Below are 70,506 nucleotides of genomic sequence, written 5' to 3'. Positions count from 1 at the left end.
GCAGCAATCATGAATAACCAAGCAAAAATACGCACTCTTTGTCTTCTTTCAGGAGCTTTCATATAGATCTGTGTCCTGACAGGAAATCAAGTGACAGGAAAGGGCAGCAAGAAACTTAAATCCCACAGGAAATAAAAGTGAAAGCAGTGGGTATATCCCTTGCATGTCCAATGGACTCCTGTAAAGAGCAAAGTAAAATGAAGACATTGTAATGGGTTAGAAAACCCTGAACAAGCCAGCTCTGTTCAGCGTGAGCCTGCGACATGTCAGAACTGGCAAAATATTTCCCTGTGCACGTTATTAAAAATTAAGAAATTGTGTAGAGTGCAAGGTGTGATGGTGATGGATTGTGTGAGCTCAGAGCTCCGCCAGGTCAGCCAAGCTGCAGCATTAAACATGTGGTGACATGGCAGGAATCGCTGCGATCGCTAACACGCTCAAAACTGTTTTCACTGCTCTACTAAAATAAATACCTCCCTTCTGCCAAAACATATTAAAGGTGAAATGAGTCACCACTAAGGCAAACTGAAAGAAAATTCCCTCGCAGGAAGTGAACACAAACATAACTAAAAGCAGCAGATTAAAGATTGAAATATAAAGCTAAACTGCAGATGACAGACAAACCTTTTCTTGGTGATTTTCCCGAGGAAAAGCATTTATCCTGTCTTTTTCCCTGTGCACTCTGCCTTCCCCTTGCAGCAGCACACACTGCCCTGGCAGCCCAAACCCTGAGATCTCTGAGCCTTTATTTGCCCAAACTCCATCCCCACGTCCCACTGGGTGCTGTGGCAGCTGTGTCCTGCTTTGTGCTTCTGGAGTACGTTTGTATCTTGTCATGGTTTTGCAAATATTAATTAAACCTCAGAGAAGAGCAAGCAGCAGCATTCCCTTTTGTGGGGTGATTTCCTTCGTATTTAAGGCAAGTCTGGAGTTGGGAGCAGGGAGTGGCTGGGGCTGGGCATGGTTTAGTGTGGCCAGTATTTCTACCAGAAATGGCTTTTGTGGTTTCCTGTAATCAACAGTTTTCAGCAGGAGGTGGAAGCCCCCACTCCACACAGCCAGGGTTTAATTTCCATAGCTGATGAAGAAGTTTTGTTTATATTTTAAAACTGCTCAAAGAATTATGTGTGTATTTACCAATCTGGCTTAAAAGCCTTTATCTATACTTTTTTCTTTGTCCTCATTCTAAAATGTGCTGGCCATAGCAATTGATGACTTTAATTTCCCCAGGTAGATGTCCATTACACCACACTGCTCACATTACAAAACATGCAGCAAAATTACTCCAGCACAATTAGCAGGATCCTGTTGCTGTGGGAGCCCCACATCTCTGTCCAGGCAAAGGGCAGCCAGGGGGGGTAATTTAGAATAAAAGAAAATAAATCTCTGATTAATCAATGCCTTTCTCATAATGTTTGCTCCTTGGCAGTGCTGATCCCAAGTTTAGAAAACACAAGCTGGGCTTCAAAATATAATTATGAGATTTCCCTAATCACAGGGGGAGTTGGAAGAGCAGAGCCATGTGCTGCTGGGCACTTGGGCTAATTGTATCAATAAAACTATACCCATACCCATAAAAAATGTGTGTATGTTTCTAGAACATTTATACACATATATATATGTGTGTGTGTGTGTATATATATGCATAAATATGTATATATATATATATATATACACACATATAAATACTTGTGTGTGTGTGTATATTTGTGTATATATATATATATATGCAAAAATATAGATGCATATGTGCATCTATATTTTTGGCTGTATGGGAGCTCTTTGCATACAGTGGGCAGTTGGTGTGGTGCCCCTGTGCAGTCCGTGGAGGTGCAGGGTGTCCATACCTGCCCATGCCACACAGACCCTCTGCTCCCAGGGTCACAGGCAGTGATGGCACTGTCACCAAGTGACAAACCCACTCATCACCACGGACTCCAGCTCATTACTGCCATCCTGCTCCAGGAGCTCTGGGTGCTGAGTCACTCCTTTCTGGGTAAATATCAGGGTAAAAAGACATGACATTTTCTGGGCCGTTCTTCTATATTAATAAGATTCCAACTACAGAGTGACCTTTTCACAAAGGATTTGTAAATGCCAAAAGCTGCGTAAAAATCTCTCTTTCTCAGGCAGACAGAGGCATCATAACTTCGCATTTATTTCTTAAATGGTGTTTTCCTGTCTTTCCCCTTTTGATCATCTCTTTCCCCTGAATGGGTGTAGTGACAGCTGTAGCTCCAATAACAGCTATGAAAGGGAATGAGAGAAATCCAGTGATTGAATCGTTGCCTGCTATGGGGATCATTCTGCTCATGGGCTGAATGAATGAAAACAAGCAGGACAGGGATGATGCCCGGGCAGGGAGGGATCAGCCTCAGAGGGACTGGGGAGCTTGGGCTTGGATGTGGGGGAATGCTGGGTGCTGCTCCCAGTTTGGGTGTAACAAGGGCTTGCACTGTTTCTTACCACCAAACCACATGAACACACAGAGAACAGGAAAATCAGCACCAGCTGAGCACCTGAGGCTTTTATGTTACACTCTATTTAAGATATTTGGGCTTTTCCTGACGTTTCAGCAGGCTTTACACCTCTTTGGGTGTATTTCCAACAGGCCATAGGAGAATAATAACTGCCAGACAAAAACCCAACAGAGAAAAGGTTTATAACTTTACCAGTGGAAAGCTGAGGCTTCGTACAAGAGCAGGACACTGAAATCCACCACCACCAACCCACATTGTGTCCAAGACCCCCAGGGCATGGAGCTTGCCTGACCTCTGTCAACTTCTGAGTGAGCTTTGAGTTGGCCTGAAAATCACTACATTGCCTTAATTAGCACAGTGTGTAAGGAAGCTCTTGTGTCTTTTTGTTTCAACTCCATGGTTACCTTTTTCCTTTGTCCTCTTTCTGCATTTCTCATGTCTTTTCACCACCAAGTAACACCATTTAATTCCTTCTCCTTTTTGCAACAGACCAGAGCCTGCACTTGTCACTGGCATGGGTTCAGCTTTTCCTAAACTGCAGCTTAAAAAGGGAAAATTGAGGCTGGATCTGAGTCAAATGCAAGTTTCATACCTTAATGTTTTATCACCTCAAAATATATCCTGCTTTTAATTTCCTGAGTGATTCTTGTGCCCAGCTCAGCAAATGCTAATACAGTCCCTCTGATTCCCACCCAGGTTCCTCCCAAGTTTTCTCCTTTTCCCTCCTCTTTCCATGAGAAATAGCAACAAACTGCATTTGGATACCAGATAAGGTGTGGCCTCAAATATTGAGGGTTGATATGAGAACAGGCAAAATGTCCATGGTTGAATAGGAATATATGCCAGGTAGACATGAAACCAGCAAAAATGTACCCCTCATGTACAGGTGAATTATCTGGAGTCTGCATGTCAGTTGTCTGAACTCTACCAGGTTCTTCAATCACGGCCAGGACAAACACCTTCCCCTGACAGCTCCTTCTGTGGTTCCCTTAGAATTTTCCATCACCATCCAGGTTTCCCTGCTGCAGCACACAGCATTACTTCTTGTTCTGTTCACACTGACTAATGAGAGTAATTGGTCTCTGTCCTCTTCATAATGTCCCTCTAAGTATTTGTAAAGAGTTATCATGGCTCCCTCCAGTCCTCTTTTCTCTCCACATAAAGATTCTCAATTCATTTTAATTCGTCCTCCCTGACCCTCCCTCCCACTCCCACTTTATATATCAAATAATTGAGCCCAATTACTTTGCAGACATAGCACATTTGGATGAGAGAATGAAGGAGGGGACAGCAAAGTGCACTGGAAAGACAGTAGTGAATTTTCAAGTGACCAGCAGCTTTCATGGTGGGCTAACCACTGCTCAGGCTCAGGGGTTCAGGTTTGGGTGCAGGAGCTCTGCAGCTGCTCCACATCTGTCTCAGGTCCCACCACAGCAGCAGCTGTGGCATTGGGCACTGCTGGACACTGCTGGGCACCGCTGGGCACTGCTGGGCACCGCTGGGCACTGCTGGGCATTGCTGGGCACTGCTGTGCCACAGCAGGACACACAGCCCCAGGGGATGCAGAGACACAGGCAGAGGCCCAGAATCCCCTCCTGCACTCTGTAACATGAAGATGAGGGTTAATTTGGATTAACAAAATGGAAATGTCAAGCTTCATTTATATTCTGGCATCCAGTGTTAATTACCTTTCCCTTTTTTTAGTAACCATTCTTGTGCTCTGTTTCTTCACTTAAAGCTGATAATAAGCTGTCCATCTATGTAACCATTCTACTGACACAAATCATGATGGATATGAAAAGCAGTAAAATGCAAATCTAATGAGACATTGCTCAGAATGAGACAAAAAAATTGAATTTAATCATCAATGTGCAAAGCCAACCAGAATGAATTTGTTTCAAGGAGGCCTCATTTCTATTTAAATCTAAAATACACAGAGATGTTCTAAGAACCACAGAAAACTATGGATTTCTGATAAAAGGCTAAGTATTAGCCTTTTAATCCCAGCCAAAAAAAAAAGCCCCATACCAACCAACAAACAAATTCAACCCCCTGGTGCTGCAAAGAATTCAATAGCTTCTCTTGCTTAGATTTCCCAGAAGGAAAAGCAGAACTCTGTAGACACAAGGTCACTGAAAACTTTAATCACTCATTTGTTCTCTAGGACAAAGACTGATCAAATTGCCAGCATCATCATAAGTACTGGTAGAAAAATCCTAATTCTGACCTGATGCTGTTATAAATAAAAATATAATTGCATAAAGTCAATAAGAGATCATGAGCAGTTTGAAAGGTTCAATCCTCTAACCTTCCTCCTCCTTCCCCCCCTGCCATTTTCATATTTTCCCCAATTTCTGTTTGAAGCTGCATTTCTAATCACATCCACTGCAGAGTAAGACACACTGCTGGCCACAGCACCTACTTCACTGCCATGCTCCCAGTGTTTCAGAGCAAATGCCAAATGCTGTGATCCTGAAGTGAGCCCTGTGTCAGGAAGAGTTGGTAAATTCAGAGTAATAACACCAATCTTTGACAACTTTGAGGGTCTTTGTTTACCTTCTAAACAGAGGTTTCAGAACATACTCAGACCTCATCCCTCTTCTTTGGGCATATAAAAGAAGAAAAAATTAAGAACTCATTAAGAGAAGGAAACCAGACTCCCAGTCCCGTGTCCTCAGAAAACGAGGCTTTAATAAGCGTCAGATGTTGTGGAAAGCCGCAGTGAGATTTTGTATAAATGGTGTGAAGAAGGTGAGACTCTGGATGTGTGTTCCTTATGCTCAGTACAATGGGAAGGGACGCCCGTTAAGTCCCCAGGCTCTGTGTAATTAAATGGTGAGATGTGTGACGGCCAGAAGGATAAATGGGTTCAAAAAGAGATTCAATTAATTCAGAGGAGAAACCTATCTGTGGCTATTAAGCCCCTTGTTCCCAACACAACTCATGGCTCAGGAAGTCTCTAATCTGCTAATTACTAGAAACGGAGAGCCTGATTTGTAGGCACAGATCTGCCCAGTTTCTGCTGGAGACAGGGTACTGGCTGGGTGATTTTGGATGCTTGAATGTACCACGTCTGTTTTTTGGGTCTTTTAAAATCAATTTACCAGACCCTCTGTGGTGCCCTCCTTGTCCCTGCTCCCCCAGGCTGAGCCTTGTCACTGTGCTGCCTCAGCCCTGTCCCTGCACTATCCTGTCACACACCCAGCAGAGCTCCAGAGGATCCCAGCATTACTTTGTGTTTCCATTTCATGTTCATCTGCCCTTTAGGTTTTTGAGGGGTATTTTTCCCTTTGTGTTTCTTCAATTATTTGGATATTTTATTACTGGTATAAAGTAATTGCACTGGCACAAGATGAACACACATTTGCAGTATGCGTTGAGAAAAACCACCATCTTTAAGCCTCCACAGCAAAATTGCTCCTCAGCAACAAATGAAGGTTCCACAGCACAAGTTTCCCTGCAGCAGAAATCCCTGCTGCTCCTCCAGGACTTTGAACTTGAATGCTTCCACCACCACCAGCACTAACAAACAGCAAAGTCAAACATTTTTTTCTCGAACAGACACCCAGTCCTTATGATTTCAGATGTGATTTTGTTTCCTGATTTTATCTGCATGAGCAGTTTGAATGGTTTTATAATTTGCCTTTGCTTCCATTTTCTCACATCTGCCTCCCATCTGTTATTTTTATGGTTTACATTCCCATTCTCCTCTCCTAATACCAGCAGCTTGACTGTAAATCTGATGTCACATCCTAGAAACTTATCACCTCTCTCAAAAACATGTATCTTGTGCAGGATGGCATGAGAACCACCTGGAGAAGGATGGGTGGATCTGTTGTTAATCATTTTCTTTAGCAAGAGCCCTCACAACCACCCTATTTGGTGCAGGTTCATGTCCTCTTCTCACTGCACCTGGAAAAAGTCGCACTGAATGGCACTGAATGAACAGAGACCAAATGCAAACAAAAGCTTGGTGGTACAAGGGTGTTTATCTGTCACATCCCACTGCACTGGAAGCAAAACAGGAACAGAGTGAGCACTCCAGGGCTCCCCACTCCTCCCCAAGGATTGTCCCTACAGGCAGGGATGGGCTGGAGCAGAGGTGGTCCCTAGGGATGTGCCATGAGCTGCCCAGGGCTGCAGAAGGGAGGGGGGAATGAAAAGCCAGCCTCTGGACCCCCAGGCTGAGCAGCTCCCCATCATGCTCAAAAAATAAAAGTAATTTGGTCTCTGTATCACGACAGCCTGCTGAGCATTGCAGTGCATGATCAGCCAGGGATCCTTCCACAAAACACTTCTGAATTAGTGTTAATTCACTGCAGCTCTCACAACAGGACCTTGGGTGGCGCTGGGCAGGTGGTCCAGAGCCCACAGGAGGAATGTGAAAGGGGCTGCAGGACTTGTGCACTGATGCCAGCTTGGCACCAGGTGGAAGAATTCATAACGTGCAAAATAAATACAGATTTCCCTAATATTGTCTCCAATACTCAATGCTCAACCTCAGATAAACAACAGATGATGCACAAGTGTCACAGGTCTGGGCCAGCTAAAATTTTTACCTATTTGTGGCAACACAGAATTTTTCTCCTTCTTCTATAATTTTCCAAGTACAAGTATAATTGCCCCTGGCCTGCTACCAAGAGGTTTATTAGAGCGGCAAGGGATGAAACTAATGATTGTTAAGAAGATCTAATTCCAAGGATAGTGAGCTGTTGATTACACATTTATGGCTGCTAACCAGCAACTCTTGAATAAGGGCCTGTGGATTGTTTACCTTGCCAAGGCACTAAGATGCAGCCAGTCACTAAAATTCAAAGGTTGAGGCAGAAATCAATACAGAGCTGCTGAACATCCTCCTGTGCAGCTGGGAGAGACTAATTGCTGATGAACCTATGAGTCCAATAAAAATGTGCATAATTTAAATTGTATTAAAACCATAAGCTGCTAAAACATCAATATTTAAACACCATCCCACCATCCCCTGCAGTGTGACCAAGGATCTTATGGGAAGAACAGATATTGCTGAACGTGAAAGTGACAAAGGCACAAGAATTGCCTGAAATATTTCTTTCACCAAATTCCTGACATGATTTGAATAAAAGTGTCTCAGGGTTAAATTTGGCCCCAGGTGCTCTTCCTCTTGGTGCTAAGAATGGCTGTGAAATGGGTTCCCAGTCCCCATGCAGGAAAAGGGGAAGCCAGATGAATGCAGGGTGTTGAGTTTAAGGCAGAACAGTTCCACAGGAAGCACATGCCATGGGAAATGCTGTCAGTGAGCATTCTCTGGCTCACTCTGCACACCCTGGCTGCCATCAGGATTGTCCCAAGGTCTTCACTCACCCAGCTGTGAGCCAGGTCTCAATATGGTCAGTGGAGCCAGGCTAAACTGTTTGCTGGGATGTACCTTTTCCCATGGGATTTTTACTGCTTCAACTGCTTCAAGAAACCAAGTCAACAGGAGCACAATTGGGACTGAGTCACGAATGACTCAGAAACTCCCAGGCCCTGTGATGCTCAGTGTGTGCATCCAGCTCAAGCACTGGCTGAGAGAATTGAGGGTGGCTCCAGAGAATGGATTTTCAGCTGCCAATCCTAAATAATTTGCTGCTTCCCAGCATTGCCTCACGCCGAGTGCTTCAAACATCAGGATAACAGGATGACGCAAAAGACATCTGCGTGGTCACACCAGGAGCCAGGTGTTGCTGCTGAGAAGTGTGTTTGGGGACAGCGTGGGCAGAATTCCCACCTGTGATTTAGGGTGAGGGAGATGTGTTTGCTTCTGAGGAGGTTTGTTTGCAAAGACAGAGCTCTGTGGCTGGACAAGGATTGAGACCCCCTGTTTAAAACTGCCAGCTCTAAAAAACCAGCCATGGACATCACTCACTCAACAGCTTCTGCAACACCACCCCACACAGAGCTTCCCTGTCCTCCCCTGAGACTCTCCAAATCGAGGAGCAGCTCCTGGAGCAGCGGCTGGAGGAGGAAGTTCACTAAGGATTGACCCTTTAAGAGCAAGGTCCATTCCCAGTCTGCTGACAGTCCTGGCCAAAGCACCCACACACCAAGAATCTGCACTGTGCTGGCTACTTTGCACATTGACTAGCTGACTTTTGAGGAGAGCCTTGCACCACTCAATCCAGATAATAATTTATCACTAAGGATAATAATTTATCACTAAGAATCTACCTGTCTGTGCTGGACAAGGTGTGCACGTAGCAAACCTCCATCATTTTCTCAGACACTCTGGGATACATACCATGAAATTTAACAAGGTGTGTCCTGTACAGGGCTGTAACATTGCAGCTGTGTGGACTAATTAGATAACACTCATTATTGTTCACTCAATTTGCATTTGCAGAGGCGGTGCCAGTGCTGGCTGCGCTCCGGCCCTGATTGATTGCTCCCACTTTGCATTCATTAGGAAGGTGGCCTCAGCACAGTGGTTTTACAGCATGTTTGCTACCACTTAACTGGATATGCCAGTCAAATGCCTTGAACTGTGTCTCTTGATTAACAATATTTTGCAAATACAGTGCAGGCTGTTTGAGCAGCCTGACAGTGGGGCTGGGTGAGCACTGCTCCCACTCCCTGCAGAACCTTCACCTTCCTGCAGACCAGGCAGGAGAAATACCACTGTGACAGTAAGGGCTGGTGACAGCTCACCAATACATCAGGGTCATCAGTGACCGTGTCCATTGCTCATCTCCTCCACTCAGATGTGATTTACAGAAATAAATGGACCTGTCAGAGAGTTTGACTTCATCAGGTGATACCAAGCCAGTGACACTGGAGCACAGACAGGTCTCAATAACCTCTGTGATTTTTCCTTCATGTCCCCTCACAGCTTCAGAGTGGGGTTTGCTCTGGTCCATCTCATCTTCCCCTCCACTCCAGGCAGCCGCCTTGGGAGGTTGCTGGAGCCAGGGACTCACTCCTCTCTTGCCTGGGCTGCTGTAGCAGCAGCCAACAGCCCAGCAGTGCCCATTGCCCCAGCCCAGGGACCTCGAGACCCTCTGCTCCCAGGGTCCTCCACCCTCCTGGCCTCCCCAGCTCAGCCCTTTGCCACCGGGCTGCCAAAAAGGAGGATCCTGGGCGTGCAGGGAACCTCCTCTCAGCACATCCCTGTGACATGGGACAGCTGCTTCCCTGCCAGGGCAAGGGCTACATAGCAAGATGAAGCCATTCAGTGCTGGACTGATTTCTGGGTATTTTTTTCATCCCACTCAGTGTTGCTAGGCTGCTGGCACACGACAGCTCCACAGCCAGCCTGTGCAGAGGATGAACTGTCGCTTCAGCTCATTCCAGGGTGAAACACTGTCACTTTTCCCTTTTGCATATGCAGCATGCACTGGGGAGTTCAGGTCTGTGCACAACAGATTTATTCAACAGTAATCGTTTCATTTCTGCAAAGGAAATATGTTCCACTGTTCCTGCAGCTGACAGGCTCTGGCATCAGTTGGAGGCTGAGGCTCCAAAAGGAGGGAGAATATGTTTATGGGATGAACCACAGCTGTTTGCAGTATTTCTCTGCCCTGGCAATTATTTTAATAGAAAGAATTCCTGGAGGGTTATTTGGCTTCACACGGTGCACGTCGTGTTCACAGTCACTAGTTCAGGTATCAGGCAAGTGAACCTCTGAAGACAGTTCTGCTTCTGTAAAGCATTTTAAAAAAGGCAGCAGGTTCAATGCTGCAGCCTGCTCACACACCAGAAAATGCTCACTCCCATGGGTAGTACAAGAGATGATAGGAAAACTGGCACATTTACATAATCTGCATTATCATAAAGTTGTTTATCAGCATCGCTGAGTGGCCCCAGCACTCCCAGGCTGTAGGAAGAGATGCTGCCCAATGCAGCCAGTGCTAACTTAGAGATACAGAAGAGGTGAGCAAGACCTGTAGAAAAGGTGAATTACCTGGCTCTATACATTTTTCCCTGAGGGGGAAGAGGTAAGGCATCCCCAGCTTGTTCACAGTGCAATGGTTTCCTTTTCTGTCCCTCTGCAGCAATTCCTGGAGGGAAAGCCTCACGCCAGGCTGGCTGCAGGAGTGCAAAAGGGAGTACTAGCTCCAGTGCCATATTTCCACAATAAACTGGAGTCTATTTAAAATACAGCAGCATTGTGTGAATGTGTTGCTGCTTTGCCTGAGAAATAATCAGTCAGGACAGCCCTCAGACACTGCTGCTCATTAAATAAAACACCCAGATTCCTCCCTGAAGGGGAAGGCTCCCCAGGGACTGGCAATATTTTAGCCTGCTTGCCATCTTAGGGCTTTAAAATACTTCAGAAGCATTAATTAAGTCTCAGGACATGCCAATAAGATGGAAGTTTAGCATTTACTGAGCAGTGAGCAACACTGAGACTGCAGGCTGGGGACACTGCAGGACTGTGGCAGTTTGGATCAGGTGTTGTGAATCTCAGAGCACCAGCTGGTGCCAGCACAAGGGAGAAGAGAGTTCCCAGGTGCTTGTGACACACTGCAGCTCCTGCCCTGAGCCCAGTGGGGCCAGGCTGGTGGCCTTGCAGAGGAAGGTGTGATCCCAGGGGGGATGCTCTGCTCACACACCCTGTGCTGGTGGAGAGCAGATCCAGACCCAGCACCAGCTCAGGATGGCTGTGCTGCTGCTCAGCCATGCTGCCAGCATGGCATCCCCAACCCTTCATTGCTCTTTCACCTCAGAGTTTAATGAAGGAAAAATGATCTCCTGGATCATCCTCTGGCCACAGAACATAGGCTGCTGTTTGGGATCAAACTGTGATCTCTGACTCTCTAACAAAAGCTGGGTAAGGGATTGAGCAACCCTTGTCTCTATCTGCCTTCCATGTGTTTATCCAGGACATTGCTAGGGTAAATGATTATGCACAAAAATTTCTTGGATTTTTTTTTAAGTCTTGACCATTTTCTCACTCCTTTTACATGGGGTTTTCACTCCTGTGACTTTATTCTACCAGCACTGTTTACTATCAGAGTATTCACTGAAGCAGCAAATTATACATGATTACTGGAGATTATTCACTGAGAGTGAAGTGATAAATGAATAATTAATTCTCATTATTAGCACTGTCGCCCTGTTGCCTGGAAGCCTCTGTGAAATCAGGACCCTATTGCTTTAGGGACTGCACTAGCAAATAGGGACAGACTCTTCTTGCTCCCAAAGGGCTCAGCCTGGAGAGGTGACACAGCTCAGGGGAAGGAGTAAAGACATGTGTGTTGGGCTGGGGCAGCATTTCAAAGCCTGGTGGATTCTGCACTGAAGAAATGCCCAGAGATTCCCTCATTTCCTTTTTCTCTTGGGTTGGAAGATGCTTCCCACCTCCTGGTGAGCTCATCACCCCTTATTCACATTCCTATGACGACAGACACCAAGGACCACTCTTAATGTCCTGTCACTAACCAGCACCTCTTGCAACTCTACTGGCTTTTCTGTGGCTATGTTATTTCTTTGGCTTCTTCTTATCTTTGGCTCAGAGGTTTTTTTAGCCTCAGCTCCAACTTCTAAGTCAGGAAGGTGAAACACAGGTGCTAAACATGCTCAGGAGAAGGCAGGAAGGAGCAAAAACCCCATGGGGGAAGAGCTTCCTCCCTCCTGCCAGGGCTGCAGTTTGCAGAAGCTGATAAAAGCTTGCAGAAGGTGATCAGTGTGATGTATAACTGTGGAACTCCCCCAAAGCAGGCACAAATAAAACCAGGAATGTGCCGTAAAATATGTTGGAGCTGGAAAATGAATGATCTCTGTCAACTATTTAAAAGCAATTCAGTAATGTGAACAATCAGAAGTGAAGAAAAATCAATATACTTTTCATGGTGCAGAAATGGAAAATAAGTGGGATTTTACTCCTGCAAAATCCATGCAAACAAAACCCAACAAATTAATTCTGTTTGTCAATATGGTCATGTCTTCAGCAGCAGAACCACCTCCCAGAGTGCTCTCTTCAGCCCCAGCTGTAAGAGAACTGCCAGATGTTCAGTCAGCCTCTGAGCCTTGTTCAGACCCATGTTTGGCATTATTGAAGTTCACAACTATTCAGCATCCTTCCCTCGCTATCCCAGCAGCCAAGGTCATGGCCAGCTCTACCTAAGATGGGACCTGAGGTAACACAGGGAGCACTTCCAGCAAGCCTAATTCATTTCATCTCATTAGGACAAAAATTCCTTAAAATCAGTGCATTTGGCAAAGTTGTAAAGGAAACATTAGAAACACTATGAACACAAACACACCTTTTGCAGCTGAACTTCTCCCAAGTGCAGCTGCTCCATCCCTAAGCAGTAGCTACATGGGACATAAATTTGATATCTCCTGCAGTGCCTTCAACATTGCAAAGAAAGATTTTCCCATTTAGTCAAGCTTGTAAGCTCTAAGCTGCTGCAAGTCCATTTATTTATTTTCAGGTTACCTTCAGAGCCTCTGTTCCATGCTGTGTCTCTGCCGAGGCGATGCCGCCGCTCTGTGGTCTGTGTGGAGCAAACACAGCGCCGAGCCTTGGGGCTGCATCCAGTGAAACACATCACCTTCAAACGCTTTGCATCACTCCTGCTGCCCACAAAGCTTGGATCAGCTGAGAGAGCCCTTCATCCTGCTGATGGTGAGCTGGGCTCAGGTCCTGTACTGTGTTTGCTGGAGGGGCTGTTGTAGAGGAACCTTCATGGTGAATCTGCATGGTGAGGAGAGGAGGTGGCTCTTGGCTCCTTGGCCACATGAGTGCAGCCAGCGCAGACCCCAGCAGCTCCCTCCCTGGAAAGGAGACAGTGCTCATCAGCTCTCAGTGCTGACTGTCTCTTGCTATCCTGAGCATTTGGGCTCTGACAAGTCACATCAGACCCCAGGTCATCTGACATTTTAAGCGTGTTTGGTGGTAATTGTGCTACTCAGCTGGTAAATTAATCCTCGGCAAGAGGCATAACAAGACCTTATTGACGGAGAAAGAGGGAGCACAGCCGTTCTCTGGTGTTCTGACAAGGTGTTACCCAGACACGACCTGTTTGGAAAGGCAAGCAGATATTATGCTTCATTCGTGTATTTCCAGTGCCACCTTCTGTACAGAAGAGGAAACCTCTGAGTTCAGCAGCTCCAAGGAATAAAACTGGAAAATTCTTCCCCCACCCACGTGGAAACTCAGTCACTATTGAAATTAAACACTGAAGGATTTACATTTTCAGTAGCCCAACAGCACGCTGAGTTGTGTGCTTGAGACACCCACAGGTGCCAAAACCTTCTAATTTTACAAAGAAAGTACATCAGACTCACTTTGTGTTTATCATAAATTCGTGCAGTTTCTAGGATGGGATGTAATGGGTGAGAGAAATAAACATCCATTATTATAAAAAAAAGCAAAGTATAAGTCTGGCTATAAATATCAAAACCTCATGCCAAATAAATTCACAGGGCTGTGATTAAAGCATATGATCGAGGTAGTTGTTTTTCTTCTCTATGTCATCCCGAGCCTTTCCTAGAGATTTGCAGTCCCAGACTGCTGCGGGGCAGCAGTGTCCTGGCTGTGCCATGGAACAAACACCTCATCCTTGAACACTACATGGCGTCCAACCACATGGACAAAAACTGTGATAAATTTTTGCTCTGAATAGTTTTTTTATTTTGTATCAAGACTTTGCAGGCATTAAAAAAACCCAAAAAAACCAGAAAAAAACAAAACAAAAACAAGTTGGATTTTCTTGTCCCTAATTCCAATTTCAAATATTAAGACCAAACCTGATTTTGATCCGTTGATGCCTTGGTTGGTTAAGCCACACAGAGCCATGGTCAGAGCTGGATCCAGACCAGAGCAACATGGCTGGAAGCGTTTGAGGCCAGACTGGATATGGTTTTGAGCCCCTGAGTCTAATGGAAGATGTCCCTGCCCTTATCGGGCGGGGGAGTAGGTGATCTTTAAAATTGTCTCCTAACCCAAAGCTTTCTGTGATTTCATTCTTCTTCTACTTTCCTTCAGTGCCTAGAAAATGACTTGATTACTTGATTAATTACATTCAGGAGGTTTTCCACTGAGCACTATTCAGCATGATTATCTGGTACCTCCAGACTTTCATTAAAGAGACAGACAAGGTCTTATCATCTTCCCTAATAGCTGCCCCATGCTGCCCTGCCAGATCTGATAAGCTCTGAAGATGACTCAGAACAGCCTTAGAACATCCAACCACGTTTAATTGGGGTCAGTGTCTTCACGTCTGCAGATGCTGCTGTGACTGAATGATCAAATTCCTCTCTGCTGTGATCAGGACGAGCAGTCTGTGACACACTGAGCATCCCTACAGGAGACAGAAGGTGCTCAGACTGTAACTCCATCCTCCTGTGATTCCCAACCTCCGGCAGGTGGGCACTGAGCAGCACCACTGTGTCCTCAGCTCTGGCTCTACACATCTGCAATTTGCTGGCAGAATCAGTCAGGACTCTGCTCTGAAGGCTGTGGAAAGATGGAACTGAGTGAACAAAAGACTCCAAGCAAACTGCTAGCACCTTGTAAAGCACAGAGAAAGTTCCTTTCCAGGCAGGAGACTTACTTCAAGCCTATAGGCAGTGGCATGTGCAAGGAAACTAATTTTAACTCAATAAGTAATCTAGGAATAAACCTCTAGTAGATAAATGCTGAAATGATTATTTACATTTGTCTCTTAAGCCTGGATTCAGGCTTGATTGGATCCTCTGTAGTTTGGACAGAAAGGAAAAACAGCAAAGCACTACTCGTGTGCATCTGGCTAAAGACAGCTAAGAGAATTGGGATCCTGATTGGAGCATCTCAAGTTCAAAATTATATAGAATAAGGCTGAGCTGTAAAATTGTGTATACAGCAGATCATAACTGCAGCTACTGCTGGAATAAATTATGTGTCTTACACCCTCTGGTTGAGCTGAATACCTCTGATATTCCTCTGCTTCCACTGCCTTAGCATTTGATTTCATGAGAGCTCTCCCAGGCTCCCACTGCCACGGCTCAACCCAGCTCCATGCCCTCACCTGGTTTTCAAAGGAATGTTCCCAAAAAGGTCCTCTAAAGCTGTAACTACACGGCCACACACACAGAGTATACATATGGACACAAAATATGTTATTTATTGTGAATTTTGCAAAGACACATTAAAGCAACAAAATATACATTTGTGAACCTTTAGTTTTATACATAACAATCTGCTACCATAGCAATAAATTAAATATACATTATTTACAACAGACATAGGTCACCAGAAACTACAAAGCACTGCCTCTCTACATCAAAAATAAACTTTGTCAGATACATTTCTTCAAGATTTATTTTCACTCTATAAACTCTCTTCACATTCTCTGGTATAAATCCAGCATTTCCCTTTGCAGGACATACGCAGTGCTACATTCATTGAACGCGATGAAAGCATGCTGGGGGCAGAGGCTGGAGCAGCAGCAGAGCAGCGAGAGCACAGCTGGCACCTGCAGAGGTGCAGAGCTCTGCCCTGGCTTTGGGAGCACTGAGCACCTCCTGCAACCAAGAGATCCCAGCCCCAGGCACAGCCCACTGGGCAGCATCATCTCTTGGCCCCTGACCTGCCATTCTTGAAAACCCTCAAAGCTCTGGAAAGAAACTGAGTTTGTGCTTAGGAGCCCCTGCTTCCCTTGGAAAAAAGCACTTCTGTGTTGTGCTTAGGTGTAAGCACCCTGTGCTTGGCTCTGCAGGATTTCAAGAAGACTCAAGTAGGTGCCAAGTGCTTTCCTGAAGGGAAGCCCAGCCAGAGCAGCAGCTCTCTGCCAGCCCTTGGCAGCACAGCAGCCCCATGGCTGATGACGGGGATGCTGGTGGAGGGGAGAAGATCCCAGCCTGCTCTGCACAAGGATTCTGAGCCAGTGGCACCAGTGCTGGAGATGTGCATCTGCACCTGACCTGCCTCTGCCTCACCAAGCCAATGAGCTGCTCTGAGCCAAGGGGCAGCTGGGGTGCAGGAGCAAGCTGGGGACCAAAACCCCAGCAGAAGGGGAGCAGCCCCTTGCAACAGAGACCTCCTCACACAGCGGGGGCTCCCCCATCATCCCCCTAAGGCATTTCTGAGCTCCTTCTGCTTCCTCTGCAAAGTCACTTCTGAGTATGGCAGAAGTTGTGTGCATGGAAACAGTGGAATCAGAAAGGAAAATGCACGGCCCGATAATTCTAGTGTCAGTTAAGGATCCTCTCTTTTATATATATAAATATATTTTTTTTATATATATATATATATATATCACTTTTATATATGTATAGACGTGTGTCACTTATAAGCACAAAACATTTTGCAAAATATACAAAGGAACACCTTCACCCACAGCTGGAAGTGCAGAAGTCTACAGGCATAACAACCACTGCTCAGTCCCAGAAGCACCACAGGACAATCCAGGACATTCTGGGCTGGATGGAGCGCTTCAGCACAGGGCAGCAGGGGCAGTGCTGGAGCCCAGCCAGGACCAGAGCACCCAAACCCAGCTGCTGGTAAGGATCTACAGCAGGTTGTAGGCCTTTGGCGAGGAGTGAGTGCTGCTGGAAATGTCCCGCAGTAGCCACTGGCAAACCTCGTGCCAGACCCCAACTCCAGCCCCGCCGCCATTCCAGCAGGCTGGCGTGGGAGAGACAAGTCCAACACACTGCAACTCTCCCTGAGACTTCACACTGTTCTGCCTGTTAGTCCCATTTGAATAATTCCCAAATCAATCTAGGTCAAAAAGGAAAGTCACCGTTTGAAGTGAAAAAAAACAACAAAACAACCAAAAATGGCAAACCAGTTGACAGTAGCCACTGCATCATCTGCTGAAAGATCTCACAGAGATCAACACCCACAGGAATGACGACATCTACAGAACCGAGTGACTTCTTAGAGGAAAAAGCAAACCCAGAGCAGACCCTGGGAGCAAGTCATTGCACCAGTCAGTGTTTCACTGTGCAGCTTCAGGAAATCAGACCAAAGCTTCTAAGAGGAGAACTGGGGGTGGGTTTGAAAGTGCTACCGAAGCATCATCAGACAAGTGCTGAACAGTGAAGTGTGTGATCCTGAGACACCTACAGCTACAGGCTGGGCTGAGCACACTGCATGCTCCTCTTCCCAGGGAAACTCAAGGCTTAAACTCTATTGAAATGCAACTGGCTGCGGGCAGGAGGGAAAGTCCCCAAGGGACTTATTGGTATTTACTAGTCCTACACAGCACTTAGAGCCATTGAAACTGTTCCCTGCCTGTTCACATGTTCTCCTTCTTTAATCTGGTTCCCCTCCCATCAGGGCTACAGCCTTTCCTCATGGATCAATTACAGCACGAGAGGAGCACCTGTGTGAACCAAATCATAAGGCTCTTGGAGATCACCTCCCTGCAGGACCAGGGTGAGCAGAGCAGGTTTGGCTTGGCTCAGCTCATCTCTGGCCCAGGGAGATGACAGGGAGGAGGGGAGGTGAGGGTTGGATCCTATAAGCACTTGCCCCAGAGAGAGGGGAGCAAGAGCAGCCACAGCAGCTGCCAGGGATTTTTGTGCTCCAGGAGCACAATTCTGCACCCACCTCCTGAAACAGCCTGCCGGGTACTCTGTGCCTCTTGGAGCACCCGCTGTGTGAAGGTGACTTTGGCACTCAGAGTCCTGTTTTCAGTAGGAATCACAAAGAACTGTGTTCACTGGAGACTGAGAACCTGATTTCATGAGGGTTTCCAGAGGTCACAAGCTGGGAGGGGCACGGGGAGTATCTCTGCAGCATCATGGCCTGTCTTCCAGAAAATGGATAAGGGAAATCTATGAGCAATGTGAAATTTGTGGACAGGCTTCAGGACACTTCAAGCAAAATTCCATAAAAAAAGCAAAAGGATTTCTTGGCATGTTGAGAGAGGTATTTTCTGGGAAAGGGCATTATGGGGAAGTAACCTTGCAGAATCCGTAATCCTTTCAGAATAACAAGAGCTTGCTCAAAAGCAGCAGGACAGACTCTGCAAGGGCTGGAGCAGCCTAATGCCTCCCAAATCGCTGGAGTTTTATGCATTTGCTTGCCTGGTGATCCAAGCCATAGGGCAAACAGAGCCCACTGGATAAATCCCCTCTGATTCCAGTTCTAGTACTAAGAAAAGCTAAAGCTGTGATATGCCACAGCTTTAGCTTTGGATCACCTTTCCCAGGCCTGTGCTCAGTGTCAGGCAGGGACAAAGCAGGGAGGACAAAGCTGCCAAGGGAGAATGAGCTGGCTCTGATCCCCAGCTCTGCTCCCTGGGCCGTCACTCACCTGCCTCTTGTGCAAGAAACTGAGCAAGTCTGGAGTAAGGGGCTGCCTCTGCCCCAAGAGTTTTGGGGTGTCGATAGGAGCTAGGGGATGGCTGGAGAGACACTGTAGACTCCACTCCAAGTAGAGCTGCCTATGATGTCCCTGGGGAGGTTTTGCCGCATTGCCCCCATAGAAGAGCGACAGCAAACGATGGTGGAGGGCAAACTGCCCCAGAGCCACTAACACCTAATTTTGGCCTGACCCCCCACCCTTCAAAAAACAAACATAAACCTGTTTCCCCACTGATAACTGCAAATAAAGCATCGAGGGACCTAAACTGTGCGGGGGTCTCTCCTGCTGCCCCTCTGCCCAAAAGGAGCTGGCACGCAACCCAGGGATGGGGGGAATGGACCGTGCCCAGCAGCTGCAGCACACGTGGGCAACCACAGGGTGACCCAGCACAGCACCAGGAGGGGACATGGCCCTGGCCACGTATGTGTGCAGCAGAGTCAGAGACACATCCCCTCCTGCACACAGAGCAGGGGGCGCAGGGTGTGTGCTGGACAGGGGGACACCAGGTGAGAAGGTAGCTGGTCCCTGTCAGGACAGGACTGTGGCAAGGTGAGAGCTCTTTTCCAGCACAGTGGGCAGCTGGGAGGCGAGGGAACCTTGCTGCTCACGGCCGGGGTGTGCGCGGTCCCATGGGGTGTTGAAGAGTTTTCCCTTTGTTGAAACAAAAATTATCTGCAAAGAAGAAAAGGATAAAAGTGTCAGGACTGTGGAAGGAGAGTATTCTCACCCCCGAGGTGATGGGTATGAAGCACCTGTCCCAGGTAGGTGCCTCCCATAAGCAATAACAAGCAGTGTGAGCAGCAGCAGTTGGCTGAACACAGCCTGCCCCCAATGAGCCTTTTTGTGTAACACTGTGACACCAACACTCACCTGTGACAAGTTCATGACCTCCTCCTGCTAGTGGCTCTGTGTGAAAGAATAGAACACAGGGTGGGTTGCAAACAAAGGGGCAAGAAGTCACAAAATCCCTTCCCTTCTCTCCCTCATGGGCTCCAGAGCCACCCCCAGAGCCCAGACAGCCCATGGCAGCAGGGAGGACACAGCTGCACAGCATCCCACCAGTGAGAACCCTGACACCTACCATGCTGGAGCTGCCATGGCTGAGCTTGTCAAAGCGAAACTTCAGGTTGGACCTTGGAGAGTTTCTGTTCTTTAGATCTGCTGGAGGGAGACGAAAAACAAAGAACAAAAATAATAAACTGTGAACAAAAATATCTGCTGTAGTGCTGGCTGCACTCACCCAGCTAGGCACTTTAGTAGACTGCCAGGAGTGTTACCAATATTTAGTCTGCCTTGGCTGAATGTTTGGCAAAAGCAGTACATTAAGTGTTTGTGATGGAACAAATTGAGGCTTAATTACATTTCACAGTCTTTCTCCTGGAAATGCCACTGAAAAGGCTACAAGGAATGACTGATCCATACAATGTATGGGTGGATTTTTATGTTCTTGGCAGGAAAAATACAAAATAAACACTTTAAGCATTAAAAGGGGCTGATTTAAGGGTTCAGAAAATCACTAATGAAATAAGGAGGAGGACCTGCGTGGTGCTGAGACACAAAAAGCCTGCTTGCAGTCCATGGTCCCTCTTTGGCTGCAACACTCCCAGTTACAGAGCTGTTTGGGTCTATTTGTGCTTCCCGGCTGTTTCAAAAACAGCTCCTCAGCTGACAGTGTGTTTCCACGTGGATGGTGGTGCTTTGTGGCAGCCTCTCTGTGGCTCAAGGAATCAGAGCCATGGGGAGCTGTGGGTGAGGGGTGATTGTGGTCATCCCCCATCTCCATCACCACAGCATGTGCCAGCAAAGGGCTATTCCTGCCTCTTTGGCCCTTTTGAATTGCACCTCATTGTGCAAATCATCTGACTGAAATGGATGGAATTGGTGAGCAGGTTGGCAGGAGAGGAAAGGAGCCAAGACCAGGGGAAGCTGCTTGTTGATTAAATAATGGTGAGTCATGGCTCGGCCTCTGGAGACAGCAAGTTTCCACGACTACTGCACATGCCTGCCAGGGGAGACAGAGAAAACAGAGCCACAGCAAGAGCCACCTCTGTGCTCTAACTGAGAAAGAAAACAAGCTCCCCATGGAAGTACAGAACTACAGCCCATGGGACCATCTCTCCAGAGCAGCCCTGCCAGGATGGGGGCTGTCCCCACCCTGTGCCTGCCCGTCCTGCCAGGGTGAGCACAGCTGCTGCTTCACCCCAGAACCCAGGCAAGGCTGGCAGGGGGTCTTCCATCCCAGAGCCACAGACCCCATTCCAACTGCCACTACAGAACCCCAGCGGCTTTGGGCAGCGCCAGGAGTGAAGGCAGAGCTGGTGCCTTGTGGCAGTCTGCCTGCCACCCACCTGTGGGGCTCCTGCTCATGATGACAGGGGTGGCCGTGGCCCCCACGCCGGGGCTCTCACTGCCGGGCGAAGCACTGTAGACAAACACGTCCTGCTTGAAGGGCGACGCGGTGGAGGGCTGGCTTCCCTGCTCACAGAGACAGCACATGGCTTTTCCTGCAGTCAGCTCTTCCCCCCACACCCTGCTGATGCCCCACTGCACTTATGCCCACTGCAGCCCTGCTGCTACCAGCAGGTAGGAGAGCTTGTCCTGATGGAGCAACCTGCCAGCCTGAGCAGACCGAGCAGCACCCAGGGCATCCCAAGGCCCCCTGCGGTGTCAAAAAATCACAGAATTATTTGGGTTGGAAGGGACATTAAAAACCATCCAGTCAGACCCTCCCTGCCATGGGCAGGGACACCTTGCACTAGACCAGGTTGCTCCAAGCCCTGTCTAGTCTGGCCTTAGACACTTCCAGGGCTCCAGGGGCAGCCACCAACACCCCAATGTCCCACCAGGCACACCAACCCTCCTCCTCCCCACACCCAGGGATGGGATTGAGCTTCTCCATGGCAGCAGTGAGGAGGCACCTGGGGGCTGGTAGGCACCTCCCCCCCCGAGAGCCCAGAGGTCCAGAAGCAGCAGGGAGCTGAGGGATGTGCAGAATGTGCCGCAGAGTGGGTTTGGTGCCTACCACGCTGTCGTACTCCTCCAGGGTCTCGCTCTCCCCCGCCGTACTGCTGAAGCTGCTGGTGCTGGAGGAGGAACGGGAGATGTTCGACCGCCCGTTCTCTTTCAGCTTGATAAAAGGCCTAGGGAGATGCGGAACGGAAGGAAGGGCGCATGGCTGTCACCAGGGAACTGTGTCCCTTGGGCTGTGGCAGTGGGACAGACCCTCCTGGGCACCCCCGGAGCAAAATGCTGCCGTAGGAATGAACCTTTCGGGGTGCTTCAGCACAGAACCACTTCCAAAGGTGTGGGATAAGGCACTGGGTGGGTGCCTCAGCGGGAAGCTCTGGGTCCAGCTGACTTCGCCTTGGCAGGGAGGGACAGGCACAGTAGCCTTCCTGTGCCCTGGATATTGGGGCAACCTCCATCAAATGCTGCTTTTTCTCCCTTAATGTCAAACTTATTTATAGTAAAATTTAGATATGATTTTGTTTGACAAATTCCCTGATGTCTGTTGAGCTGTGGCAGGATGAGGATGGACTCCTCCTGGCTCACCTGTCTTTGTTGGGGCATATTTCAGGGGAGCTGGGGTTGGATGAGGTTTCAGATTTCATCTCTTGGGAAGAATGTCCCAAATCTGGTGTCTTCTGGGCTCCAGAAACACTGTCGCTGAGGGCACAAAGAGACAGGTTGCACGAGTTATACAAGAAGCTTCAAAAGGATGGTCAAATTGTACTACTTAAAACCAAATATAAACTGTGAGAGTGGCAGATGCTCAGCAGGTACCACCACTTCGATGACAAACTCACCACCTTGTCCTGCTCTCTGCCTGGCTCTCCGATGTCGTGTGCAGGCGAGGGAACAGCCCTGACCGGCGCTTGATGGGGCTCCTGGACTGGTTCTTGGCAGCAGCGGCTGGCACAGGGGGCTGAAAGCAGAGAGCAGTCTGGGTTGGAGAGCACAGCTCCCTCCTGGCAGTTCACACACTGAACATCCTGTGAGGAACTGCGCTGCCTGTGGCTCCCAGCCTGTGCATCTCAAAACTATGTAATGCCAGAACTTCTACCTCCTTAGTACTTTGGAGCTGAAAACCCCAGGAAGCTTATCTTTGGTTCTTCCACAAAACAAGCCCAACTTGATCAAAGCACCCAAACTCAGAGCCTGCTTAAGTCTTCCCCTCACCCTTACCCTCGCTGCTCATGCAGGGAACTGCCAGACTGCGTCAGCAGAACACAGTGCCCATTGGGCTGTGGAGAGGTGGAACAGCGGGATGGAGGGACAGTGGGACAGAGGAACATGTGGACAACTCACTGAGAAGGTGGTCTTGGTCACCTCGCCGCTGTTGTGTGCAATGCCCCCACTGAGGCTGCCTGGGATGCCACTGCCGTGGTGCTTCTTCTGGCTGCCCACCATCGTCTCCATGGAGTGGCTGCGCACCCGGATGGCTCTCTGTGGCACAGGGGACAGGGGACAGCAGGTCAGCACTACCCAGCAGCGTGCCGTGCCCACAACTCCTCCCCAGCTCCAGGTCTTCCCCAGGCACATGGGAGAGCAACCTTTCTATGCCTCCTGAGAGTGTGCAACACCTGCAGGTATTGCCGCCCCAACAACAACCTGAATGGTGACGTCAGCCCTGACAGGTGCAGCTGAGCATGTGCTGCCCCTGGGGAGCTCCACAGCCACCACAGCATCAGATTTTTGCCCCATTGCTCTATGATATTGAGGGGTGCAGCTATGGGACCAGGAGAGGCAGACAAAAGCTCCCAGCCCTGCTTCCTGCCTGGTGCCTAGCCAACCTCCCAGACCCCTCAGCAGCAATGGGGACCACAGCCAAGCCATAAGTCATGCTTGTGTGCACACCTTCCACGATTCTCCCTGGAATCAGAGAGGACAGATCCTGTGGAGCCTCCTGCCTTTCCTGCACCTCTCCTGTACCAACACACCTCTCCAGCCTGCCCCAAAACAGCCCCCAAGCTGAAGGCTTCACAGCCCCACAAAACTGCTTCTGTTCTTCAGCAAGCTAATGCTTGAGAATATATTTAGCCTGAACTGCTGTTGTTGCTTCTGGTTTGGTCTATGCACCTCTGGACTGCAGGTGAGCTGGGCAGCATTGGCTCACTGGCAGCCGTGGACTCTCCCTGCCCCCTTTGATCTTCATTTTTCCCCATCAAGCAGCCCCCTTCACTCCCTCTTCACCTCAGCCACTTTCCCCATTTTTTTCTCAGCTGTTCCCTGTACTGTGCCATTACTGGGCCATGGCTGCTCCTCTTCTAGCCCCTGAATCCCAGCCCAGGCTAAAGAGTAAATGAGCCAAAAATTGCTGAAGGTGCCAGCACTGCATCTGCAGTATCCAGGCTGTTTGCTGCTTGCTCCAGGGGTCATGGAGCCACAGGTGAGACCTGGGTGCAGGTCTCACCTGTGGAGGTCTCACATGGAGCAGGGTGACCCCTGCTGCTTGCTCCAGGGGTTCATTGAGCCACAAGGGTAAGAAGAAGCTGTAGCCCTGAGCTCTCACTGAGCTGGAGACCACAGTCCAAACAGCCCCTCCTGCCCATCCAATAACAAATATCAAGCAAGAGTCCATCAGACTGGATTTATTTGTTTCAGCAGCAATTCATACACAGTTTGATGTTGTTTGTAGGTAGAAGTGACCATTTGCTTTGCTGCTGAGCAGCACCCACAGGCATCACACCCTGCAGGCTCCTGCCCTGCCCTGCAGAGCTCTGCAAGGTTCCCCAACACCCCAGCCCTGGGGAGTGGCTCCTCTCCCCACAGAAGAGGCACAGGCACCTCTCACTCACCCAGAACCCAGCAGAACTGAGCTCTGCTCACCTCTGAGAGCTGCCTGGCCAAGGGGATGGGGCTGTGGGCTGGTCGCAGGTGGGAGGGAGCAGGCAAAAAGACCATGGGGACCAAGTGTCAGCCCTTCCAGCCTTCATTTACCATGTGTCTCCCCCCGTCACTCCGACAGTGCTCGGTGCAGGATGTAAGCCAGCAGGCAGCCCAGCAGTGCCGGCCCAAGGCGTCCAGGCAGGCGCAGCCCAGCATGGACCATGGGGCTCACCTCCCACCCCAGCACTCCCTGCAATGCCAAGAGAGCTCGGTGTGTCTCCTTGCACACACAAATTGTGCCAAAGCATGACTGTTTAACCTCAGCGTTGAGACCCTGACATGAATGCTGTGATGTGCAACAGACTGCACAGCAGTTCCGTTCCTACACACCTCACACTAGAACAGGACACACCTGAACCTCTGCAGCAGGGTCTGCGGAGCTGTGCCCCCCTCTTCCACAGCCCCATCCTCTCATCCACCAGTGCCCACATCTCTGTGCTATAGGAATAACCGTGTCTGTGAGGTAACTGCAGGAGCTGTCCCAGTACAGCCACAGCCAGGACAGCCCCCCTGCCCAGACAGTGTCAGCCACTCAGTGCCAGCCTCCTCCACACCACAGAGCAGCTGCACCAGAGACATTTGGCAATGGCTCATAGCCCCAGACCCAGGTGCTGCCCCTCTGTCTCAAGGGATATCCCTGCTGTCCAGCCAGTCACAATTGAGGACATGAGCAGAACATGTCCTGCTGCAGCAGAGCCCGGTTGCAGGCATACTCCATGACAAGGGACTGGCCCTGGACTGAGACTCCTCTAGAGACACAAAAAATGCTGCAGCACAGTGGTGGAGAGGTGCCCTGGAGCTCTGGAGACATTACCCCAGTGGGAACACTCACCAGTGTGACCGTGCCAGCTTGTGCCTGCTCTCACTGGGACCAGCCTGGGCACTTGGCAGGCTGAGAAGGCAGTGGTGGCAGCAGTCCCCACCTCCTCTCACCACCCTACCCTCAGGGGATACCTCTTGTCCCCCAGCACGAGCTTTGCCAGCCCCAGGTGCATTTTAGCTCTGCTGTTGGCAAGGGCAGGGCTTTACCTTGAAAGACTCCAGAAAGCCTCCATGTCCCCCATTCTCCAGCTTGTCCTCCTCAGGCCCCAGCCCCAGCATGGTCTGTGTGTGCCCGTGGAGCTCATCATGAAGGTTGTCCAACAGGGCAGCCCGTGTCCGGTCCTGCAGGAGAACAAGGGACTCAGCCAGAAGCTCCAAGGGAGGAGCAGTGGCACCAACCCACATGACAGCCAGCTTGTCCCCCCTCAAGGGCAGTGCCTCTTCCCAAACCTGCCACTGCTCCAGGCAGGGACACAGGGGCAGCATTACCTCCAGCTTTGCAAACTTGTCAGACTTGCAGCAGGCATTCTCAGCGTTGATGAGCTTGGTCAGCAGGAACTCCCGGAATTCAGGGCTCTGCAGGGAGAGAACCAAGGTGGAAAACACTCCCTGTTTTAAGACTCTCTGTATGCCTGGAACCACAACTATACCAACCCAAAACCTGATCTCACAGCATCCTGCAGACCCTCCAGATTGGGAACCATTGGAGGAAAACCCCAGATGGGTTTGAGGTGCCCTCCTGCACCAACACAGATGCCTCAGCACCAGAGCTGCTGCTGCTGCTTTGCACACGTAATGCCATGCAGTGGTGCATGGCCACTCACCCTACCATAAATGCCAGGGACCTCACTGGAAACCAATGTCAGTGCAGATCAGTTTCAGAAGTCACATTTTCCCCAAGCAGGTGTGCTCGGAAACATTTCGGACATACACATCTACATTTTTTTATGTCTTGGAACATGCTTCCCTCTCAGCTCCTACCTTCTGGAACACCGGTGGGCTCGGCAGGGGTGGGCCAAAGGAGGGAACATCTTCCCTGGCTGTGACTGATACCTGAGGAGTCAAGAGAGATGTTATTCCCCTGGGTGCAGCAGGATAACAGTGTTTAAGCTACCCACACCCCAGGGATATGTCAGACGGGCGTGAACTGTTATAAGGCACATTCAAACACTGAGGACCATCAAAACTCTTAACAAATGAGCTGTTATAGGAGCTGTTGTGCAAACACGTATTTTATACAGAGATGTCTTTATAGGCACATTATGTAACAATGCAAATGTAACACATCTGCGTGCACACATCTGTGAGTTCAGCACACAGGTTTGTGTCCCCACTGGGCCTAACACTGACTGTATCACTGAGCACAGGGCAGCTGCCTCCAGACCTCGCTTTGAGATCATCCAGTTATGGAATGGGTTAGGTTGGAAGGGACATTAAAGATCATTCTAGTAACATCCCCCTGCCATGGGCAGGGACGCCTCCCACTATCCCAGGCTGCTCCAAGCCCTGTCCAACCTGGCCTTGGACACTTCCAGGGATCCACAGACAGCCACAGCTGCTCTGGGCACCCTATACCAGGGCCTCACCACCCTCAAATTAGAAATTAGAATTTCCTCCTAGTCTCTACTCTAACCCTACAATCTGCAAGTGGGAAGCCATTCCCCCTCGTCCTTTTGCTCCATGCCCTTGTCAAAAGATGCTGAAGCAAAAATGGGCACATGCACATTGGGGCTGCTCCCACCTTGTACGCTGCATTATCTGCCTCGGGGTTTTCCACCTGCACCACAATGTAGGCGTGCAGGAAGTTGGAGGCGATCATGTCTGGGACAAATGGTGTGTTCTGCTCTTGGAAGATAATTGCCACGATGTCATTGCCAATGTGCCTCTTCCTCTGGAGCTAAGTGGGAAGGAAAAACATCGGGTCAGTAAAACGAGGTGGTTCTGCTCCTGCAGGAGGAAGCACCAGTCCCGGGCTGGGGGCTCAAGTGGCCACATCCCAAGGTTCCAGGGCTTGGCAGTGCCCATGGCACTGGGCAGTGTCAGAGCACCCCCACTCAGACCCTTCTGTGCAAGCAGCCTCATCTCTCTTACTTGTTGTGTGTCTCCTTCAGTAAAAGGCAGCTTTGTAGAGACATGAAACATTATCTCCCTGTCCCTGAACACCGTGTACACAGACTCCGATCCCGTCTGCCCGTGGCTGACATCCAGGCCTCCTCGAAAACTGGAGATCAAGGGAAAGGCGGAGAGAAACGAAGAGATATTAATTGCAAGCTTCACAGAGAGCACCAGCGGCTGTCAGGGGACAGGCTGATGGAACAGCCCAGCTCATTTATCTTTATCTAGCAGCGAGCAAATGGGAAAGAACAAACTGTGCGTCATGTGTTGTAACCAAGCATCGCTGTCACTAGCCTGAAATACAGGGTGTGCATAAAGCAGAGCTGATCAGCCAGGGCTGACCACAGCCGTGGGCTCCAGCTGTGGCACTGGTGGCCTCATCAGCCCCCACCAGCACTGTGGACACTGCAGTGACCACCCTGGAGGCACCCAGGGCACGGCACATTTCCACAGACCTCCTTCCATCTATGGCTGAATATAGCCAGACTTTATTGCAACCTCAAATCTGCAGGAAAAGAAGTTTTTCTCTCTTGGCAGCTCAATTTTTTTTTTTTTTTTAACTCCCCCAGCTTTGAAAAACAAGCCAAAGCTATATTTGCTCCTGCTCTGCACATCCCGCTCATGAGCGAGATGACTTCTGTTCTCACACGTAGATATTTTTACATATGACATGGTCTCTTGTTAATGTATTTGTAAAATCATCCTTTTTATCTTACTTACCCTTTGAAGTCCTGAAGAGTTATGGTGTCTCCCAGAAAACTTAGGAAGTTCTTGAAGGCAGTGCTCTCTTCATTATTGCCAAACAGCTCCTCCTCTTGGGTCTGCAAAATACAGGGTGCATCTGCTGACAGACCCGATTTCCCCACCTGCCCAATCCCTGCCACCTCCAGCTCCATCCATGGGGTTCCCGGGGTCTGACCAGCACCTTGTTCCATCGTGTCCTGCACAGCTGCAAGCTTCTCCCCACCTCTGCTCCCCAGCTGGCACCACCACACTTGCCACTGGCCACCAGCACCATCCATGTGCTGTCACAGCCCACCCAGGGCCCAGGACAGCCCAGGGTAAAGCTACTGAGAGCCACTTCTGAGTGCCAGCAAGGACCATAGGATGATGGCCAGGAAATACCAAAACACAAGTGAATCCTCCATTGGAAAATCCAAGCCCTCATCATCCCCCACTTGCTGTATTTCAAAACAATGAGACCCTAATTATGGCCTTGCATGAGTCACTCAATCCAACCCAAAATGCAGTATGTAAGATAATTAGAGTGCCTGTCAGAATAATTCTCGGTGAGTTCTGAGGCTGAGCTGCCTCTGCACTCCCCATCCGGAGTCCCCCAGCTAATGACAGCATTTTCAGCAAGCGCCTGTCTTCAGAGCCCACAGTCCCTCCAGACAAATGTAGCTGTTTCACTGTCTAAACATATATCTGATTAAAATACCATGCCTGCTAAAATCCATTTTCACATCCGCTTTTCCCTACAGCAGCTTGTGGGCTGATTTCCATACTGAGAATTTTCAGTCATATAATTTTTTAATGAGTGGGGAAAACATCTGAGCAATGTGAAACACAGTCAGTGAGGACACCCAGTGACATGAGGTGCTGCACGTGGCAGAGTTAATGTCAGAGCCGAGTCTGTCTCCTGACACATGGATCTCTGGTGCACAGGGACATGCTCCATGAGAGTGGCATGGGGGCAACTCACCTGCCTGAACTTCTGATAAATCACACCAAACTTGAACGTGTTGTTGACCTCATGTTCATCATAAGACACTATCATCTGGGATGCCTGCAGGAAAGCAAAATGGTGATTGTTTCATCTCATAGCTCAAAATGTGATGGCCAAAAGATCCATGGTGAGAGGTGAGGAGAGCCCACCGGAGCTGCAGAAGGGCACAGCAACAGCTGGGCAGCACGGGGGAAGTGGAATGGGAAAAGAAGCCAAATTCCCACATAATTAGGCTAGAAGTTTTCAGCAACGGCCGTGGATGTGGTTCTCAGCATGCCTGCAGAACACATGGCCAACCTGCGAAGGTTACCTCACCTTGGGATAGAGAACAGGGTTAAACTTCAGCCCAGAGGCGTCGTCACAGAAGGCCTGTGGACAAAGAGGAAGAGCAGTCAGTGGCCAGGTCCTTGGCCAAAACTTCAGGCCATGAATGTCTGATAAAGAAGCCAAATACAGCCTCTGATTGCAGGAGCTCCCCACTTTGCATCCTGTTATTGGGACACCCCATGGCCTGGCTGACACCCAGCTGAGGATGCAGAAAGACAAGTCCCAGTTCTCTCTATGCCAAATGAGTGCCACTTTCTCTCCTCACCTGGGATCAGAAGGAAACCAACTGCAGGGACAGTGCATAGCACCATCCAAGTGCCCCTTGACCTGAGAGCCCAAGCAGGGCTGCTCAACACATCCCAGTGCTGCCCAACACATCCCAACACTGCCCAACACATCCCCACACAGCCTGACGTGCACTGGCACAGGCTTTGCTGCACGTTTCAGCCCAGCCAGGAAATTCACCTTTGCAATCTGGGGGATGCTTGGGAGCTTGCTGAATCCTGCCAATGGGATCCTTTCATGCAATGTCTTCAGTTTTGACCTAGCAAGGAAACAACAATGAGCAGTCAGACGTCAGAGTGTCTACAGCAAAGCATCACCCGCTGTTGGGAAACACTGTTGTGCTGCATTTGTTGGCCTGGTTAGTGAGCAGAGGCTCAATTTGTCTTCTCATCTCTGCAGCTCTTAAAATATTCCTCATTTGAAGGGAAATGACACAATGGTTCAGACATGCTGAGTCCTGTCAGCTTATGGAGGGATGGTGAGAGAAGTGACTGCTGTTATCCCAAAGAGGATTAAACCTGCAGAGGTTTACATTCAGTTCCAGCGGGTTTAGCAACAGATCAAAGTCTCACATTCATTATCAGGTTTGGGCAGTCCCAACATAGACACACAAGGATGCTGCCACTGCCTCCCATCCCATCCAGACCCCCTCCACATGCTGCCAGTCCAGCTTGAGCACTTGCTGTAGAAACAGAACCAGGGACTCCCAAAGAGAGAATATTTTGTCAAACAAAGCTTTTTTTTCCATACCTGAGTATAACCCTTAAATATTCCGTGCCATCTGTCTCCTCACATTTAACAGAAAGGATCAGATTTCCAAGGCTGCTGGCTGTACAGTAGAAATTTAAATGATCCTAAAAATAGAAAACAGCATGTTAGCAGCTGGGAAGCAACTTGCTAACGGCAAGGACACTGCCTGGACACTCACCTGCCACCCTAACTCCCTGCCATCCCTCACACACTTTCACCCCCTTGCCAGGACTAGGGCTGTAATCCCTCTGCCCACAGACTTTAGCACCCAGGTCTTGGTGTGCTCAGAGGGCCAAAGAGGATTACAGGGCTGTGAGCAAGAGGGCAGGGCTGCCATGCAGGCCCCCATGTCTGGCTGACGGGGTCCCCAGGGACAGGAGACTGAGAGCCAGTGTCCCCACTGATGTCACAGGAGACCTGTGGCCATGAGGCCAGGAACAAAGGCTGCATGTGTGGCCACCACTGCCATGCTGGGAATCCACCAGTGCCTCCACTCCTCACAAAGAGGGAAATTGTAAAATTTGCCGATTTTGCTCACAGTTGAAGAGCTTTTCTTGGGCAAGAGTGTGCAATTTTCAGCCCCATGGGGCGGAGAAACCCACCTTCCCCAGGAAATGCTTGCGGTAGGCTCTGGCCTCTCCCTTGCACTCCAGCTTGTAGCCGTAGGTGCTGGGGCTGAGGTTCTCCTCCTCCTCCTCGCAGATGCTGCTGTCAGATGAGGTGGGCGTGCCAAGGTTTTCTGGGTCTTCAATCCAGTACCCCCCAAACTGGGGCAGGATGATCAGCGGGTATGGACTGCCCTTCTCTAGGATCTGCAGAGACATGTGCCATGAGGGGTCAGGTAGGACAGGGTGGGGATGTGGGATGAGGAGCTCATTGCCCCATGTTCTGCCCCCACGACTGCAGCAGAGCACAGCCCTGGCACCAGGGAGGATGAGTCCAGCCCCTCTCTGAAACCTCTTCTCTGTCACAGAAGAGGGCATGTGCTAGTGAAGAAAAGCCAAAAACCACAATGGTAGGGAGGGGGAACGTGCTTTGTGCAGCTCCTCTCAGAAACAGAATCTTCGCCAATTCCCTGCCATCAGCAATTTTGGAAAGGCATTTGCCAGGAGGTATTCAGGGGGGTTCAGGGCACCCACCTCATCAATGCTGGGGTATGGAATGTAGTCTTCCTGGAAAAAGGAACCAAAACACCATCAATTACCATCTGTTCCCCACCAGCTGTCCCTTAACACCCCAGCCCTGCACACCCAACCCAGGGAGTGTCTACAGCACCTGCTGGCTCCTCGCAAGAAGGCAGCAATGCAGGCTAAATCCTGCCTTAAAGGAGTTCCTCTATAGGTGCAATTTCCCAGTACTATGGCAAACCCCATCCTTTTTGCACAGCTGGAAGCTGAAATGCACCAGTCTGGACACAAAGCTGGATTAGGGATTTACAGGCACCATGCTACCATCTCTGCAATTCAATCAGTGCCTTGTTTTTAGATAACATCTAAATCCTTTCCAGCCCTTTGAGTGACTGTCTTTGACGATCACATTAAACCTCTGAGATGAGGGTGGGACACTTGAAGAGATCCCTACAAGAATTAAAAATCAACCAACCTTATGTTTTTGGCTTCCAGACCTCTGTTCTTCCAGTTTTGGTGCCTGTTTGGAACAAAAGGAATGCATTAAATAATTTAGATGCTCTCACAAACACAGGGGCTCAGTCCACCAACATGAGGGTACTTTGCTACGTGGAGATCACCCCAAGCCAAGTGGCTGGAAGGCAGGGTCTGCTCCTAGGACAGGCACAGCACAGTAACAAAGGAGGTGCTGTGGGGCCTCTGCCCTCAAGGGGCTCTGCCAGGGGAAACATTCTACATTACAGGCATGCACACTGCTGCTCACCTGCATTTTTTCCAGCATTTCGAAGAATTCTGCCGACTGAAAAGAAAAGAAGGAAATCTCCTGTTCAATAAAAGCAGACACAAGGCAAGCCAGCCCAAGCCACATCACGGCAAGGACACTGGACCCCCACCCTGGAGCACTTGTCCAGCTCCCTGCGGTGACCAGGCAGCTGTGACACCAGGAGCTCCCATCCAGCCCAACTCAGCTCAGCATCACTGCTGCAGCTCCCCCTGCCAGCAGCCCTCAGCCCCCACAGATGCCCAGCTTTGTGCACAGTTTGATCAGGGGTCTGGAGTAACTTCTTTTCCTAATCACAGCAGCACTGCTGAGGCTGCTGCCAGTGGTGCTGGGTTGCCCAGTGCAGGGTTAATCCCCACTTTCCAAAGGAACTAAAGAGATTACTGAGCTACTCCAATTAGAAACCCTGTTTCCTGCTGCCTGGTTCAAGGTGCCAGGGACAGGACCTGCAGCCACCACACACACAGGGTGTGCAGCCCCACGCCCTCGGTGACATGCAGTGAGGGCTCAGGGACAAGAACCCAACCAGAGCAGGCACAGCCCACCATCGCCTCTCCAGAGAGCTGCCAACACCACGCTCAGCCACTCAGTCCTTTTGCTACAGGAACTTCAGGTAACCCAATTCCCACCCTGATCTACCTGTGCTGCCCAGTGGGGCCCCAGGCCTGGTAGCAGCCTGTGCTCCGTGGAGCTGCTCTGAGACCACCCCCTGAGCACAGCTGCCGCTGAAGCTGGACCGGCTGGACAGTCCTGATCCCTCGCCCAGCTTCTCCTGCTCTCAGGTACACACAAATAAACTACGCAGTCAAACTAGGCTGTAAATGTGGCACTCCCAGCAAACCTGTAAGTGGTGTGTCTGGAGGTGTGACGCACCCGCCCCGTCCTGCTGTCACTGCTCTGCTCCTCCAGCCCAGGCTGGCTCTGGCCTTCTGCCCACTCCAGCCACAGCTCCAGGCTCACACGGCCGAGGAGGAGCTGTGCCATGGCAGGAGCTGCCAGTCCGAGTGGAGAGTGACAAGCAGGATTAGCAGCTCCCATCCTACTGGCTGCATGAGAGACCTGCGTGATTTGGGGCAAAAGGGGTCATGGTTACAAGGGGAAAGGGATGGGGGATGATTTTTAGTGAGCTCTTAGAATAGACTGAACTTCTCAAAAGACAAAAAAAAAAAGAGGAAAAAAACAGAGGATGAAGAAGTGAAAATCAAAGGACAAAGAAAAATCTGAGAGAGATTTTTTCCTTTAATAATTGTGGTGAGCAAAGGTTGGATTTACAGCATAAGCAGTCTAGGCTGCCAGCACAAGGTGAGGCAGCTGTGGCTTGGACACAGCCCTGGCTCTGTTTCCAGCTTTAGACTATGCCTGTCCTTACCTACTGCCCCTGCAGGAGTCAAAAAGAACCCCAGGCTCAGACAGCTCTGTGCTCACAGATGGATGCTCTTTAAAAAGTCCTTTCCTTAGCTTGAGCTTGGTTTGGATTCTGTTTATCTCCAAGTACAAGAGTGGCTGAGCACCAGCCCAGCCACCCCTGCCCAGCCCCACACTTCCCTCCATTAATGTTTCCTCAAGCCAGAGGCACAGCAGCAGGACAGCTGTCTTGTTATTTCAAAGGGTGGCTCCCCTGGGAGGCAAAGTGCCCGGAACAGGTTGGGCAGGAAGCAGGTGAGCGTTTGCAGGGGACAGGGAGCTGGGATGCACAGCTCCACAGGCAAGATGTAAAGGCTCATGGTGGGATTTCTGGCCTCACACTGGCACAGAGCCCCCTGCCACCTGCTTGGGGAGGGTTACTGGAAGGAAAGCAGCAGCAGGACGCAGCGCCCTGCTTGGCATCGCCGCTCATGTTGCGCAATGCGAGTGTCAGCGCGGACGGGCCGGCAGCACGCATGGCTCCCCACCAGGGATGGAGAGAGGGATGGCGTCGGAACAGGCAGCCGGCTGAATTCCAGAAACCACCTACTGCTGCTCCAGCAGGAACAGCCCTAATCTGTGCAGCCGCTGTGCTGCAAGTGCCGCTCCCCACCAACCTGGCTGTCCAAAACCATGGCCTTGGCCCGGCCTGGCGCACACACACTCACCTTCATGGTCGGCGGGGCCGTCAGGGGGGGTGACAGTGGCCGCTCCGGGACAGTCACATCCGTGCTGTTCAGCAACTCCTGCTTCCTGGAAAACCAAACACAGGCATGTCAGCTCCCCCAGCCCGAGCCAGCGCACGAAGCAGGAGATAAGGGTTATCTCCCTTGGTAAAGCTGTGGTGTACAGCTGCACAGTAATATCTGGAATCTGAGAAAAAACCCAACGGATAGTGTGAGAAGGTGATAAAAGTCATCAGTAGATCCTGTGCCAAGGATGGGCTGCGAGGCCTTGTGTGGTGCTGTTGGTGCAGGGATGGCAGGGCTGGGTTCCTGTGACAGCCCATCCCCTGTGGCACTCTCCCCACAGGGCAGGACTGGCAGCTAAGCAGCCTTCTGGCAGCAGAGGAGGCTCTCAGCTTGGTGACGCCCAGGGACACCCCAACACGGGTTTGGAGGGACCCGGCTGAGGGCCTTTTGCCAACACGGCACCTGGCACAGGCACTGAATTTGGAAGCAGCAAGAAGCATCATGAAGATGCAAGACCTCAGGAAAGCAGAAAGCAGACCCTGTACCACGGAGCTGCTGAGAGAACCCTCCACAAAAGTCCCCTAAGCCTTGGAAAAGCATGTCCTCAGCTCTCCACTGAACAAAATTCCCATCCCTTTCGCCAGGCAGTTCCCGGGCAAGCAGCCACGCTGTCACGCAGCAGCACTGCCAGATGCTCCTCCGGGAGTCAGAAAATCTGAGATTTAATTTAGTTTCCTCTCGTCCCTGCCAGGTTAGTCCTGCAGAAACCAGGCCAAAATGTCCAACTGTTTATCTCGTAACGAGGTTTGGTTCCCATGGCAGCACACCCTGGGATGGCTCCGCACAGCGCAGTGTGCCTGGCAGAGATGGGCACTGATGGGCACCAATGGATACCCATGGGCACCAACAGGCACTTATGGGCACTGATGGACACTGATGGGCACCCATACTGTTCATCAAGCTCCTTCCCTCTCTGCTCTACACAACCTCACTATGTCTCTACTGCTGAAAAATGCCAAGGATGACAGATTTTCCTTGTTTGCTCCTTGACTTTCTAGGACACTAAAGCACAGCCTGATCTGGAGCAAACCACTCATCCTCTGCTCTCCTTGCTTTGAACCCTGAGCTCTGCCTGATTGCACTCAGTCGCACAGTGGCCTCAAAGGCATAAAACGGATACAACTTTGAAAAGATTAAAGTTACAGGGATGCACACAAATAATTTGATTTGATCTGGGATTTGTAGTGGGTTGCCATAGCATCATATTCTAAGTATTATAAAATCACCCAACTTAACAACATGTTCCTTTGTCACATGCTGACTGCTTCTTTGGGGCCAAACTGCTGGAACTGCTCCTGCAGTTCCGGGAGAGCAAAACAAGCCCATCCCCAACCACAGCTTGGAAGAGGCTTCTGCCTTGGGATTCTGTTATGCTAAAGTCCAACCACAGACGCCGATGATTCAGTCTGCCACCAGCACCAGGGTCAAGGGCCAGCAGCCCATCTCCCAAACAGATTACCCTCATGAGATGTTAAATGAACCATGAGGAAGATTAGCACCTCTCTGTCTGCGCATCGGGGTGGAGCCCTCAGGGAGCCCCCTGAAGCCACCCCAGAGCCAGCAGGGGCTCACAGCAGTCTCTGCAGAGCCCAAGGCACAGCACAGGTTGCAGGTGCCAGCAAGGATCAGCCCTGGGGACACCGTGCAGCTCCCCACACACTCCCCTCTCCCTGGTACCACGGGAGATGCGCAGCTACAGCCTCAACAGCATCACCAAAGGTCACAGCGCTGTGTTCGCTCCCTGAGGGGACACCTGGCAGGTTCCAGGGGGCTCTGCTGTCCCTAATGCCCACATGCCCACCCTGGCCACGGCCACAGCCACGGCCACAGCCAGGCACCAGTGCACAGGATGGGCGAGAGCATCTCCAGAGCTGCACAGCCGGACACCAGCCTCTCCAGAAGCTAACGTGGGCATCGCCTCTGTAATTTTATTTCTTTGTTTTTCTCATTAGGCAAATTAAGACAGAAGGAAAAGAAAGAATTAGAATCCTGCATACTTAGTAAATCTAATTAAGGAAATACCTTAATGTGGTTATGGCAGGGCAGACTGCAGGGTTTCCGAATGGAGACTGAGATCACCCCTGCCATCCCAGCCCCTTCCTGGGACTGTGCTCAGGGGGAAACCCAGATGTTGCCAGCTCCCAGGGAGGCAGAGACCACCAGGCAAGGGCTGCTCTCCTGGCCTCTTCCAAAGGGGGAGAAAATGGGGATTTTCCCCCCATTTTGAGTGCATGGGCACTGATGAGCTCCCAACACAGCAAGGGCAGGAGAAGTCCAACCCTTCCCTTTAAAGCATCCCTGAGCACAACTCAAAAGCATCTTCAAATTCGTATCTTGTATTTGGTAACCCCACTGACATGCTGAAATTCTGATTAAAAGGTCCTGTTCAGCACAGAGCCAAGGCTGCCTGGACCCCCAGAGCGTTCCCATCCAGACCATGACTCCGAGTGCCCACTTCTCCCACACTCTCTCAACCCAAAGCCTAATGAAAAACCCCTAATGTATCCCATCTCCTCATTGTGTCCATCTGGTTTATTTCCCAGACAGGCTCTAAATCGACACAATGCATTCAGATAAATCACATGTGGGAAAGGAAGATGTCAACATATTATCTGACATAGTGAAGTGCTCCACACCACATGGTTGGCTCTACCTCTGTCAAAATGTGCAAGTGAGATAGGAGCATCGCAGGCTACCCTTATGCCTGTGCCTAATTCCACCTAAACCTGGCCTAAGGAGATGCCAAACTCCAGCAGCAACAAGTTCTGCCTGTCAGATGCTGCATCCTTGAGAAGGTCAGCAATGACTCTCCTGTAAATTAACAGCCTCTATTTTTGGACTAATTTTTTATCCTTGATGGGCATCACCTTGCCAGCTGCTTCCTTTTTAGTTTATTTAATATTCCATGCCCAGTCTCATGAGTTTTCAGAGGGGACTGTGCTTCCATTTCACTTTCCACCCTCCCCCTGCCCGAGCTCAGCCCTGTCCACAGCAGGCGGTAGGAGTGTGGCACAGGCTGCTGGCCCTCCCTCTGGGGGCCATCTCTCCATCCCCCACACAGCTGGGACTGACCCCTGGCTTCCAGGACACAAGCACTTGTTCACACACCAGGCAGAGCAGCAGTGGCCAGGAGCCCTTGGCAGCTGCTCACAAGTTGAAAAAAAAAAGAAAACCTCAACCAAAACTGTGGGTTTTTTGCAACACAGACAAGGGCACCTTGCTGTGAGTTTACACCTGGAAATCTGCAGTGAGTGCCTGAATGAAGCACCTTGCCCTGACTTTGAGTAGCTCTCCACCCAATCCCAGGATGCCAGGCAGGCAAGATCTCGCTGCATCATCACTCATCCCAGGGAGGACATCAGCAGAGGACACGCACTGCTGCAGGCTCCCACCTATGTCAGACAGCTGTGGGGCTCCAGATTCCCCCAGACATGGGGTCCAGCCTGTCTGAGAAATAACTCAGCACTGCAGAGTTGCCAGACCCCTGAGCAGAGTCCCCACCATGGAGCATCTTCCCTAAAAACTGATTTAACTTGTTATGTCCTGGCTCAGCCTGGCCCTACCCTAACACTCCCCAGCAGAGTTACCTTCTCACATCAAAGCTTCAGAGTCAGCAAAAAAAAAAAAAGTGCAGCATTTTCTCATCTACATTTCTTGCAATAAATTAGGTATTTGGAGACTGCCAGCCTGCACCTGCACACACACAGCATCCCCAGTGCACTGTCCTCTGAGAGGGACTGCAGCCCTGCTCAGAGCAAGGTGACCTTTAACTGCCAGTGGGGCTGCCTTTAATTACCCCTCCAAACAGGGAATAAGCATTGTTGAACAGTTCAGAGCGTCCTGCTCTTGAGCAGGCAGGATTCCTGCAGCCTGTGCTGGCCATGGATGTCCCTTGCAGCCTGCACTGACCATAGGGGTCCCTGCAGCCTGCACTGGCCATAGGGCTCCCTGCTGCACCACACGTTGCCTGGCCTGCCTGGGGAGGTGGGGCCAGAAAGGAGCTGATTCCTGCTTTGCCTGCACCTCTACAGACACTGGAATCTTTCCAACTGGCCAAGGGCTTCCCGCTGGGCCAGGCCAGGACAATATACAAGTAATGGTGAAAAGAAGTTTTTTTATCTTTTACAAAACGTGCTGCCTGCTCTCCCTTGCAGGAACAGAGAAAGTGGCAATTTCCTGCAGATCTGGGTAAATCAGCCAAGGCACTTTGAGACATTTTCAGACCAGAAGGCTCGTCTGATCCTATTCCTGCCAAACCCGAGCCAGGAGCCTCGGGCAGCCGTTTCTGAGCTGATTCAATAATTTGCAAATTGCAGAGAACAGCTCCCAGAAACCTGCGTCTCCCATCGCAGTGGGACTGATGCTGAAGGGAAGGGGAGGCTGTGAAGGGAGAGGTGTCTCACACCAAGGCACCAACCTACCAGCTCTCCCCTGAGAGAGGACAGCCACCATAGTGTCACCTCACTTACACGTGAGACATTTGAGAAAATTCATTTAGGCATAAATACAGTTCCAAATCCCAGGCTCCCAGAGCAGGGCAGGAACAAGGAGGAGTCCCCAGCAGCAGCCACCCCCCAGGCTTCCCTGCTCCTCCCCTCCAGCTCAAGAGTGCAGGGGAGGCACAGGTGAGAAGGCTGCAGGTGGAGGGGCAGGTAAGCATCACCTAGCTCTGCAAGGGGAGCCTGCGTGTTGCACTGCACTTTGCTGGTGTGCTAACAAGAAAGGGACATGGGCCACCATGGACTCTGCAGCTGCCACTGATCCTGCCAGGCTTACATATGGCTCATGGAAAGCAAAATTCAATTGCAAATGCAGAACAAAGACCAAATGTAGGAGGAAAAAAAGCAAATAGGAGCAGGTGGAAGAACAGAGTCCCTTTTGACGACGCCGCTAGCAGTCCCTTCCTTTTCCTGCAGATTATGTCACTTTGATGGCCCTGGCAGCTTGCATAAGATGAAACAACCACCGTAAAGCCCTGCTTGAATTCTTGCAATCGCTCCCATGGAGGCTCCTCAGTCCACAGCAGACAGAAAAAAACCTCCTCAGGGTCTTGTTCTCCCCTTGAGAAGTCTGTGTGACTCTTGTTGTACTCAATAAACCCCGCAGCAAGAGGCGCACTGAGACATTTTGTGCACAACATGATGCTGGGGGAAAAAATAAAAAGGAAAACCAGACTCACGCATTGCAGGGCAGATTTCTGTGCAATTCAGAGCCAGTTTTTTTCTCAGCACTCCAGTGTCATGCTGAGCTCATTCATAGAAACCTGGTACCTGGAGGAAAGACAACTCTTTGGGAAAAGTTTTGTTTGGTGTGACTAGAGGGAAATGCGGGATTGACCAATGATTTTTCAGTGGGTACAATATCCAGAGGATCATTTGGGCCCCCACCAGCACCACTCTGCACTCACAGTCCCCACAAGTGGGGGAGTACTCTACCATACGTGAAAGCAGGGGAAGAGACTTGAGGTCACAACACTTGCTGGCCAGGCTGGAGCCCACGGTCCAAGGGCAGAGCCATGGCTGGAACAGGCCTGGGTTAAACAAGAAAAAACCCAAGCAGGAACAGCAGGGACAGGAACAGTCAAGCCCACCAGGGAGCCCCAATGCAGTCCCCACACCCTGTGTTCCAGCCAGGGAGGGTGGCACAGGAGGCCCAGCCATGGCTCAGCTCAGGGAGTACCCATTACTGCTGCTCATTCAGCACCTGCAGGTTGGTTTTTCTAACTGTTCAGCTTTGATGATCTACCTAAAACCCCAGCAAGTTTGAAGAAAATATCCTGAAACAACAACAGTGACACATGAACTCCCCAGGAATGCCAGTGTTCAGTCTTTAGTGCATCACTGAAATCCTGCTCTCAATGGCACCAGCTGTCCAAGGCAAAGTCCCTGTGACAGCAGCACTGAAAAATGGGGTACAAACCCTGCAATCCACAACTGGTGGGGGACAAAAATCTTCATCCTCAGTGGCCTCACTCAGATTTTTCATGCTTACAGATTAGAGAGTGGGAGAACATTTTACAATAAAGATTCCAAATAATCAATTCTTCGTTCCCTCGAGCTTGATACAAAATCAAAAACTGAACCAAGAAAAAAGAAAGAAACAAAAAACCTGTCAGTCTGCAGCAGTGCCCACGTTGATTCCACCCTGAACCAGAGTTACACACGCTGTGAGGTTCGGGCGCATATTTCTGACTATTTTTAACACTGAAGTTGCCAGAGCAGCAGAGTCCTGCAGGAGAAACCTCCCTGCCCGGGGCAGCCCGCGCAGATCAGCGCGGGGTCAATCTCTGAAGGCAGCAGCAGCTCCCGTGCGGAGCGGGGGGAGCAGAGCCCGCCGAGCAGATGCAGCTCGCACAGCACTGCGAACAGGCCATTTCCTACGGCACAAAGTTGAACACCAAGTACAGCCCATGGTTTCGGCAATGAAAGATGAAACCGTTTGTCAGCTGTTCTCGGCGCAGACAAAGCTGCGGAGCCGAGTTACAGCAGTTCTGCCCGCACGGGAGCCCGAGGGGCCCCGAGGATCGCGCTGGTGCTCCCGGGTGTGCAGCAGCAGCGGGGTCGGGGCTCACCTGGCCCGGGGAGTGCAGGCCCTGCTCACACACGCCGTTATTCCGGTGCTCGGCTCCCGGTACCGCTGCCGGCACTGAGCGCACCGCGAGCGGGTCACTGTCATGCCAGCGCACGCTGTCTGGTCCCGGTACCGCTACCGGCGCAGCGCACACGGCGAGCGATCAACCGCTATCCCGGTGCCTGTTCTCCAGCTCCCGGTCCCCCCGCCGGCACCCCCCGCCCAGCAGCTCCATCCCGCCGCTGGCCCCGAGTCCCCCCGCAGCCCCCGGGCTCTGCCCGGCCGACGGTACCGAGCGCTCCCCGGCTGCCCGCGGCGTCACCTTCTCTCGCTGCTCTGCCGGGAGCGGTGCAGCAGCCCGATCAGCACCACGGCCGCCCGCACCCCGGCGCGCCGGGACCGCGTCCTGCCGCCAGCCCGGGACATCGCCGCTGCCGCCGCCGCCGCCGAGCGCCGGCACCGGCAGCGCGTCCGCGACCGCGACCGCCCCCGCCCCGCGCGCGCCCCGCGCGCTCCCCGCGCCGCCGGTAACGAGCGCGGCCCGGTAACGGAGCGCGGCGGGGAGCGGCTGCGAATGGCGGCAGCTCTGTGCCCTGCCCCGCGGGCCCTGGCTGTGTCCGCAGACCCCTCAACACCCCCGGCCCGGCGCTGCGGGAGCGCGGGGCTCTGAGCACGGCAAGGGCCCGGGGAGCCGACTGTGGGCGGCACAGCCCCCGGGCACCCCGGTACCGAGGCTTTCCCGGCAGCCACAGCCCGGGCGCCTGAAGGGGTGAAGTGCCAGCACAGCCCCTTCAAGCCCCACCGAGGGACGGCTCGGTTCTGCCCCACAAATGGGTCCCTTACGGCAGCAAACCCCTCCCGGTTGGTCCCAGCCTGGCCCCGACATCCCTCTGCCAGGATGGAACATCCCTTCCCCCTGAGCCCAGGCTGCAGCAGCGGGACAGCACGGGCCCTCGAGCCTGTCCCTCACACCAGGACCTGACACACGGCTCCCTCCAGGAAATCAGAATTTTTTTTGTTAGGTAAACTGTAAATTATCCACTTTTCACCTCAGCACCCTTCCCTGGATGTCCTTGTTGCCATGGTGATAAAACACCCAGGTCCCTCTGCCCCCTTATCTCACCTTTCTCCTCTGCCAGTTTAATTTTCGCAGTAATTAGACACAGGACAAGCTACAGCACTTTGAGCAAGTTCCTAGTCCGAGGGATGAAAGCACCATCCATGCCACCAGCAGGTGTGGGAACATATATAAAACACCCACCCAGCACAGGACAGGACACAGGCATCTGCCCAAAACGTACTGGTGCTCCATATCCCTGCAGCCCCTAGGAACAGTTGAAACAATCCTCCTGCATCTGGTCAAGCCCACTGCCCTAGGTGGGTTTAACCAGCCTGGCTTCAAGCAGGGAGGGCAGAACCCCTCTGGCAGTGGGGTGCAGGCTGCTCCATGAAGTATCACAGCCAGGTCAGGGTTTTGGGGGGACCCTGCCACCAACAGGAGTCTTCTGGGGGGCACACACAGCCTGCCAGACAACCACATCCACCATCCATTCAAGTGGGACCTGAGCAGCTCCTGGGGAAAGATGGGCAGAAAGGCCTCCTGCTCCCCACCCGCAGAGCAAGAGCCCAGCACGGAACAGGAGCTGCCTGGAAACCCCCAGCTGGGGCAGTCAATCATTAACAATGCATGGGGCTCCCCTGGCAAAGTCTGTAATAAATGTGTTTACTCAGGAGAAACAGCTTGCAGAGGCCACAGACCACATCTGGCAGGGAACAGCCAGCCACTCCTGCTGCCTCGTCCTGCCTCAGCCACCTCCCCTGCCCTTCACCCCCTTGCCTACCATCCTTAAGGAGATCAGCATAACCTCAGTTCTGTTCTATCTAAACAGAATAGGCATTCTCTATCTAAACGTTTCAGCAGAATCTCTAATCAGATAGATTCTTTAAATTCAACAACAAAAAGACCCTATCACTGCCATAATCTCTTTCCGTATCCTACTGTAAGTCAGATAAAAACAGGCGTGATGTCATTTTTGTCAACACACCACATTAATTCACCCCAGATGAATCAGACAGCGTTTCAGTGTCATCACAGCACCCTGTGACCTATACTATGACCTATACTGACTGACCTATACTATGCACATAAAGCACTCCAGAGAGTAAAGACCCAAACTTAAACCCAAGATCAGTATTTTTGTATTTCACCAGATTTCAAGGTCCCTGGGGAGACTGAGGCAGCAGCAATTCCAGCAGATAAGTGTCGAGGTCCCCACTACCCCAGAGGAAAAAGCCCAACTCATTCTCCAAAAATGCCTAAGTGCATTTCTGTCACCTCAGAACAACATCAGATGATGCCAAACTGTGAATGGTGGTGAGAGAACGTGAGTAAGAGGAATGAATCCTGCTAAACCTGGGCACTACCTTTCAGTAAAGTTTTTGATGGATCAACAGATCTCCTCCTGCAGAAAATACTTGTCTGCTTTCCTTTAAGCAGACACTATCAGTCTGACAAATTTCTCAGGCACAGGGAAAAAAAAATTAAATCCTATTTCTGTGCCAAGTTACACCAATTCTCCAGCACCTCATTAGTTTCCAGTTAATGGAGGGGGAGGGGGGTTAATTTTAAACCTTTTACCTCTTGCATTAAACAGGCAGATTCGAATTTCATTGAGTCTCCCTCTCTGGAGACATTTTCCACATCTCTCCTCTCTTCTCCAGACAAGTTAAGTATTAATCTCCTCTTGGTTTATGCTGAAGTGGCTTTGTATTGATTTTTAAAGACGTTCAATTCTCTCCTATTTGGAAATAGAGAAACACTTCGAGCAGAGACTCAGTCGGGCTCCCTCTCCACCCAAACATGGCTCTGCCCACAATGGAAGTAATTCTGGACTCATTGCAGCTGATTTGTAATTTATAGGCTGAAGGCATGATAACAGATGGCGAGGGACTGGAGATGGGCTGGGGGGCTAGATGTTCACCCAGGTAAATGGAATCAACCTCCTCCTCACAGGACATCATCTCTGGCTGTGATGGTCCTGCAGAACCTGCCCTGTATGCCTTGTACTCTGCTGTCTGGTAGCTGCTCCAGGATGCACCAGGGCAGGATGGCAGGGATGCCTGGGGAGGCAAACAAGGTGGCAGGGCTGGTGCATCTGAGAGCTCCTCTCCCTGCCTGCCTTCCCCACGTTTTGCTCCCTCCAGCTCCATCCAGCCTCCTACTCCTGCAGCGATTCCACCAAATATCCATCCCCTTCCTGAAGGTTTGCAACAGGGGTGCCCTGTCAGGGCCAGCACCCCCAGAAGCTCTCTAAATGTCCCAAAAGACATCTTCTAAGACAGAACACTGCAGTTCAAGGGACTCCGAGTCTCCAACATTCCTATAAAATATCAGTACCACCCCTTCAGTGACTAAATGACCTCCAGGGTAGGCAGCTGCCCCTGTTTCATGAGGAAATAAATATCTCTCTAAAAATGCCCTGATATTTTTTGCTTCAGAGAAAGCAGTTTGGCAGTGAAGTAGGGAGCCCGAGGGGCTGGAGGGAGCACACGACAGGTCAGGCCAATTGCACACTGTGATTAATACATCACCTGGTGGCCGTCTGGACACTGCTAAGAAAGAAGGATCTGAAAACACCAGACTGGGACAAGATTGAGCCTTTATCCCTAGGAGTACCGAATCTGCCATGAATGACATTATTAATATTATTATGAAGCCATTAATTTATGTAATAACCTCAGCTTTTGTGTTGAAGCTGCAGTGAGATGAAACCTCCCATGGGTGAGCAGCCCATCAGTCTTCCTCAGCCACCCACAGGGGCCTTTCCACCTGCAGAGGACTCAGCCCCATGCTCACACCTGAGCTGCAGGCACAGCTGAGCCCAGCTCTGATGACTCAGGGCTTCTCCGTCCAGAGCCGCGCTGCTGCCTCATCAGAGGGCACAGGATATGTCCCTGTCACCCCCTGTGCCTCCCTGGGCAGGAGATATTTCTGGTTCCCTCGCTCACGAGGGGCAGTGCCAGAAATACACAAGCTATGCCAGGCATTTGCCAGAGCTGGGCTGGAGGCATGGCCAGCTCATCCCCCAGCATCGTGCCTGAGCTGCAGTGCCTGACAGGGATCTGCCCAGGGCCCTTCCCCACCGCCTGGCAACCCTTCCCCACTGCCCCAGGCTCTCACCCAGAGCCCCTCTGGGCACTGCCTCCTACCCCAGCACAGGCACCTGCACTGCCCATGTGGGAAAGCTGGGATGGGGCAGCTGCACCAGCACCGGGGACTGGGAGCCAGAGAGGAACAAAAGAAGACAATGCAACATGGCCCCAAACCCAGAAATAGTAACCGGTTCCCTGCAAAGGAGCAGTCACATCCCAATTTCCCTGGCATAGCAGAAACGGATTTGGGAGCTTGCAAACGAGGGAGAAAGCGATTATAGTGTTTCAATCGGTGCTGCAGGAAGAGGATAAGAGGGCATCCACTTTTAGAGAAGTATCACAAGAAATAGAGCTTTAGATTACATTACATCCAGCCCCAAGTAATCTGATTAGAAATTTATTTTATGGCTTCAGTTAGACATAAAGGAAATCCCAGGAAAGCACAGAGACAGCTCTTCCACGCAGGCAATGAGAGACAGAACACAGTAAGCTTATCTCCCCAGAAACAGTGTGAGATGGGTGTGACATGCCAGCCACCCCGACAACACGTCAATTGTGAGAGATTGGATCGATGTGTGCCAAGGCATGGGGCAGCCCCAGCTCCCACCCCACACGTCAGCAAGGCTCCCCCAGCACAGCAGTGCCCCAGCACTGAGCCACGGTCAGACCAAGAACTCCTCCGAGAAAACCACCAAGGAGCAGTGGTGACCTGAGAGCATCAGTGACAGGAGCCTGGAACAATGACCGTGCAATCGACACATGAATGGTGGGTGGTTCTCCAAGATTCATTTATCAAGGAACAAAGCAAGCTGTGGGTACAAGGAGTCTCTTGCACACCTCTCCCATCCACCGTGTGCCATTTGGCTATGAGCCAAACACTATCCCATAATTGTGGCAGCCGGAGTGAGTCACCTTTGGGCTCTCCCTGCCCAGCAGTGTGGCTGTGTGGTGGCGATTGGGGGCAGCAATAGCTGCAACACGGCTGGCACAGAGCAAGGTAGTCATGGCCATGACAGCAGCACAATTACATGGAAATTGTATTCCTGATAATTTGGGGTATTTCTCCCTGTGAACACAGGCCTCCTGAAGAGATGAGCTCCAAGATTTCAGCATCCAATTAAATTGGATCAAATCAGCACAGGAAATTAGTCTTTACAGCACAAGCAGATCCTCTGAATTTTACTAGCAAATCAGTGAACTAAATGTCACCATTCCTCAGTAGCATCACTAATAAAGCCACATTTGGGATGCACAGCCACTAACGTGCGCCACTCATCCAACATTTCCAGCACCACCAGCACCCTGCTCAGCCCCTGGTCCTTCCTCTATTTCCCATGCAGAGCAAAGGCCATCCCTAAAGCCATTATTCCATTTAGTCACCACTGGAATCCAGCCAAGAAGTTCAGGATTAGGCCCAAACTTTAACCTCAACCAAGCAATGCCCTTCAGGAGGATGCTGCGAGGGATGTGGGAGGAGGGGGTGATCCCGGACAGAGATGGGAGCAGGAGGCACTGCTTGCTGAGCCCAGTGCTCCAGGGAGAGCTGCCCTTCACCCTGCACAGGCTCTTATCAGCCACGGGCAGGGGAATGCCAGGAGAGGTGCAGGACCAGCACCTACAGGACATGCTGACCTGTGTCTCACTTCTGCAGAAAGCCACCACCTTAGCCCCACCTCTGCAAGAGCCAGTCTCGGAATAAACAGCCCAAAGCACTCAGTGACAGCACAGGATGCAGCACAGTGGCACCAATCCCACACTGCACAGCCGAAACACAAGCTGGGGTTTTGCTAGTCTGGCCTCAGGGACCATGGCACTGCTGGGCAGGCAGGTGCTGCAAGGGTCCAGCACGGTGGGCTGCACCAGGCTGGGAGCAGCTCCTCACCTGAGCAGAGTGAGCAGAGCAAGCAGGACAGCTGGTGGCTGCAAAGGCAGGCCCTGGTGGCAATGCTGGACACACAGCTGGCTCCAGGGGCTGCTCCTCCTCCAGGGAAGCACTAATCACATTCTGTGAGGAGGAGCCTGGCCAAGCAGAACATGTGCCTGGGCCTCTCTAACTCCCCTCCCCAGCAGCTTTGCTGTCACTCCCTCCCCTGAGCCCCCCCTTGCTGCAGTGGCATCCTTTCTGGAGTGCCTTCTACCTCCAGAAACCCTGTGAGGGACCTGTGCCCCAGTGCTGTGCTCATCGTGGTGCACAGCCAGTGGTCATGGAACATGTCCTGGTGCCACAGCGGGTGGCAGCACGAGCAGCAGCGCCTGTGCCCCAGCGACTCTCCAGAGATGACACTGTCTCAATTACCTGCCTCCCTCGCACACCTTGTTTGATGTGAGAGCGTTAAAAGACATATAATTTGTGGAGCTAAAACATGGGAATTATCTCTGACACATCCATACTACAGGGAACGTGCTGAAGTCAATCACTTCGAGAAAGGGGTTTCTGTTGCTCTACAGCTTTTTCCTTGCTTCTTGCTCCAGATAAAAAGAGATGGAAAATGAAGCAGTTTTTAGCTGCAAATGCATCATCTTCCTCTTCAAATCATCTCATGCTGTGCAACCTCATCAATGATCACGAACAAGAGACCTGGATCAGCTTGTCAGGGCTTTAGAAAGTGGACTTTGCACTCCAAACAGGAAAAGATTAACACTATACTGCTTGTAGGAGAAAGGAGCCATCATGGTCCCTGGTGTGACATCGGTAACATTTGAGAGGAACGAGACAGAACAGTGCCTGAAAGGACTGACCTTTGAGACTTCACAGAGACTCAGAATATAGCTCTGACCTATTCAAGTACCTGTCAAGCCTCTACATATCTCTTCAGGGTGGGAGCCTGAGAGGAGCGGTGTTTTCACAACAGGCTTTGGAAGATGGGAGTTCCTTGGATATTGTATGGGTCACTAAGAGCAAACACAGCATCATAAAGCCCACTGGAAATAAAATGGCAGAGATGGGGAGGGCCATTTCCAGTCCAGGACCATGGCCCTGCCAGCATCAAGCCTTTCATGGCACAGGAATGCCACTGGGTGCCAGCGGCCGCCCATCCCTGTCGGACCGTGGGGCTCGGCGGCGCCGGCCGGCGGCAGGAGGCCAGGACCCTGCCAATTCACAGGAAAAGCGACAGCCGGCAGGAGCGGCACAGCAATTAACAAAATTATCATCAGGAACAAACCACAAGCTTTGGCAGAATGCCTGCACTGCCACGCCGGCACTGCCTACCCTGCTCTGCGGTCCTTGGCTCGGCAGAGATGGGGCTGCTCACGGTCCCCAAATCACACCCAACCTGGTGGCGAGTGAGCACAAGTCCATGGCCCAGGGGAGGCCAGTGGACACACGGCTAGGGCCGAGGGGAAGCTAGCAGCCACGTCAAGTGGGGCAAGAGCCCCTCCAAAGCCTGCCTGGGTGATCTCTGTGACTCCTGCCGACAGGGAGTGAACCCGCAGGCAGATGGTGCCTCAATCACCGCAGCCATCACGGCTCCCTCCACCCATCACGACAATATTTGCTCTCAGAAGGTGGTTGTTCTCAGAGCAGCCGCCTTCTGACTGCAAACAGCTCCCAGCCTGGCAGGCTGTAAATATGGCAGGAGGAAAAACCAGCACAGTTTATTAGTTCTGAGACAGAGCTAAAAATAGACCCACGTGGGGCTGCTCAGTCCTCTGGGCAGATGTAATTGTGGATAATCTAGCTTTAAATATGGGAAGGCTGTCTGACAGCAACAACAACATTTCAACATATGGACGGGGCGGCACACACCAGAACGCGCCGCTGCGCCACCTCCAACGTCACCGGGAAGCAGCGCTTGCATCCACAGATCCCAACCCACCTCTTCCGCTCCATGGCTGGGCTTGCTGCAGGAATAAACCCTCACATAAGCCCAAATATCTACAGCAGGCCACGAAGAGAAAGCGTAGAGTCAAATATCGAGGGGGAGCACCAGTGGAGCTCTGCCAGTACCCATTCCCCCACTCTGAAATTTTATATAGCTGAGGCTTACCAGATTAAATGGCTGAAACAGTCCAAGTCCTCAGAGCTGACAGCACCTTCCTCCTCCTGTGAAAGCTTCCTCTGTCCCAGGCAGGCTGTGAGACGTGCTGGGAGGATGCTGTGTGGGTGCAGGGCTGGGTGTCGGCAGGCGGCCAGGGCGATAACTGCCCTTCCACGAAGAGGGAAGCACTCCCGCCTGCTCACCAGAGATAGCAGGGAGACGTTGGCAGTGGCTGGATTTGGTAAATCTCCCACCAGCTGTCGGGCTGGCTGGGGCAGGACAGACCATGGCCCTGCCACCATCCTGGCAAGCCACTCAAGCAGCTGATGGTGAGCAGGGACGGCAGAGCCACCACCTGTGCCAGCAGCAGGGACCTGTCACCATCCCTGGCCACACACCTGCAGCTCCCTGGCACTGCAAGGGGCTGCGTTCCAGCAGGAACCCAGCAGGAGACTCTGCCCACACAAGGACTCCTTTTGCCTGGCATGCCCAGCCATGCCTCTCCGAGCTGCCACAGCCCTGCACTCTGCTGGGTGCACAACTAACACCCATCCAGCACTGACCCATCAAGAGACTCAGCCCAGCCTCATTCTGTCCCTCCAGCCCAGCACTGCTTTTAACTGAATTTAAAGTTTTCTGCTAGTCCAGGGCACCCTGGCCCTGCACACTCAGTCCTTCCCTGGCATTTCTGCACCAGAGCTGGAATAACCATCCCCAGGCACGGTGGCCGAAAGGGGTCACTGCCAGGGGTTCCACCAGGCTCCAGAAGTGGGATGACCATCCTGGGCATGCTGGCTGGGGGGGATCATTGCTGAGTTTTACACTGGGCTGGCTCCACGCTCAGCAGCCATGGAGAGGAGCAACTCCAAAGCAAGGGAGATGGGAAGCCTCCCTATGCACTGCAGCTGGCTGCTTTGCAGTAGTTCTGACAGTATTTCCTTTGCATGTGCTTCTCCAGCTAAATATAATTGCAAAACATATATTTGCATGCAATTATCCATTTATGAAGTGCTAATAAGTCAAAGGAATTTACTTAGATGCAATCTGCTCGCCAGACCTTGTCCTCACAGGACCCAAGCACAAACCTCCAGGATTAGTGCAATAGTCAGTGCAGCCACCGCCAAGAAGCTAAATCATTCCCACATCTTCCCATTAACTCAGCTCCAGCCCATCAAATATTAAAGAGCCTCAAGCCTGGACACAGCTCTTTTTATGAAGGTCAAGTAAATCTTTCATCTCTTCCCACCTTCATCCTCCTGCTCCCATCAGCAGAGGAGCATCACATGCTCTTTCATGTGAGTTCTGGCTGCACACACACTGACTCCCAGTAATTGTTGTACATGGCTCCTCCATTCCACAAAGACATTACTATTTTGGTGCTATTTTTGCTTTATAAGGCTAAAATAAGAGGTGACTCTTTGCCTAAAGGAGGGGCTTTTTTTACTGATTTTAATTTTTGTTTTTGTTTTTTAAGTACAAAAGAATGAGTCCTGGCTCTGGAGCCCAGGACAATGGGTTCCAGAGCCAGGGCTGACCATGGCCAGGACATATTCAAGCCCAACTGGTGGGACAAGGCATGCCAGCTCCTGGCTGGGCGCCGACGCTCTCAGGTTCCTCTGCCTGGCAGGCACAGGGCAGAGCCAGACCCAAACTCCCCAGCGCTTCCTGGGCATGGCACAGAGGCCGAGCAGTGAGTGTGGCTGTTTGGCAGCAGCTGCCCAGGAATGCTCCAGTCCTGTGCAACACCTTCCCTGCCCTGGCACCTTTGTCAGCACCTGTCACCAGAGGGGTCAGCAGAGCCCTGCCTGTGATGCCAGGGATCCCCACCCATCACCTCTCCCGACACTCCCACTCTGCAGTGCCTGCTCATGCTCTCCAGTCCCTCAGACACATTCATGGTTACCATAGGAACTGATGAAACCCGAGCTGAAGAAGAATAACGAGAGACAAGCAGCGGGAAAACTGCTTTGATGCCCCGGTGCCACCTGCGTGGGTGAGTTTATCCTGACCCAGTGTAGCCGAGTTTATCCCTGTGGAGGACAGGCAGGGATTGCCGTGCATGGCTCAGCCCTCCCACTGCCCAGCTCCATCTCTCCCAACACCACCTCTGAGGAGCTGCATCCACCACCACGTGCTGCTGTTCCCCTGCCAGCTTTCTGCAAGGCAGTGTCGATGTCTGCAGCAGCACGAGGCTCCCTGAGGTGCTCCAGGGCATGTGGAAAGCAGCTCAGATTTTCAGTTGTAACTCATACAGGGAAAGAAAACTTCCCATTCCTCTGTGCCATTGGTTAAACCAGGACACTCAGACAGAGGCTGCAGCAATAACAAGAGGGCGCTATAAAATCGTTTGGGTTTATCATATTTTTATAATTTTAAAAGCTTTTACAAATATAAAACGTGGCTCTGGCTGAACCCCAATTACAGAACCACTTAATGAAGCAGCCTAGCCACAGACCAGAAGCACCACGGGGCTGTGGGAAGCATTAGCTGCAAACACCAGTGGATTTTCATCAAAAGCTCCAAGGAAACTCCTTCCTCTCACCAGGGCAAGAGGGACAGAGAGAGAGAGAGAGAGAGAGAGAGAATCATAGCCCCAGACCCTCACCCTACCCAGGCAGGAACACGGCAGCATGCCCACAGCACTGTCACGGCATTCCAAGTATAGCTGCCTGGCACGGTGGGGAGAGGAGAGAACCAGGGGGTTCTGCTGCAGAACTGCTGCACCAACCTTGGAAAAAAATCAGGGCACCATGTATGGCAGAGTATAAGGAGCAGCTCAGTCCTCAGCTTCACGGGAAAAGGAAAGTCTGCAGAGAATTCCCTCCACTCCCTGAAGTGGTAAACATTGATTTAAACTTCTCATTAGTTCAGCACAACCTGAGCAATGAGCGTAGCACCAGCGATTCTGCTGTGCCATTTACAACGGGCATTTGCTGGCTCGTTCAGGCAGCAGCTCCCCCAGGCTTTCCGGATACTTTTCCATTAATGAATAATTTGCACAACGATTATAGAGGGAAACCACATGAGCCATCACCCTATGCATTGCCTGGAGCCCAGGGGAGGCTTGGCCAGAGTATTTCTGTATCAGCACAGAGTAGCTGACATTGCTGGAGCTGTGTGCTCACAATGGGGAACCCCCGACCCAGGGAGCTTATCTGGAATCCAGGAGAGGGGAGGATGCACCCCAGTGGGAGGGGAAGGGATCAGTACCGTTCCAGCAGGATGTGCAGCTGGGAGGACAAGGCTGGTGGGAACAAGACAGGTCTTAGACAGCCACAAGTGCTGGGGGAGCAGACAGCATCAGTGCCACTGCTTCCTGACCTTCACCACCAGCCGAGGACAGATCCCAGTAGGAATGGTGACATCACACAACTCACTCCATCGCAGCACAGGACCTGGCCCAACAACTGCCTTGCCAGAGCTGCACAAACCACACCACCCACCAGTGTCCAGGAAGTCTGTGGCAAATCCAGGATGGACCCACCGAGTAACACTGCCAGTCCACACACCCTCCTGGGCCCCAGTGGCATCTCCACCCCTTCCAGAGCAGTGCCCAGAGCCCCTCAGCAGCACAGGGGAGGAGCTGGGTCACAGCCATTCACTTTCCCACTGACATTCACCATCTCTCCAGACTGCGAAATTGAAAAACAAAATACAAAACCTCCAGACTTCACTGGATTTACACCCAGAAGCTCAGTGCTGGCCTGACATGCTGATTCCCACCCCCGTTACCCCCAAGGCAGAGCTGGTGCCCTGTGAATCGCCCCATGCACACCTCAGCCCACTGATCTCACAGCGATCGAGTCACTGTGTGTGTTGTAATCTCCCAGTGCCTGATTCACTCCAGGCTTTCAGCAGAACAGACTGTGGGACATTGCACAAACACTTGTCCTGGAGTGGGCGGACATGGCTGGACTCCACCGCACCAGCTGGAGCTCAGCTCCCAGGATAGCATCCTCCACACACAGCCAGCTCCCAGCACCACACATCCCACGGCAAATCACTGAGAGAACAGCCAGGTACTCACTTGATCTTCAGGCTGGCCAGCATTGTCTTGTCGATCCTGGGGAGAGAGCAGAGGAGGGTGTTACTGCAGGGGCTCCAGATGTAGCCAGGAGGGGGTTGGGTACTGGGGGCTGCTGCCAAGCACGACCTCAGCATATCCTCTGGAGGTGCCAGTGCACCGACTGACACCATGATCACCACAGAAAGAATTCATCACAAAACAAAATCAACCAAATTTTAACCCAAAATGAAGCCTGGCAGCAAGAAAGAAACAATTCCCCTAGTTCTTCCCTGGTGGTGACCAGTGCAGAACTGCTGCCTCACAGCCTGGAATGCTAGAAGTGAGCTGGGCAGCAGAAGAGGGCATAGCCTGTGTCCCAGCTCTCTCCAAAGCACAGCTTCCACAAAACATGTATTTACAGAAAATGGACCTGTGACAGCCCTGACATGCTGGGAAGATCCCACCAAACACCACAAACACAACCTGGCACCAGGCAGACAAAACACAGAGCAGCCCCATCACTCCCAGCCTCAGATGGCTCATGTGGGACCAGGAGCCCCAGTTGCTTCACTCGTTTCCCTGGCACTGTTAGTGAGTGCTCATCTCCTCAGAATCATTGTGGTTACAGTCATATTAATATTAATTAATGCAAATCATAGTAATGTCTCAAAATGCAAAACAATGCCTTTTGGCAGTCACTGAAAATGCTCTGTTATCTGCCACACAGAATCAATTCTACATCTCAAAAAAAGACCAAACAGCAAAATAACACCCCCAAATCCCTCTTGTTTTGTACTGTGATCACAGAGGACACAGCATGGCCACAGAAATACAGCTTCCCCTCCGCTCCCAGCTCTACCTTCTCCGCTCTCCGACTGGGCTCCACTGTCAGGAGGTGGCTGCATCCCCAGGTGACACAGCAGGGCCAGGTCCCTGGCAGGCACCGTGGCAGAAGCACCATTACCTTTCCCAGCGTCCCTCTCTTGCACCAACATTGCGCTCATAAAACCCCATAGCCGCTGGAACTCTGTTCCAGGCATTTCCCCAAACATCAGCTTCCATGCTCCACTCTGGAGAGCCAGCATGCTGCTGTTCCTAAAAATAGACCTAGGGCACCTGCTATTGTGACTTAATACCTAACAAGCCTGCCTCGACCTTGTTGATCATTAAATCATACTGAACATCAGAGCATGCTGGAGAGCAGAGCTGTTTCCAAACTTTGCAGATGCAAAGGAGCTCAGGGACAGCGGGTGGCTGGGGCAGCTCCCACGGGACCTGACCCCGAGTGGGGGCTGCACGAGTGGCACGGGAAGGAAAAACAGTTGTTGTTATTTGGCCTCTTAGAGTGAGAAGGGAAGAAAAAAAAAAAGAAACAAACAAACAAAAAAACCCACCACACAGGAAAGAAACCCACACGCGGAAACCGCAGTTGCAGTGTGACTTTAGAGCCGTTTGTCCGCCCTGCCCTGCTCTGCTCCCGAGCAGGCAAAGTGAAACACCCCACGCCCCACAGCCCTGGGGCTCCCCGGCCCTGGCAGCACCAGCCCTGGGGCATCGCTCACAATGGCTTTGCACACCATGTGCATCCCTACAGCCGAAGTGGGGCACCACATCTGCCCCCAGGACAAACACACTGCTCCGGGACCTCGCTGGCAGCAAATGCAGCTGGTAGAGAGAAGAAAAAAACAAACAAACAAACAAAAAAAACCACCAGTTCCAGCCCAGCAGAGGCTGGAAATAGCGAGTGCAGCCACAGCAGGAGGCGGAGGCTGGGTGTGCCCAGGCACCTCACACGCAGCCCCACAGGAAGGGTGGGGTCGGCCGGGACCGTGAGAAGATGCAGGTGCAGGCAGGGGTTGGGCAGGTCCGTTCTGTTCCAGCAGCCGCCCGGGGAAGGGCTCTCCCGGCAGCGCACAGGGGTTTCCAGAGAGTAGGGGAGAAGTGCAGCAACCCCCTTGGGAGCATCCGGACAGCTCATGGAGAATGGGGCTCCCCCCGCACCTCCCACCATGCAGACACTAACATGGTGTCTAAAGGAAAGCCCATGTCCTGTTCCCCCAGCCCAAGTGCAACGGTGGCACAGCCCCCCAAAGCTGGCACAGTCCCCAACAGCCAGTGCAGCCCCCAACAGCTGGCACAGCCCCCACAAAGCCGGCAGATCCCATTTTCCTGAGTGACTCTCCAGCTCATGGTTTTCTTTCCCTGCAACTGCCAGAGCATAGCAGACAAAAACCAGAGCAAAGCCCAGCTGGCCCTGAATGCCCCTGCCAAGGAGGGTCACGGCTCTGCTCCACCGCAGCGGGAAGCTCCTATGAGCCCCCAGGGCAGTAGGGCAGCAGAGCCACTGCTTGCAACAGCGACTGCGGGGCAGAGCTGTCCAAGGACTTCGATTTGGCCACCACAAAAGGAGCCCACCATTCACAGCACTTATTTATACAGAAGTTTATCCAAGTGCTCCCTTCCCATCTGTATGTAAAGAAAGCACAATCCAGCCAAGGCAGCTCTGTTGGCTTCAGCGAAGCGTGCGCTCCATCCCAGGGGACTCTGCCGAAAGCCTCGGCGCACCAGCTGCCCTCCCACAGCCCTCACAGTTACTCAGCATTTCCCCCAGCCGGTCTCAAGCAGTTTCAAGTCCACGGCACCACATTCCTCTGAAAGCACCGGGGCTGCCATTGTCCATCCCAGCCCCTACAGCCACTGCGGAATGGGGAGTGGCAGAGCAACCTTCTGCCCCAAACACCCAACACCACTACAGCATCACAACCACACAGCACGGACTTGGAATAGGCATAAAACACCTCGGAGAGGAGACCTGAAGGGAAGGCAGAGGGAGAACAGTGTTGTTTTCTTAAGCAGTTCCCCTACAGATCAATACCTCTCAGAGGGAAGAGACAGGAGCAAACAGCCCCACTAAACTCGGGGTGCAGGCAGCAGCCGTGGTGCTCTGCTGAGGACAGACAAAGCATGGATGATTCATGGAGGTGCCAGTGGTGCTGGGAAGCTGCCCTGGACCAGGAGGGAGCTTGCTGCCTAGGTGCCAAAGGAGGCTGTAAGCATCGCTATCTGAGTGCAGGAGAAGCAGGCAGCAGGGCCTCAGTAGGGAGAAAAAGGAGCAGGGGCAGACACTCTTGGAGATAACGTGCCCACAGGAGCCCACCATGAGCCCCCAGGGAGGTGCCCTCACTGCCCGGCACCTGCGGGCTTTGCTAGGGTGGAGTTGTGCCAGGCTTCCTGCGGGCACAGGGGCAAGAAGGTCCTTCCCGACGCCCACATGCTCCTGTTGGCACGGGGCAGTGGGAAGGGCTCTGCCGGGAGGGCACGGCGCCACAGTGCATGCTGCTTCCTGCTTTGAAGCCACGGAGGGAAGGAAAGCTCCTCACATGGCTCCCAGCAGCGAGGGAAGGAGGGAAGGGGAAGGCACCCACCAGCCGTAGCCGCCGAAGGAGACGCTGCGCTTCCTCTGGAACATGCTGGTGGCTCGGTGCTGCCAGGGCGCTGTGGCTATGGGGACAGCGGCGATGGGACAGTGGCAGCTGTGTGGGGACAGCCGCAGCAGTGCTTCCTGCTGGCGTCGGAACTCTGTGCTGGGCTGGGGGACCCCAGCACGTCCCGGTCAGCCCCCCCAGCGCAGCAGCGCATGCACACGCGCACACACAAACACCACCAAAAAAGTCATTTCCTTTTCTTTTCTTGGCCGCAGGCTTTTCGCAACCTCACACTACAAATATCGTATTTCTCCTAATGGCAGGACCACCAGCAGTGCAGGGGCAGCAGGGCACAGTGTTGCCCACAAACATTGTGCACTGAGGCTGCCCTGGCCACTAAGGCCTGATCCAGAGGGTCACTGGTGGCAGCGTGGTGATCTGCCTCTTCCTCTCTGTCCCTGAAATGCCAGCACTGCAGTCACAGCACCAGCATGACTCCCTGCTACGGGAACATCCACCCAGCCCTCCACTGTCCCTCAGGGGAAATCCCACTAAAGGCATCAGACCTCAGTGAGCAAAAAGCCCCTCACATCACCTCTCATGGCAAACAAATCCCACGACCACAGAGCCCGGCAAGGCATCTCCCACCAGCTCCCATGCAGCCACCTTCCTCTGCCTTCCTTCCTCTGGTTCCCCAGCAGCTCTGTAATGCTGAAGTGACATCTGCAGCCTGACCACCACCCAAACTCCCCCTGTCCTTTAACAGCCAGGCTTCTGAAATCCCATGGAAATGGAAATGCTGACCTCTAGCTCGGTGTGAGCTCCCATCCATCATAAATCCCATGAAAACAGATGCTGTTCCCTGCACCACACTTTGGACATTGTAGAACCCCAGTTTCAGGGTTGGGCATGGTGCCCAGGTGCCCTCACCCCTTCCACCTCCCCAAACCAACCACCAGTGCCCACCTGCACCCACTCAGAGCTGGGCTGCTCCAGGGATCACCCTCCACCGGTCAAACTGAGCAGGAAGGGTGGGAATGCTGAGCAGCCCTCAGCAATCGAGAGGCAGAGAGAGGGAGCTCTGCTACCCTGGGGCCACAGTGCAACAGCAGAGCAGAGCCATGTGCTGCAGCCAGGATGGGATGAGCTGCTCAGCCACACAGCCTTTGCCATGCCCACGGGATCCAGGAGCCTCTGTCCCACAGCCACTGCAAAGCCTACAAAAAACCTCTGACTGCCAAGGTCCGGCCAGATTGGCTACAGAACACTCACCTCCCACCCTGGTGATCCAAGCCAACGCCTGGTGCAGACACACAGCATTCCCTTGTGCTGGCACTCCAGGCAGTGCTGGCTCCTGAGTCTGAGGTAGCTTTAGCCCAGCACTCTCATCCAAGCACCCAAACGCTTTAAATTGAGAGACATTTGAATTATGTCTGATGTGTGAAAGAAAGAGGTGGAGGGAGAGGGGGTATAGGGAGCTGGAGAGAGAAATCACTCCATTCCAGAGAAAAAACTTGGATTGAAATCCATCTATTTCAACTCCTACTTTTCTGCCCACAGCCTTAAAGGGATGAAATGATGGAAATTCTTTGAATTTTAGAGCTCTTAAGGACATTATTTTAAAAGAAAAGGGAAAAATGCTGCAGGCTTTGAAGCCATAATTCAGGTACTACAAAATATCTGGAGCAGACATTTGCTTGGAGCACGTTTGTTCCTGGCCTTCACGATCCATGTCAAAGCTCTGCATCAACAGCAGTGTGACGTTATCCTCTCACTTCATCTTCCCCCAGGTCATGTCTTCCTTACACTCCTCCCAGCTGATTTCTGCCCAGCTCAACTGAGCTGCTCACAATTAACATGCCTGAAAATAAAAGCTTCCAGACTCTGCTGCACATTGGAATGAGAGCTGGTGCAGCTGCTCCAGCATGGCCCTGCATGCAGAGGTGTGGGACAGGGAGTGATAGTGGCTGTGGGAAGCACTGACCTTAGCTGGTACCACATCAGGAACAGCTTGGAGAGTCCCAGAGAAATGGCCAGGTTTAGACTTTTCCCCCTGCACATCATCTACTGTGTCTTGTTCTGCTGCTTCGTGAACTCACATCTGCCACAGGTGACACAGAAGGGTGACAGGGACATGCAGCAAGGCAGGACCTGAGTGCTCTTTGCTGGGAGGTCACCCCAGTCAGCAGATCATAATCACTCCAGCAGCTCTTCCTTGTGTCATGTCTGTGCTAAAGCACAGAGTGACCCCAGGATTTCAGAGCACAGGAGGGCAGGACCCTGGTACAGCCATAGAGAAACATCTCCATTTCCCACTGCCCAGGAAGGTGTGGGCAGTCCCCACACAGGCCCACCTCACCCCACACCAGCGCCCAGGGATACCCATGGCTGGCAGTGGTGGAAATGGAGCTCTGCCTGCTCCCCATCCCCACACATCTGGCAGCCCCCCAGGGCCACATCAGCCAGGAGATGCAGGAGACAAATTGCATTTGAACAAGACAAAGTTAAAGATCCACCAAGGACCCAACCCCAGCTCCCGGGTACCACAGCACTGCCTGCCCAGCACCATCTCACCGCATGGCAGTGCCTCCAGAAATAGTCTCTGCAATGACATTTTCTCACTTCCCCTCTTCCCCCCGAGGTATTTCACACAGTTGGGCTCAAAAACAAAAGGGAAAAAAACCACTCCTCCTTTCAGATCAGGCACAGGCAAATCATAACCGAGCAGCCAAAATTAGGGAACAAAACCCTGGGGGAGGATGGCTCCTCGTACCATCTGCACCAGTCTAAATTAACATTGCCCAGGGGCCTCTGCCAGAATCAGGATCCCATTGCTCTGACCCAACCTGGTGAGCAGCCCCTGCCTACTGGGAACAGGGTGCCACACTGCTGTTGACACCCCAGAGCAGGATTGTGCCCAGCAAGGGCAGCGTGATTCGTCCCTTTCTTACTGGGGTAAGGGACTGATTGCATCATTAGTGCTTTAATATTGCCTGCAGCACTCTGAGGGCATTCAGCTTCCTATTATGATTCTAAAGAAGGTTGTGGGCACCCAGAAATATTAGATTTTATCCTGGCAGGAAGAACATGCCGTGCGCATCATCAGAGCAAAGAAAGAGAGTGTCCGAATTACCTCTGACTCAGTTCATGGAATATTTTTAACACTATTTTCTCCCCTTTATGGTACTGCTGAAGTGAAAAGAGAAACTAGATGTCTTAAATGCAACTTCCCACAAACCCCAGGTTGCTCTCAGGGGTGGCTCTTTACTGATCAACAGCCTCAGGCCAGAAGCACTGAGCTCCCTTGGCCACCACCCTTGGGAGGGGAGGCTGTGTGTCACCCAAGAGGAGAGCTTTGGACAAAGGACAGGAGAGGCAAGGAGAGTTCCCAGAGAAACCTTCCAGAGACCAAGGCCATGCACAGCCCAAGCTGCAAACCGTGCTCCAACTCCTTTTCCACATTCTTGAGGAGCCACTGATGGCTCACAGACTCATCCCTATGTCCAAAGTGATCTGATCACTCCTGCTCAGTTCTGTGGAATTGGCTACAAAACAGATCCTGGAGGAAGCCACCACTAGACCTGCAAAACAACACTTCTCAGACAGTGGTACAGAGGGATACTTACACCCAGATATGGCAGCACCAGCTTTTCCCAGCACCCAGCACAGAGGAGAGAACCACAGTACAGAGAGGAATGCAGGAAACCAACAGGAGCTAGTTGACAACCTGGCCCCTGTGCTGGCCAGGTGGCTGTGCCCCCCAAGCCCCACTGGTCTCTCCCACCATCACACGAACCAGCAGAGGGTTGCAGAGGGACATAGATCATGTCTTGCTGAAGCCCTGTATGCAGAAACTCATTACATGGGCTCCCAGGCTCATTGGATTCTCAGCCCACTGTGAATTTGATGTACATGGTTGCTTGTTTTCTCAAGTCCACTCATTTTAGAGTCCTACCTTGCTAGCAGATTTTCTGTGCCCGTTTTCTCCACCTGTTCCAAAGACCCCCTTCCCATGCAAGTGGAGCCTGAGGGAGGATGCTCCAGGGAAGCAGCAGAGGCTCACATCCACATGCACTGTGCCTCCCCAAGATCCAGCGGGAAGGTTCTCTGTGCATCCACACAATGCCCACGTGGGTGCCTTGCTCAGGATGCTCCGGAGGCAGGGCAGGCATCGCTGCCCCCACCGTGCTCCTGTCTGTGCCTGGTGTCATCCCTGCTGCAGGCAGGCGAGCAGCTGCCATGCCAGCACCAGGTCCCTGGGCACTGTCACCATGGCTACCTGCACATCCACTGCGCATCCCACACCGCAGCTCCCAGTCTCCACTGCATGGAGGAGCAGGAGCTCATCGCACGTTTGCCCAGCCAGTGCAGGGGCTGGTGGAGGGAGGATGCACTGGGGCAAACTTCCCACAAAAAACCTGTTCCCAGTGGCAGGTTGGCACTGGCAGCTGCGCCAGGAACCGGAGACGGTTTGGCCCAATTCACACAACAAACAAGGAGCGGGGAGGGAGGTGACTGCAGCCAATGAAGAAATTGTGGAGAGACAGAAAAAGAACAGCTTAAACTGAAAACCAGGGCTGGGAAAATGTGGGGGCAGGATGAAAGCATGGGAATGAGAGAGACCTGAACATGCTTTGGCTGGAAATCAGGAGGTTTCTAATCTTCAATACAAACAATCTCTGGAACAATTTCCTAATAACTGAAGTAAAGAAACAAAAAAACCCGAAACCCCTAACTGAGGCTCAGAATATTTGTGAAGATGTTACACAAGATGGAAAAATCTAGTGGAAGGTGTCCCTGTCCACGGGAGGGGGGTGGAACTGGATGATTTTTCAACTCAAACCATTCTGTGATTCCGTGATGCTCAGCAGGGCTCACTGACCCAGCACGTGTCCTTGCACCTTCCCCTGACAAGGGCCGTTCCTCCCAGACCCCCTGCCCTACACCCCAGCCTCGGCAGCACATGGGGAGTCAGTGGCTGCCTGAGGCCGAGCTGTGCTGATGCAAGGTCAGACCTCAGCAGCCTGGGCTTGGCTTCGAGGCCAAACCTGTGTGTGGTTCTCTCTGGACATTGCAAACAAGGAATACGGGGCTTGCACTTGAGCTGTTCCAAATCCCGCCACCTCTTGCCAACATCACTTATAGTTTTTGACCATTTTGGGCAGGTTTTGCAAGAGCTGGGCTGCACTCAAATCAGAGTCAAGAAACAGTCTTTCTGGTTTGACATCCAGCTTGGAGGCAGATGTTAACTCCAAGCAGGGATTCATCTACCCCCACAAAACTGCAAAACTGTCTGTGGAGAATGAGCTGTTTTTAGGTCCTGGAAAAAATGTCTCTCCTCCTGTTGCTGCTGAAGTCCTGTTCCTGTTTCCACAGCAGCTACTAACAACCACCAGAGCATCTGACCAGGTACACAACAGGCAGCAGCAGCAGAGGGCCTCTCTGAGCAGCTCTCAGGACCCAGCTACCATACAGATATGCTTAGGGATGAAGGGAAGGAAGAATGATAAAACAAACAAGCAAAGAAAAAAGCATTTTTGCTGCTATGGTTATTGTCCCTAGTGGGAGGAACCAGCAGCAGAGGGATAAGGCAGTATCTGTGAAATGTGGTGTGTGCATTGCCTGCTGCCTGCAATCACACTGCGTGTTGGATCTGAATTTAGACTCCTTGGCGTGATTCCAACCCTCAATAAAACGTGCCGTGTGGACAGATATTATGCCCCTTCTGCTACTAAAATAACAAGCAGTCTTAAACAAAACAGCAGCGCCCAGAGCATGCAGAAAACGGCAGAACCTGGCAGGATCCATCTCACACCCTGCATTCACCAGGGACGCAAGTGACATCTCACTCAGCCCTCACAGGCTCCGTGGAGCTCCACACCAGGCACACCGGGGCTCTGCCTGTGGGAATGAGCAGGGTGGCGGGAAATGCTCAGTCTGGTGAGCAGACATTGCAGTGCTTCCCTGTCAGGGATGAGTTGCAGCCTCCCACAGGGACAGCAGCAGACTGGCGTGGGGCGCAGGGAAGCTCAGACGTCCCTTTTCTGTGCAGACACCTGGGGCTCCCCAGCCAAGGAGGTACCTGGCGGAGGCAGGACAAAGCCCCTCGCATCCCACCGAGCCGCACCACCCCGACCCGCGGGGACAGCAGGCAGAGCCCCGCACGGACTGCTGGAAATTGCCTCCTCGAACGGTCAATATTTAAGAGCGGCGCTGGCAACCACTTCGCCGTCCTCCCACACACGGGTCCAGCTCCACAGGCCCCAGCCCAGAGCCCCCTTACAGCTCTGAGACCCCTTACAGCCCCGGTCCCGGCCCCAAGCCCCTGCCCTGGCACCGCAGCTCCGAAAGCAGACGGAGAAGCCGAGAGCCCCGAAGGCAGCTCCGCGGCCGGTCTGCCCGCGCTGGGCGAGTCCCGCGGGGCTCCCTAGCCAGGAGCACGTACGTACCGCCGAGGATGGAGCCCGCAGCCCCGCGCTGTGCCGCCGCTCGCTGCCTGCGGATCCCGCCGCGGTGCCGGAGCCGGCCCAGCGCGGGGCGGAGCGGATCGGTGCGGGGCGGTGCGGTGCGGGGAGATGCGAGGCCGGCCGGGGCGGGGCGGGGCGGATCGATGCGGGGCGCAGCGGAGCGGTGCGGTGCGGGGAGATGCGAGGCCGAGCGGCTCGGATCTGTGCGGCTCGGATCTGTGCGGCTCGGAGCGGATCGGATCGGATCGGAGCGGGGCGGAGCCGCGCGCGCTCCCCGCCCGCCGCCCCGGGATCCCGCAGCGCGCGCGAGCACCGGGGCTGGGGGACAGAGCCAGCCCTGCCCGGTGCCCTGCCCGGTGCCCTGCCCGGTGCCCCGCCCGGTGCCCCGCCCGGTGCCCTGCCCGGTGCCCTGTCCGGTGTCCTGCCCGGTGCCCTGCCCGGTGCCCCGCCCGGTGCCCTGTCCGGTGCCCTGTCCGGTGTCCTGTCCGGTGCCCTGTCCGGTGCCCTGCCCGGTGCCCCGCCCGGTGCCCCGCCCGGTGCCCTGTCCGGTGCCCTGTCCGGTGTCCTGTCCGGTGCCCTGTCCGGTGCCCTGTCCGGTGTCCTGCCCGGTGTCCTGCCCGGTGCCCTGCCCGGTGCCCTGCCCGGTGTCCTGCCCGGTCTGCGAGGCTGACAGGCGGTAACACACCTTCGGCGGGGCTCTCTCCTCACTGCCATCCCACGGGGCAGGAGGCGCAGCCCGCAGCGGCTCTGTGCCCCACAGCGGCTGCTCTTGCCGAGCCAGAGTTTGCACTTGGGCTGCCCTGGGAGACAAACATTTTGTCCCAGTAAGACACAGACAGACACCGCTCATAACTGGCCGCTAGTGTCCCACAGACTCTCCAGATGGCTCCAGGTAACTTCCCAGGCGGAAATTTCCAGGTAACCTTCCCTCTGGGAAATCGAACGAACCCAGTGAAATTAACCCAAACAGCATTTAACATTAATTATAAATTATGTTACATGCATTTCAGTTGCATGTGCTAAATGAAACGTGCATCAGGGTGAGGTTAACACAATCTCTGAAAGCAATTTGCAAAAATTAGTTAAAATCAATAAACAGTCATTCCAGTTTCTGGAAAGCCTCTCCAGCAGCAGGCAGAGGAATTCCCATTGCAGGAAGCAAATGGCAGTGGTAGGGGTGTATGCCATGGCCCCTGCTGAGAACAGCTGGCACCTTCCTCACGCTCCTAGAAATCTCTTCCAGGTGTGATTGTCACCTCCCTCCATCCCCACCCTGCTTGCTCTGCATGAAGAGTACCCACAGCCCTTCCTGTCCTGGGAAACCCAGGCCTTTTGGGTACCCCCTTCCTCTGCAGCCACCCTTCTGCTGTTATTCTTGTCCATGCAATTCCAGGCAGATAAATACTTCAGGGTTTTAAGGGCTCTTGGAACAAAACTGCTGCTGAAATGGAGAGGGAAAAGCTTTTAGCATCACAGCCACTCAGGGACTCGGCATGTTCCAGAGCTCTTTGCAGGCCGGAGAACAGATGCTGTGCTCTTGTGTGTCTGGAGGCCCACGAGGCTTTTATGTTAATGGTGTTTTATCATCAAACACAGGATGGGAACCAACAGCGATGCATATGCATCAGCAGGAAGAGCCATGGCACATGCCTGGGATGTGACTCCCAAGGGGAGATTTAAGCACCAAACAAAATCAGTGGATCAGAACAGATATTTTCCAATGATCACTGATGGCTGGGGGAAACACAGCCCCTGGCTCCCATCTGTTTTTTAAGTAAATCTCTCATGTGCTGCATGCATAAAGCAGATCCTCAACCAAAAGCATGGAGGGGGTTACAAGAAAAGTTTGGACAGGCAGGCAGTAATTTGTCCTTTCCTCTTCTTCAAACTAAACAGCTCTTACATGGTGTTTGCCACTCCTGGTGCACCTGCTGCACCTGGCACTTATTTTAAAGCAAAGCCCAAGATATTCATGTATCACAGGGCTCCCAGACAGGCTGGGGCTCAGGAGGCCTGTGTCAAAACCACGAGGGCTTGTGACAGAGCGAGCAGCAGGGGATGTGCCAGTGCTCCCTACAGTCCCCAGCCCTGCACCCAGCGGCCCCCCTTACCTGCTGGGGGAGCTCAGGTCTGCCCGGCTGACGATGCGGTGCTGGTGGGGTGAGTAGAGCCACTGGAAAGCTGTCAGTGTCCTCTCCTCAATGCGAAAGCGGCCTTCTCGCACGTACCTAAAAATAACATCAAGAGAGACTGAAATATTCATCAGCGCTGGATTGCGGGGAGGGAGCGGCAGGACACAGGAGCAGCTGCCTCGGCAGTGTCCCTCAGAGCTGCACATCCAAACCACCACGTTCCTCAGTGGGAGCAGAAAATTACTTTACAGCCCATCTGCCTGCATCCTGTGCCACCCCGGTTCCTCACTGCCCACCAGCCGATGTGCCCGTGGTCAGGTCTGGAACAGGCCATCCCTTGAGAGTGACCCCAGAGAGGGATCCCTGCACCCTCCAGATGGGTATCTGTGGGGCTGCTGCCAGCTGCAACCCGTGTACAGCCCCTGACCCGTGCAAGACCCTCAGATCAGACCCACAGGCACCAGTAGTCACCATGTTCAGAAAAGCAGAGCAAACATTTCCAAAGCAGCACCAGGGGACAGAGGTACAGCACCCCCTGCTCAGCACCACCATCCTGGGGCACAGCCTGCCCCCAACACCCACCCACCCCCCATACCAGCCCTGTCCCCAGGCTACCACTGCCTCCAAGGCCAAGCTAATGCCTTTCTAGCATCACTTCAATGTCAGACCAGATGTTGGGGCTTATTAAGTAATATTCAAGTGAATTGATGATTATTAATTCGATTAGAGGAGTATGGGTTCCCTGCTAAGTGAGCAAAACTCTGGTAACTGCAGTTGTTCCCATCTTTTGGAACAAAATCCTGCAGCCTGCCTCCATCCCAGCAGCCAGCTGAACTATGCACACACTCCTCTGAACATGAAATTTCATCAGCAAGTGATTAATAAGTTAAAGCCCCTGTAGTACTGCTTGGAGACACACGCACACACGGCTGCAGCATCCGTGAACCTCGGCCAGGGCTGAGGAGAGCTCATGTCCCTTCCTCTGCACATGGATGCTCCAGGAGGTTCATTCCCAACATTCACTGCAGGGATCTGGCCACACTGGATGGGGCCAGGGGGATGTACCACAGTGCTGTGAGCTGCTGCTGGGCTCTTGCCGCCTGTCTGAGCCCACTCAGCCCAGCCCAGCACTGTGGGGTCCTGTGGAGTGTGGCACAGTGACAGTGCAGGCACTGTGACTTCCCACTGCAGCTAAAGGAAACCTGAAAGGCTCCCTGAGCATCCCCAGCACAGAGTGACCTGCCAATTTTCCAGTTAAAAGCAACCAAGCATGGTGCAATCCCAGTGCTCCCTGCAGCTCTGGTACATGATAACCCTGCACAGAACAGAGGCAGGGAAGCCAGAATGTCCTTTGGGAAGGGGGGTGGGGTTGAGGCAGTGGGGATGCAGAACAGCCAGGCTAAGCAGCTGCTGGCTGGGTCTAAGCGAGTGAGGGAAAAAGTGTCCTTGGCTGAAAGGAAGGGGAGAAAGGGAGGGAGAGAGGGAAAAACAAACTTCAGTGACTCCCACTCTGCCTACTTGCCCGGGTTTGTGGGGCTCCCACCCCAGCTGGGGCTCTGGCACTGAGCCCCGGCCTGGCTTGGGCTCTGCTCCTGCCCAGGGGCTGCCGGGGCCAGCCTGGGCCACATCCCAGCGCTTCCATCAGCATCCCCACGGAGTCATCCAGCCACAGCCTGGCAGCATCGCCGCAGCGCCCTGCTCAAAAGTCACAAGCTTCGGACGTCACAAACTGCACAATTCAACATAAAAGAACACAGAGAAAGCTTGTTCCCAATGTCAGCTCGTCCCGGCTGCTCCGGGCACCGCCACTGCCCTGTTCCAAGCCCCAGAGTTCGGAGCAGCCTCAGCAGTCCACGCGTGTCCCTGGGACTCCCCCGGGGCGGGGGGACCCCGGCATCCCCGGCACGCTGCCGCTCCCACGCTTCCTCCTAAGTGGGCAGGACCCTTTCCCAAGCGCAAGAAGTCTTTGGGCTCCGACTCTTCCACCCCTACTGGATCCCTAATGCCAGCGATCCCCCTCCAAGCGCGGACCCACCCGCTCCCTGCACCTCCATGTGCCCCCCCGGCTGGGGCAGCCAGAACCCCCGCTACAGACAGATCCCCTGCTACAGCCAGAACAGCCCCTACAGACAGACCCCCTGCTACAGGCAGACCCCCCGCTACAGCCAGAACCCCCGCTACAGACAGAACCCCTGCTACAGACAGAACCCCCGCTACAGACAGAACCCCCGCTACAGGCAGACCCCCCGCTACAGCCAGAACCCCCGCTACAGACAGAACCCCCGCTACAGACAGAACCCCCGCTACAGACAGAAGCCCCGCTACAGACAGATCCCCTGCTACAGCCAGAACCCGCCCTACAGACAGAACCCCTGCTACAGCCGGGACCACGCGGCGCCCCTCGGAGCGTCCCGCAGAGTCCCAGATCCATGACGAGGTCCCGCGTCCCCTCAGCCCTACCCGGGGTCCCCCCAGCCCGGTTTCTCCTCCTTTCCCCCAGGCCAAAGCCCAGACCCCCCACAAACTGAGCCCCTGCGGGGCTCCCTCTGGGGTCCCCCTTCCCGAGACAGCCGGGACCGCCGGGCCCCGCCGCACTCACCAGCGCACCAGCTCCCACCGCCGCTCCCCCGCCGCCTTGCCGGAGGACATGCCGGGGGTCCCGCCGGGCGGGGGGCCGCAGACCCCGCTCGGAGCCCGCGGCGGCGGAGGTTCCTCTGCAGCGGCCCCGGGGCTGGGGCGGCGCGTCCGTTCCTGCGCTCCCGCCCCCTCCGGCGCCCGGGGTACCCGGGGCGGGAGCCTGGCCCGGGCAGGTGCGGGGGGGCCGAGCGCTCTGCCCGGTTATGTAAAGCGTTATGCAATGCCCCCCACCGGGGCAGCCCCGAGGGGCAGCCGGGAGGGGTACACAGTGCCCCCGATACCGCGCTGCGGACCCCCGAGTCTCCCACCGACCAGCTGGATCCCATCCGGGGCTCCAGGGAAAAGTCCGTTTTCCAGCCTTTTAAACACTTACAGCAAGTCCACGCCGAGCATCCCAAAGTGCCTCGGGAACAGCCAGCGGGGGAAGGAAACCCCAAAACGGGGCCCTGGCAGCCTGGCCTCGCCAAGCCCCCCACTCATCCAATCCCTCACAAGTGCCAGGGGTGAGTGGTGGCCACACCTGCACAGGCTGGGGGCTGGACTCTGCCCCTGGTTCTGTCACGGTCCTTGCTCGCTGTAAGAGCACCCACCCAACCCGCCCGGCAGAACCGGCACAACTGTTCTCCCATAAATTCTAAGTAAAACCTGTCTGAGCCGGAGCGTCCCTCCCAGAGCCCGTGGGCGCTGCGGGGGGCTCAGGAAGCAAACCACATGTGCAGTCAGGCGTTACTTCTAGGAGCTTTAAAGCACACTAAAAGCTGTTTATCAAAAGTGATGTTCTGGCCCTAAATTCTCACTTTTCTAATCTTTGAGAACTTAATTTCATAGCTCAGCAAATCTAGGTGCTGCATCCACAGTCCAACAGCTCCATTTAAAGCTAACAGCACTCACTACTCAAGAAAATTCACATTATTGGTTATTCTGAAGTCCTGCTGTTGTTGGGTGTAAATACATCTGAAGGACATTGATGCTTCCTCGCAGCTGGGGAGCAGAAGTTGCTTTGCCTGGGATGCTTATGATGGGATGGACTTGTGGGATGAGAGAGAGGCCAAGGAGTGGGCACAGGAGAGGCTGAAACTCCCTTCCTGCCTCTGGAGCCCAGGAGCTGACCCACTCCTACTTCAGCACAAGTTTTACAGACCTATTTAACAATAAAAGCAACTTTTATTGAAAAAGGTTCTAAAGTCATGAGAAAAATTTAAAATTGGACTGTTCATGTATCACATACACACTAACACAGATGAATAAATTGCATTGCTTAGCTCAAGCAAATACTCTTATGGGTAGATATTTTCCAGTCCCTGTGGAAATGTTAAGCTAATGTTAAATTTATTAAAACCCTCCAGCTTTTAGCCTTTAGACTTTAAGAAGCTTCTTATTAGGTTCTTCAAAGCAATTAGAAGGCACACACACACACTACATTTCAATTAGGTTGAAAAATAATATCTGAGGCAAAGTTAAACTCATTTTTAAGTTAAATGCAAAAATCCCCCTAATAATTAACGGGAGGATGGGGGGGGGCGGGGAAATCTCTGGTCTCAAAGAGCTCCCGTAGTCACCCTGGAAGGACACAGCATACAGGATAACTCCAGTGCACATGGGATGCAGCTCCATTGGGAATCAGCTCTTTGGTCCAGGAATCAGTTACTCCCGAAGGGATCTGGGCTTGCCCGGTGTAGGGCCTTGGCCACAGTTAGAGCTGCGGGCAGGTCCATCCCTCAGCTCCTGCGGCAGCCCTAACACTCCTACTCACAAACACACATACACATAAACACACGCACACACACGCATATACACCGACACGAACACGCAGTGCCGCACGGGTGCTGCCCATAGCGCTGCCGATGCCAGTACCGGTGATCCTTACCGCTGTCGGTACCGCTGTCCACACCGGTGCCGCTGCCGGTGCCCGTGCCCGTGCCGGTGCCGCTAGAGGTCAGTGCCAGCACGGAGCAGCAGCAGCGGCAGCGCCGGAGCTCAGCCCCGCTCGGAAGAGCTGACGCCCGCAGCTCCATCCGCAGTGCCTGCATCCCTTATCCTATATCTCCGCATCCCGCGCACTTCATCCCCACATCTCGCATCCCTGCAACCTCCACCAGCCTCGGACCAGGGGAAAAGCCGCGTTGCTGCAGCACACCCTGGCGCTGAGGCACTTCGTGGGTCTCCCCACGTCTGCTGCCCTCACTGCCACCCCGCTGCACGCCGGGGTCACCGTGAGCAGGGGCTGCCAGCGCTCTCACTGGGACAGAGCGCTCAAGGCAGTGAGATGTCTTCCTCTGCCCAACAGCCTCTGGAGCTCAGTCATGCATCTGAGCCGGCAACAGAATTCAGAATTCAGCAATTCCTTCTGAATTGGTATTCCTGCCATTTTTGCCTCATTATGTTGCAACCTTAGATTTGTTTGAGAAGCAGCTCCTGTCT

The 70,506-nt window shown here is 52.5% G+C and overlaps 1 protein-coding gene and 1 long non-coding RNA gene across 21 annotated transcripts; both read right to left on the bottom strand.

Annotated features, from left to right (window-relative positions):
- Positions 1-11,951: 11,951 nt before the first annotated feature.
- Positions 11,952-14,790, bottom strand: LOC146429303 (uncharacterized). 2 transcript variants are annotated; one of them, XR_014855818.1, is made up of 3 exons: positions 14,190-14,790; positions 13,728-13,756; positions 11,952-13,458 (listed from the first exon to the last, which is right to left on the bottom strand). It is a non-coding gene; the product is annotated as an uncharacterized LOC146429303 (long non-coding RNA). The 2 variants fall into 2 exon arrangements; XR_014855817.1 differs by lacking the exon at positions 13,728-13,756 and having other exon boundaries at positions 11,952-13,214; positions 13,390-13,458.
- A 728-nt stretch (positions 14,791-15,518) lies between these two features.
- On the bottom strand, positions 15,519-68,192 carry RAP1GAP2 (RAP1 GTPase activating protein 2). Of its 19 annotated transcripts, XM_085078637.1 has the most exons (26): positions 68,048-68,192; positions 65,428-65,544; positions 53,446-53,481; positions 34,633-34,717; positions 32,543-32,578; positions 32,255-32,299; positions 31,792-31,824; positions 31,255-31,464; positions 30,653-30,756; positions 30,083-30,161; positions 29,606-29,659; positions 29,267-29,350; positions 28,282-28,382; positions 27,538-27,667; positions 27,188-27,343; positions 26,428-26,499; positions 25,936-26,022; positions 25,654-25,788; positions 23,044-23,181; positions 22,542-22,660; positions 22,288-22,401; positions 21,758-21,875; positions 21,084-21,210; positions 19,817-19,896; positions 19,606-19,641; positions 15,519-19,407 (listed from the first exon to the last, which is right to left on the bottom strand). In XM_085078637.1, exons 1-25 carry the CDS (start codon positions 68,095-68,097, stop codon positions 19,633-19,635), a joined length of 2,319 nt encoding a protein of 772 aa, XP_084934763.1. In that variant the 5' UTR covers positions 68,098-68,192; the 3' UTR covers positions 15,519-19,407; positions 19,606-19,632. The 19 variants fall into 19 exon arrangements, 17 of the variants coding, with proteins under 17 accessions (XP_084934763.1, XP_084934764.1, XP_084934770.1 ...); XM_085078638.1 differs by lacking the exon at positions 32,543-32,578; XM_085078644.1 differs by lacking the exons at positions 65,428-65,544; positions 68,048-68,192 and adding an exon at positions 63,299-63,498.
- Between the last annotated feature and the right edge of the window lie 2,314 nt (positions 68,193-70,506).

This window comes from Lichenostomus cassidix, chromosome 19 (assembly GCF_008360975.1).
Source record: "Lichenostomus cassidix isolate B80296 chromosome 19, HeHo_3.0, whole genome shotgun sequence".
Taxonomy (NCBI): Eukaryota; Metazoa; Chordata; class Aves; order Passeriformes; family Meliphagidae; genus Lichenostomus; species Lichenostomus cassidix.
Note: the sequence above shows the minus strand (reverse complement) of the source record. Positions and strands in the feature narration are given on the sequence as shown.

Coding starts and splice junctions, on each gene's coding strand:
- RAP1GAP2 (XM_085078637.1), bottom strand. CDS start 68,097: ATGTCCTCCGGCAAGGCGGCGGGGGAGCGGCGGTGGGAGCTGGTGCGC. Junction 32,300..32,542: donor AAATGCTGGAAAAAATGCAG/GTGAGCAGCAGT, acceptor TGTTCCAAACAG/GCACCAAAACTGGAAGAACA. Junction 29,660..30,082: donor GCATCCCCCAGATTGCAAAG/GTGAATTTCCTG, acceptor CTTTGTCCACAG/GCCTTCTGTGACGACGCCTC.